At 27.9% G+C, this 60,948-nt stretch overlaps 4 protein-coding genes across 7 annotated transcripts in view; 2 read left to right on the top strand and 2 right to left on the bottom strand.

Moving 5' to 3' along the window:
* Positions 1 to 1,211: 1,211 nt before the first annotated feature.
* LOC107450142 (uncharacterized) lies at positions 1,212 to 17,619 on the top strand. Of its 3 annotated transcripts, XM_016065877.4 has the most exons (3): positions 11,815 to 11,947; positions 15,711 to 15,804; positions 15,963 to 17,619. In XM_016065877.4, exon 3 carries the CDS (start codon positions 15,982 to 15,984, stop codon positions 16,894 to 16,896), a length of 915 nt encoding a protein of 304 aa, XP_015921363.3. In that variant the 5' UTR covers positions 11,815 to 11,947; positions 15,711 to 15,804; positions 15,963 to 15,981; the 3' UTR covers positions 16,897 to 17,619. The 3 variants fall into 3 exon arrangements, with proteins under 3 accessions (XP_071037524.2, XP_015921362.3, XP_015921363.3); XM_071181423.2 differs by lacking the exons at positions 11,815 to 11,947; positions 15,711 to 15,804 and adding an exon at positions 1,212 to 1,228; XM_016065876.5 differs by lacking the exon at positions 15,711 to 15,804 and having other exon boundaries at positions 11,803 to 11,947.
* A 2,305-nt stretch (positions 17,620 to 19,924) lies between these two features.
* Hen1 (Hen1 methyltransferase) lies at positions 19,925 to 30,308 on the bottom strand. The gene is made up of 6 exons (XM_016065878.4): positions 30,092 to 30,308; positions 28,530 to 28,713; positions 24,632 to 24,879; positions 23,835 to 24,017; positions 22,056 to 22,233; positions 19,925 to 21,036 (listed from the first exon to the last, which is right to left on the bottom strand). Exons 2-6 carry the CDS (start codon positions 28,689 to 28,691, stop codon positions 20,983 to 20,985), a joined length of 825 nt encoding a protein of 274 aa, XP_015921364.1. The 5' UTR covers positions 28,692 to 28,713; positions 30,092 to 30,308; the 3' UTR covers positions 19,925 to 20,982.
* Positions 30,309 to 30,429: 121 nt separating this feature from the next.
* LOC107450140 (dual specificity mitogen-activated protein kinase kinase 7) lies at positions 30,430 to 49,997 on the top strand. Its single transcript, XM_016065874.4, has 10 exons — positions 30,430 to 30,622; positions 35,002 to 35,110; positions 37,044 to 37,116; positions 37,266 to 37,379; positions 39,217 to 39,441; positions 40,368 to 40,547; positions 41,310 to 41,390; positions 43,244 to 43,386; positions 46,057 to 46,102; positions 47,810 to 49,997. The coding sequence occupies exons 1-10, from the start codon at positions 30,469 to 30,471 to the stop codon at positions 47,918 to 47,920; spliced, it is 1,236 nt and encodes a 411-aa protein (XP_015921360.1). The 5' UTR covers positions 30,430 to 30,468; the 3' UTR covers positions 47,921 to 49,997.
* Positions 49,998 to 52,985: 2,988 nt separating this feature from the next.
* The window catches only part of LOC107450139 (uncharacterized), an 11,245-nt gene continuing 3,282 nt past the window's right edge, over positions 52,986 to 60,948 (bottom strand). For both annotated transcript variants that reach the window (XM_087150258.1, XM_043046830.3), the window contains exon 2: positions 52,986 to 57,147. In XM_087150258.1, the coding sequence (XP_087006384.1) occupies positions 53,960 to 57,055 (3,096 nt within the window). In that variant the 5' untranslated portion in view covers positions 57,056 to 57,147 and the 3' untranslated portion in view covers positions 52,986 to 53,959. The remainder of the gene's footprint in view (positions 57,148 to 60,948) is intronic.

Genomic DNA, 60,948 nt, shown 5'->3' with positions numbered 1-60,948 from the left:
AGGCGTTAGATTTATTGAAAGAAAATGAAAATGATCCCCATATTTTGGCCACACAAATTGTTCTTTTAGAACAGAAATACAAAGAATTGGATTTTAAACTTTTATCCATTTTAAGTGATGATCAAACATGCTCGCAAGATAATTTTGATTTAGAGTGTGACGCAATAACTGTGTACGAAGATAGATTTCTAGAAACCAGTACTAAATTAAAGAGACGATTGAATATTATAGAAAAACCGAAAATAGAAGAACCCGTGTTGTCACAGTGTTGTGTGACGATTTTTTTCATGTCAGTAATTTAAATTTAATTTAATCTTTCATAGTTAATAGTATTTGTACTTTTCCTATTTTATTTCTCTTCATTTTTTTTACCCATTTTTTTTTCTGTGAAGAGAATTGGAAATGTTTCTTTTACTTTTACGTTAGCAACGCATTTTTTGTGTCTTTCTCTCTTTTCACCTTTTACAATTCAAGGTTGCCTGACCCCACTGTCCTCAAGGACGACATTCTTTTCCCTCACTTTCTAGTTTACGTCACCACTTAACTTCTTTTCCCATCACTTTCACGTAACCTTCAATTTTGCACGTGGTGATTATTCTTCCAGCCGGATTTTTCTAGATTTTTCTAGAATTTTTGGGGTGTTCACGCCTTTTTTGGGGACTTCTTCCCTTTGGCACCTTATTTGGTATGTGTGGGAGTACTATTTGCACTGATTGGTGTTGACGTAATCGTGTGGTAATCCCCCATCCAATGACAGTCGTTTTCTTTCCTGCTTTACAACTCGTACTTTCCCGCGCGGTTACCCTTTGCGACTGGTAAGCTGGCCCTTTTGGGTCAGCGAGGCCCGTCAAACCTCTTTTTAGTAATTTTATATATACGAGTTATTTGCACGACTTCAGCCCCCTTTTTTTTGTCAAATGTTTTAAATTTTAAGGTGCAGTGTTTGTCAAGCAATTTGGCAAAGTTTTTTTTTTCAAAATGCGAGTCATTTGAAGTTTATAATGTTTTTCTCTGTTGAGCAAGTTCATACCCTGCTTGAGCTGTGGCTTGGGGTATCAACGCATCCCCACTCATGTAATTCAGTTGATCCCTTGTACAAATGAAATGAATAAACCCACTGTTTTTTTTTAAACGAGAAAAGAAATTGTCTCTTTGTTTTGTTTGATATTTTCCTTTTATTGTCCTACCTCGACAACAACATAAAGATGTCAACTTGATGTTCATCGGGGTGAGTAACATTCTCATATTTCCTTTTTCTGACCAGCGTTTATTTGCACAAATGTAAAATTTCATAGATGTTATTCAGCCGTCCAGTGGCGTACGCAGAACTTTTTCAAGGGGGGGGGGGTTCATAATTTTCAGAAATTACTAAAAGAAATTCGAGTATGTAATAAAGCACTATTACTTCCCTAATTTAGACAGCTGGACAATTTTGACTTTTTATTTCGACAACATTGTTTAGTTAAATTTTATTTTTATTTTTTAAGTTTAAGAATATAATTTTTTTTATAATAAGAGGTAAAATATTTTATTTTTATTAAAAAGTAGGAATAAATCAAGCCAGAAAAAACTACTCATACTGTAACAGCTACCTAAATAATAACCATATAAATGTGAATATTCCATAGAAAACCAATGAATTTAACTAAAAAATGACTTACCAACAAATAGGGAATTAAACCAGTATACAAACACGCTAAAAATTTATTGATTTATACTGTAATATCCAAACGACGGGGTTTTTTTGCAAGTTCGTTTAAAATGTCTTCGACAGCTGGGGTAAATTTTCTATGAATGCTTAAGAGCGCCAATCCATTCATTCTATTATTTCCCGTTGAGTTGCGTAAATAAGTCTTCAAACGGCGCAAAGTCGAAAAGGATCTTTCGTTTGCACTCGTTGAAACAGGTAGAACGACCAATATTTCTAGGAGTTTGAAAATGTTTGGTGTTATATCTTTATTGCACATTCCAAGAGCATCCGCCGCAGTTTTTGGAACACTACCTCCGTCTTCACTAATCCTTTTTAATCTTTTATACCAGAGTTTTTGTTCAGACTTAAGGCTTTCTTTACAGGTATCCAAATCTCCAGCGTAAAATTCCACTAATGCTTCAAAAGCCTTTATGTTTGAAGGTTGGCAAATGAAAGGATCGGCAGGTAGAAGACACTGAAATCCTTTCAAATTATCACGATGCGATACAAATCTTAAGTTTAATTGTGTTATAAAATTTTCCATAAATGGAATAAAAACACTAACTCTGAAATATGTTTCCGGTGTCGATGAGGGAAAATTATCGCGATTTTTCTGTCTTCCTGTTATTCTAGGGATTTGCATGGAAGTGGAAGATCCAATGCTTGTTAGCATAAGAGAAGAAGAGCTGAATATTTCAGAGAATGTTTCAGTGGCATTTTCACGCTTTAATTTTAGATCTTTAATGACATCTTCTGCAAGACTCACTGCCTCTATCAAATCTATGCTTGTTTTTTGTAGGTATCTACAGAGATGGATTGTTATGGTGAAAACTTTGTAAATGCACAAAAGAGATATTACGAACTGGCAATTAGATACTGTGCACAGTAAAGAATTAGCCTGGGTAGCTGATTCCTTATCCTTCCATTCTGATATTTTTTGTAGTGTTTCGGATATAGGCTCGAAAAGTTCCACCACAGCGGTTACTGAGTTGTATCTTTCCATCCAACGGGTTGCACATAGCTGTTTAATTTTCTCCCTCTTAGAGCTGGTTTCCATCTCCTCTATTGCTGAAGATAGGACATACTGTCTTTTTGGCGTATTTAAAAAGTCGTATAATGTTTTAATTGTCCCTAAGCAATTTCTAATGCCAGTTATTTCGCATGCATTTGATACAGCCAAATTGAGGCTATGAGCAGAGCAATGTACATAGAGTGCTGATGGGACAATACTTCTTACATGGGCTTGTACACCATTAATTTTTCCACTCATTGATGCAGCACCATCGTACCCCTGTCCACGTAACTTTTTTATATCAACTTTCATAGACTGTAATTGGTCTAATATTGTTGTTGCTATTGCTTTTCCGGTTAAGTCATGCACCGGAATGAATTGCAAAAACTGTTTCGGTGATGTTACAATTTTCTTTATCGACATATCGAACGCATAACGATAATTTCTCTATACCTGCAATATCAGTTGTTTCATCTGCAAGAATGGAAAAGCAAGTTGCATCATTAATCTTGCTGACTAGTTTTTGCAGGATTAAAATATTGCAAACCTCAATAACTTCGTTCTGAAATCGAGGGCTGGTATACTGAGCATTTTTTCTGCTTGACTCTAAAATGTTCTTAAGAGTCGAATCGTTCTTACTCTGGAAACGAAGCAATGCCCGAACATTTCCGTCGTTCTCTTCACCTGGTTGTTCAGCAATTATTCCCGAATCCTTATGTCCTCTTAGAGCGAGACCTTGATTTCCACAAAATAGGATGGTTTCAATGATTGGAGTAATGTTTTTTCTATTTTCTAATTTTCTTCTGCCTGCTGCACTGTCAACTTGTTCATCCACAGGTTTCATCTTTCCAAATAAAATATCGTTTAATGTCCCAGCAGTTTCGATCGATTTTTTGTGATAAAGACATTTCTCGCGTTCAGAAAATCACTCTACAGCATTTTTCCAGTTGTCAAATTTTACATTGCACAGTTGGCCTAAAGGTTGCGTTCCAGAACCGGCACCACTTGGGGCGAAAAGTACACAAAATTTGCAAAAAGCACCACCCTTAATCTCTGAATATGCAAGCCATTTCCAGCGATAAAGCCATTTGTACTGAAATTTCAATTTTCTTTTTCCTTTTTCAGGAAAAACAAATACTGGATTGGGTTCCCAAACATTTTTAAGTATATCCAGTTTTTTATCCTCGCATGTATTATCTTCTGAAAAAAGTCCAATGTCATATGGGTGGGAAGTAACACTTTGAGGGCCGCTTTCACATTCATCAGATTCTGTTACGCTGGAAACGTTTTCTTCAACGGAAGTATCACATTTCTGTTCAACAGAAAAACTTACATTGGTACTAGATGCTGTCACCAGGGCCGGATTTACGTATAAGCTAAATAAGCTGTAGCTTGGGGCTCCGAGATGGCAAGGGCCCCCAGATCCAACTTTTTCCTTCTTTTTTTTAAAGTTTTATTCGGAACTGGAGCCCTCTGAAGCCTAAAATACATTTTTTTTTCTTTTTTACATTGGCGAACTCTTTTCAAAATCTAATAGAAGTGTTTACAAATATAAAATAATTGTTACTATTCACTTTTTTAACCAAAAGAGCAATAAAAAAGCCTTTTGACTGATCAAAATATCCTGTAGCTTTCATAGCTACCAGTGATGGGAGTAGTCCATGGATCCTAAAAAGCGGTACTTCATGGAGTAGTCAAATAGCCCCCTCAATTTACACTGTGGGAAATGTTTTCAGTTTCTTTAAATTGCTGTGGGCTCTTTTGTCCACAGAAACACCCTTTTGTCTGATTTCTGGGCAAAAAATTTCTAGGGCTGTGGGAGAATCTTGTTTAGGGTCACTCTGTTTCGAGATTTCCGTTGTGTCTCATTGTCGTTAAAGAGCTTCTCGTTTAATTTTAACTTCTCTTTTTTGAAAAATATATTTTTTTCCAATTTATTACAAAACCTTTTTTTCCTTTTAATTATCCTAAATGTTTTAACTAGCTTAATTGTTTAATTTACTTAATTATTGTAATTTATTTTAATTTGTTATTTTCCAAATTAATCGTACATGAATCCGTGAACTCCCTTCTTTATTTATTTAAATAGTGGGCCACTATTCAATTCCCTCTTTGACAGGCCTATCTGCCAAAATTCTTGATTTGGTTTATTTTGGATGAAATTGAGATAACAGATGTGATTTTACTTTAATTTTACTTACTGCTAATAGACAGAAGCAACATGTGATATTGCTTGATAGAGCATTGAAATCAAGTGATTATCAGCTAAACAAATGTTTAAATATATATGTAAAAAATATTGTTCAAACCTCCTTTCTGACCAAATTTTCCATGTATCCCCGAAATATGAATTATGTTTAATTTGTAAAATATGATATTTCGTACACAAAATTCATTTTTTTAGTTAGCTTATGATTTTATTGTTTATTGATCATACTTGTTTCTATTTTTAACTCCCTGATTTTTGTTGTTATTATGTGTTTAAAGTCAATAAGGCATCTAAATTTTTTAATTTATAAGGATTTCAAATTTTTAAGGCAAAGTCGAAATAACTTCTTAAAATTGCAAATTGAAACTATTTATGAAACTTTGGCAGATTTGTTTTTATTTTAAATCTGTGCATTTAATTTAATAAAATAAAAACAAATAAAAAATAATTTTAAAAAGTATAAATAAATGACTAGATAAAATATAAAACTGTGTTGTTAATGAAAAGGAACATATCTTTTAAACAATTTGAGTATTAATAAATTATTTAAAAATAAACAATTTTAAAAGGTAGAAAAGTTTTTTGGTTTGTTTAAAAGGCGAATTTTGTCCCATCATTTAATCAAGAGAATATTTAATATTTGTTTCTAAGAAGCAGTCGGTCGCGTGTGGGTGTGTGGATGATGTAAGTAAAAGAGGCATACAAAAAAAGCCAATTTAACTTCAGTTAATGCCTCGATATTATATTTTTAAACTCCTCGCAAAAATGTAGTAAAAAAATTATACAAATTAATTGTCGCAAACAAATTAATATTAAGTAAGACCAAATCAAAAATGATATCGAAATATGCTGAATCACTAATGAGGCAGGCGGGATGAAAGACATCGAAACCAATTTGATTAAATAGTAAAATTAGAAAGTGTTTTAAAAATCCGGACATGTATCAGGCTTCAATTTTTTTTCTGTCACAAAATTTATCAAGGACAATTCGTTAGATTTCAATACGGGTTATGTTTTTTCTTTAATTAAATATTATTAAACATTAACTAATATTTGTCTTTCAAAGCTTTTCATTCTGTAATGACGAATGTCAAGCATTTAAAGTATCCAGTTCAAGAATGTCAAGTATCCAAATGACTTCATTTATTAAATTTAAAAAAAATAATAATAATAAATAAATATCCGCAAGGCAGGTGTGTATATTTGGGACTGATGATTATGAAATCTAACACGAAACTGTGAGTTATTATTTCTTAATACTGAAAAATTTATATCTTATTTTTTTTAAAGTATGCATGTTAAAAACTAATCATTTAACAAGTATTTAAAAAACTAGAAAGCTACACCCCCTGTTCATTTTGCACACTAACCCTCATGGTTGCTTCTGATTAATCACTGCAGATTAAGAGGAAAAACGGTTTATTTCCATCTTATTATTCTACAAAAATTACGATTGAATTTCTATTTACATTTTGAAGATGACTAAAATTTGGCAAACCAATAAAATTGGTACCTCTTGCAGAGTTATTACCCAGTGAAGAGGGACTCAAGGGCACTGAGTTCGAATTCCAGTGTTGACTGGTCGATACGAATTCTACACCCGGCTTACAGCAGCCACTGTGCCGAAGTAAAATATCCTCAGTGGTAGACGGATCATAGGTTAGAGTCCCCTTGTTGTCAGACTGACAGTGAAAAGCTTTTGTGGTTTTCCTCATCATGTAACTTAAATGCTGGTCAGTTCCATCAAAACGTCCCCCTCCAAGACAAAATTTCTTCCAATACTTGATCCTGGAGTTCCCTTGTGTTCTGAATTGAGTTTAAAATTAGAAGTCTAATAAGTTGAACATTAGTAGTCGTAAACTCGAAATTAGGTTGGCTGTTCAATGACTATTATAAAATAAACTAATAATTTGGCCGGGATAGCCTGGTTGGAAGGGCGTAGAACTCGTGTTCGTGAGAATGGGATTTCGAATCCAGCCGGCCGAAGAATACTCATGTATAAAATGGTGACTGGTGCATGTTAAATCTGCCGTGGTCACAAAGTCCTCTAAGTTCTCACAACAAATCAATACCTCTGGGTACTGATCCAGTTCTCTTGTCTTCTGGATTGAGTTCAAAATTATAAGGTGATTATTCAATATTAAACGGAGTTAAACATTTGTAGTCGTAAACTCAAAATTAAGTCGGTTGTTCAACGGCGGTTATATAAAAAAAAAAACTAATAATCAAATTGTATTTTCTTATGTTCTTTCTAACTCCTTGCTTATTTTTGACACACCTTCATAATTTCATGTTTCTAAGTCATAGAGCAGCAAAGCGAAATGTAACGTTAAAAAAAAAAAACAATTTAGAAAAAAAATTCGCAATATATATATATATATATATATATATATATATATATATCATTTAAAATTCCAAATAACATGTATTCAGAATTTCAAGAAAAAAAAAAAACTCTGTTAAACCTATAATGGTTCTTCTAACATGCCAAATCTTTACTCTGTACTTATGATGTTCTTAAAAAGAGTTTCTGTTTTCTTCCTGGTTCAAAAAATATGTGCAATAATAGAAAGGCTCTACATTATAGTCCCATCACAATCAATATATTTAAAAATCAAGCAATATTATCAAATTTTTAATAATATAATGTTAATATTATATTTAGCAATAAAAAATACGACAGTTTACTTTGGGTGAATAGAAATAGAATTGAACTTAAAAGGGCCCCATCATTTTCAGTAGCTTAGGGCCCCGCCAAGCTTAAATCCGGCCCTGGCTGTCACCTCACTAATTTCAGGTCGTGATTTTTTCTCAAAGTAATTAAAAATTGTTAAATTCTTGCGTTTAGACATCCTAAAGATCCAAGAACAGCAAAAATATATACATATATATTAGCACAGAAATATCCACTAAGCTACGATCTGAAAGTTTCGAGCTGGAATGAATAACTTCAACGAGCACAGAGTCTCCAAAACAAAACAGATTTAGAAACAAGCTCCGAAGGACAAGCGGCAGAGATAACTCTTAGTCTGACTAAAATCGAAAATAAATGTAACCCCCTTTCATATAATTTTTTTTAACCGCATCTACAAAATTCTCGAATTGTCTCAAAGACGACAGAACGGCTAGGATTCCAGACCTCGCGAATGCCAGCCAGTCTCGAAAACTATCGCGACTGGCAGGTCAGAAAGGAACCAGTGATCGGGGCTCGCCCGTAACAGTATCACGTGAATTTGGTTTCAAAAATACAACCCTATTATAGTAAATGCTTTATCAGTATTCTGAGAAATACCTTGAGAAAAAGAAAGTAGGCATAAGGCAAATAAAAATATATAGTCTTAAAAAATAATAATCCGCATAATTTCTACTAAAATTTTTATTTTTGTCTGTATTATTTTGTAAATTCACTTTGTCTGAGCTCAAGGGGGGGGGTTTAAACCCCTAACCCCCCCCCCTTGCGTACGCCCCTGGTGCCATGTAAAAGTCTTACACAAATCTCGCTATTTGTATAAGCATGATAATGCCACATTGAATGACAGTAAATGAGTAAAAAAAAAAGTTAATAGGCACCATTAAATGGACGAAAAAGTTTTACGTGTATCAATTAACAAATATATATACAGCTTTGAACTCTATACACATCAAGTCACTTTGGCATCATCGTTTGAGCTGCCAGGATAGTGAAATTCATCAACCTAGAACAAAAAGTACACATTCTGTATTTAGATTTAAGGAAACTAACACTAAGAATTGTTTATTTGTAGTTTATCTGGTGTACGAGGGTTGCTATTTATATTTCTGACCTAATAATGAAAAAGCAAATATGTAGGATCGAAATTGATTTTATTGTTTTTCAAAATATTCTCCATGATGATCAATACACTTTTGCATGCGTTTGAACCAATTTTCAAAGCACTTTTTCCAGTCCGATTGAGGTAACTCCAAAACATGCGTTTTGAATGCATCAACCGCTTCTTCGGGGGTCAAAAATCGTTGTCCACGTAATTTATTTTTGATGTGTGGGAATAAGAAGAAGTCATTGGGTGCCAAATCAGGGCTGTACGGCGGATGACATATTAGTTCGATCTTTCGCTCCGTCAGAAATGTCTTTCTTTGAGTCGATGTGTGAGAGCTCGCATTGCATGATGAAGAATGATTCGCCTGTTCTGCTTTTTTCGAATTTCTCCGATGACTTCTGGCAAACAAATGGTCGTGTACCATTCAGAATTGACCGTCCTGCGTTGCTCTAACGCCACTGTTGCCCCATGACCGTTAATGCTGAAGAAACAGGCAATCATTTGTTTCGATGTGCTTCTTCCTCGAACAACTTTTGTTGTCTTGGATGACCCATACAGTTGATTGCTGTTTTGTTTCCGGCTCATATGCATAGATCCATGATTTGTCACCTGTGTATACACAGCCTTTGATGTGCCTTGAACGTATTTTTCCAACATATCCTTGCACCAATCGACACGAGCCTTTTTTTGAGCGTTTATCAGATTATGCGGGATCCAAATTTTTTTTACGCTCAAATGTTCATGCAATATTTTACTGATGCTAGTCATACCAATGTCCAAAGACGCCTCTATCTCACGGTATGTCACATGACTATCTTGCTTTATCAGTTCACGCACAGCATCGATCTTTTCTGGCACAACAACGGATTTTGGATGACCTGCACGGGATTCGTCCTGGATCGAACATCGACCACGATTAAATTCGTTATACCAATTTTTTACAGTGCTGTAGGATGGCGCTTTATCGCTGAATAAAGAATTAAGTTCATCGAAGCACTCTTGTCTTGACAATCCACGTCGAAAGTTATGAAAAATAATGGCACGAAAATGTTCACGATTCAATTCCATTTTTTGAAAGAGAAGAACTTTTCAATTTACTGTCAACAACACAAATGAAGCTATAATGGTAAATCGTCTGCTGAATTTATATTTAAAAATATCAAACTTTCGATTAAAATCGTCTGCGGTCGCCTAGCAACACTTACTGTTGCCAAGGGCAGAAATATAAATAGCAACCCTCGTATATTTTTTAAAGAAAGTAAGTTTGGATGGAACTTTGTGATTTCTAGCTATTACTTAATTTCTTGAATTATAAACTTTTTTAGTGATATTACCCACAAAGTAAAAGATTTAACTTTTATTAAAGCTTAGTTATAAATAATATTGAGAAAATAGGCAGTTTAAAAAAAATATCTGAATCGCTGAACATGAAAAGTTTTTTAAACTTCAAAAGTTATTTCTTTCTTTCTTAAACATTTTTTAATATTTGCATCTTCCTTCTAATTTGGTTTGCAGTATTTTTTTTATTTTCTTGATAGTTCCAGATGCATTCCTTTCTTCTAATGGAACATTTACCTGCTTAAAGAAAAATTATGAATATAAGACAGAAATATATTCAGAAAAACATTGGAGTTTGTTATGTTTATGTGTCATATTAAAAATAAACTATTAGCAATATTCCTTATAAAATAATCTACATCTATAGCATAAAAAAAGAAATCCATTCACTAACTATATCTCCACAGTATACAAATTTTAACCAAATATATAAATATCTGCTTTTAATCAGATTTTATTGACTTATTTAAGAAGGTAAAATTATAAAATATAAACAAATATCATTTAAAATTATTTTCAAAGAAACGTATATGCGAATTTCTTTTATTTAGTTATTATTATTGGCGGTGAATTAACAAAGGGATGATTCTTGCTGTTCATTAAATTTTAAATTTGTACCTGAATTTCAGTCTTGTTTTTAAACTAATCATATTTTGCCATCAAAGGATTAAATGTTAATAAAACTCTGTATTGGATTATATTTTCTCTGAAGATAAATTTTCGAAATTAACACATATAGTACATAAATAGTGAGGTATGTATTTGCCTACACTACTTTTATCTTCTTTTATAAACTATGTAAATACTTGCATTCAATGATATTTTTATTATATTAATAATAGTAAGCCCCCGGCCTCATATGAGTTGGAAACCCCTGGTCTAGAAGGTGACTGACATTCAGGTAAAAGGAGCTGCGATACTAGATACCTTATATAATAATATAGGTACTGTGGTCATAGGTTTTTACGGAACCTCAAAACAGATGAGTATCACTGTCATATCACTAAAATATGGCTACTTTTTCAATTATTACTTTAAAATAATCCATGTGAGGAGATACATTTTACACAATGTATTTTATTTTATAATTGGCACTGAGCGAACGCGCCAATTTTGAGTTTAACAGCTATAAACTGAGTTTACTGCTCAACTCCGGAGCCTTATAATTTCGAACCAAACCCAGAAGACAGGAGAACCATGAAAACTTTCCACGGTTAGCTCGACAGTAAGGGGATTCTAACTCATGATTACGTCAATCGCTGAAATTATTTTACGTCAGCATTGTGGTCGATCCGAGTTAGGGTGAAATTCGTATTAACCAGCCACTGCTGGGATTTTACGCAATGTATATTTCATTTTATAAGTATATTTTAGTAAAAAAAAAATTATATTTTTTATGTATATTTTATGCAAAGAAATCACTATCAGGGACTCGTTACGCCGAATATTCTAAAACGCTCTCCTTTCATAAATTGTTGTTAAAACTTTAAATAAATGCATTATTTACTAAAACTTATATATGTGACAAATATATCGATATTTCCTTTTTTACTTGCATTAGTTTCATAAAAATTGCGAGAAAATGGGTTGAAGGCGATTTCAAGAAACCAGTCACAAACTCACAAAAGTTACATTTTAGTTTGTAGCACAAGAAAGTAAAATACTTGAAACTTGAAAGTGAAACTAGTCATAAGTGTCAGCACCAGGCGTCGTCTTTTCTCTCTCTATCTCTCTTTTTTTCTGTTCGATATAGATCAGATTACTTTTTTTCATAACTTCGCCATCATTTTGATACTGAAGTTCTCACTATCAGACTTCAGGGCGTGAATCACAAGTTGATTGTTGATAAAAATGCGACTTGTTAGTTTAGGTTCCGAAGTATTCCAGAAAGAATAATTGGAGTAAGACTAAAAATTATTTAAATATTTATTACTTCTTAGTGTTAACAATTGTGAAAAAAATTCTATTTTGATCGAAAACAGATTTTTTTTCCTCTTACTTAGTTGTTAATTTATTGATATTGTATCTATAAGCCCTAGCAACAATTGTATCTTGGATCCAGTTGGGCTCAATATGGGTCCTATGAACATGCTCCGAGGAACCAATTTTTGGATGCTTAGATTTTTTAATATTGGTTCCATGCTGTGTCAATATCGGCTGAATAATAACTATAAAATATCGGGTGAATCTGACAATTCCATATAGGGTTGATATTGGTTTTAAAGTTGCAGTAGAATATCGGTTGGTTCGGACAATTCTACAGAGTATTCGAAAATAAATTGGAAATATATTGCCCCTTTGAACTCTTATTTGGAAAGATTGGTCCAATGAGGGCCCACGTTATTTTGCTGCTAGGGAGGTGGACAAAAGGAATTGTTTGTTCGGTTAAAAAATTCGAACTATGAAAAAAATTGTGCCGTGTAAAGAAGGAGCTTCTTGGTAAAATAAAGCAACGATTCCCAATTTTTTTTCGGTTTAAGAAAACTAAATGATCAATTGTTTTTCGGCGGAATCCCGATATTATAAATTAATTTTATAAAACTAATTGTGAACGTAATAACCTATAGAAGACTGTTTTTGAAATATTTATTTAGAGGAATGAAGATTTTTCATTGTTTTGTCAACAATAATCTTTAATTAGGTTTCATATCCGACAGTTTAAATTTGCAATCCTTATACTATATCTAGTCCAATTATGGATCTGTTGTTCTTGGTATATATATATATATATGTGTGTGTGTGTGTGTGTATACATATATAAATATTTAAGCCGAAAATGAATAATATAATAACCGCATTATGGTTTTCTTCGAGAATAAAAGCTAATGAGAATTGCTATAAACGTTGAAAATAATTTCTAGGTTATCTTACTTTGTTAAAGAGTTCAGTTATTTTATTTTGATTTGAAAAGTGCGATTTGAAATACTAATGCAACATTTTACAAATACTTGTTCTTTTCATAATTTATTAAATGTAATATTACTAGAAATATTATATTTTCTTTTAAAAAAGTGCCACTTCTATTTCATTGGTATTGTACTTGAAATAATTTCATGAAAGCAATTAAAAAATAAAATAAATTATGAGTTATAGGAGGTTTCACATCATCGGTTATTAAAAGTATTAATTCGTGGAACCCTAGAGTTTCATGAAAGACCATTTGGAAACCGCTAGAATGATTAGGAATTGTAGCTATAATGAATGATTTAGGATAATTGTAGCTATCTCTGACTGATCTTTTATTTTGGCTTATCATATTTGAAATTCAATTAGATCAGAAATCACGAACGAATATAACATGTTTTTAAATTGGAAAGAAGTGGTGCGTTTTTGAAGATCCTTTTTTACAGCCAGTACTTAAGTTTTACCTGGACGTTGGTAAACCAGATTTTACGGTATTAATCAGATTTATCACACTCAGAGCTTAGAATATTTGATGACAAATGTATTATTTTTAAACCTATGTATTTTCCCCCCTCATAGAGCGTATAATTTATGTTTCACCTACAGTTATTTAATTATAAATTAAATAATTATAAACAAATTTATTTAATTTTTATATTAATTATACATTTATAATTTACCTTTATTTAACTATAAATTACATATTTATTTTAACTTATTTTTTGATTAAATACAAATTAAAAGTACATTTTTTTTTAAGGTTAGAAAAATTTTTTTTGAGAGCATTAATTTTCTTTTTTAAAGTCATTTTTGCTTTTAATAAGAATTTTAAGTTATTACCATAACGAATTTTTTATTATCGTTTCTAAATTACCATTTAGAAAATAGTAATTTATATTAGCATACAACTTTTTTTCATATTAAAAATAGATTTATCAAAATAAGTTATTATTTTTTGGCTTCAAATGTGAACATAAAATTTTCGCTATTATATCAGCGTACAATTTTGCATTATACAAATTTAGAAAAAAAAAAATGGAGAACTGTCCCAAATACTTTATTGTAATTAAATAAGAATGTATACTTAAAGCAATAGTAAAGAGCCAAAGTTTAATCATGTTGAAACCATGAATTTCGTATGCATAGGCTATGCTATTTGGAACTATGGAACTTTTAATCATGGGGCGATATGATAATAAACAGTTAGCTGATTCAACTGCAATTGAACTGCGGTACAGTGTGAGAGAGAGGCCCTAGATTAACTTTCTTGAAAATTAGTTTGTTACAATTTTTTCCAGCAATTGCCGCAAAAATTAAAATTTTTATTTGAATAGTGATTCGATTCAAATTCATCTCTATTTCAATTATTTCTATATTAGTTTATAATCAGTACACCTCCTGTTTATTTCGAAGGCTAAACAGAGAGCATCAAAAAAACCAGACAAGATAGAAAAAACAATACAGAAATAACTTATATTCCAATCATTAGAAAAAAAAATGGTGTAGAACCTCTTTAAATAAGGTTCTTAAAAATCTGTAAGGAGGAGAGGGGGTTGAATTTAGTGCCAATGATCAATTTTTCCTTGAAAAATATTGAACAAGTAAATTTAATCTTAATTTTTTTTTTGAAGAACGTTAAAATATTTCTAAACAGTTAACTTACAGCGGGCCTATTTCATTTTACAAAAAGGCTATGTTAACTTTAATATACATTTTCCTTTTAAATTTCATTTACTATTACGTTGAAGTAAATTTTATTTTTCAGTGATTCATAATGAATATTTTCTTTCGTTTTTATCAGTACTGCATTTGATTAAAATTTAGTAAACTAAGCAGGCTTTAATATACAGTGCACAAAATAAATAAATAAATAAACAAATCACCCAGAATAACTTTTGATCTCATGTTCAGATTTTCACGTACCAGGATTCAATAGTTCGAAGTGATCACAAATGTTCTAATTAGTTAGTGCAAACGATATTTTAAGTTACGAAACCAGGTGTAAAAATGTATTTCTCTGAATAAACCTACCTTTATTCCGAGGAATTTGGATTCCTGACCCTCAAAATGAAGAGAGAAGCCGTAGTCTGGGAAATGTGATCCTAAAACAGTTAGGTCAATAGAGCAGCTGAATGTTTTGACCCCTTAATGTCCATTTTACTTAGGCGCATTTCACCATATCTCGAGAACTTTTTAAGCGAATTGGAAAAAATTTTTTTTTTGGCCCACGATTAAAATATCCGTCTATCGAAAGATTATTTCGGTCAAAAAATAATTTTAATATATAATAAAGCATGGAAAAAGTCGTAAACATTTTGAACTGCAAGGTATACAAATTTTTACACCATTTTAAAGAATGTACTTTTATGTGGCAAAATACAAAGATTGAATGAAATCGGTCGAATGGTTCCTGAGAAACCGAATTTTGAAAAAGTCACAGATTTAAAATTCGATTACTCAGGAACTATCCCACCGATTTCGTTCAATTTTGACACATAAAATTACATTTGTTAAAATGATGCACAATTTTTTACACCTTTCAATTCAAATTTTCTCGACTATTATTAAATAAAATAATTATAAAAAATAATTAATTACTAAAATTTATTATATTTTTTGCATGAAATAACCTTTGATGAATGAATTTTACAATTGAGTGCAAACCTTTTCAATTCGCCTAAAGAGTTCTCGCGATATGGTGAAATAAGAGAAAAATAATTTACAAGCAAAAATTTATTTGTTTTATATCCGTATTTACAGTCTCACCAACACTTGGATATAAATAATAAATATGTATAAAAAGACATCCTCTCAAACGAAAGTGTAATTGTCACCTCCTCAATGTGACTTCATGGTAAGTTATAAATTGTTTATAGCAACTTTACTTATACATAGTAATATATATATATATATATAGAAGCTATGATCTCTATTATATATAATCAGTAATCAGAAGATAATATATAATTGGAAATGTCTTGTTTTAATTCATTTTCCTTTTATTTTTTACAGCTCATAACTTTTCTTGATAATGGCAGATGCAAATTCTAAAAGAAAGAAACTACAATTAATTGCAGCAGGTAGAGATGTTGCTGATTTAATTGTAGGTAGCCATCGTGCGCTGGAAATCTTCAAGGCTTTTTATAGCGAATGGGATGAATGTCGCGGTAAAAGCGTATCTCTACTTGAGCAACTAGAAGTAGTCGTAGACAAGTCCTCCAGAGAATCTGACAAAATCGGTGATGTGATCCAAGGAATTAACAGACTTGGAGACGATATTCCACACCCAGGTGCTACTTTCGGAGCAAGGATAGCTGCCGCCATCGGTACCTTTTTTGCAGGATTGTTCGCCAAACAAATGAGCGAGAAAGAATTGAAAGCCAAAGAATTTGAAATAAGACAGACATTTCAGAAAGACATCGATTCAACCTCTCTAGTTTATGTGCACGGAGTACAGTGTAGCTCTCAATTTGAAGAAACGCGCAAATATATCAAAACATTCCATCGTTTGGTAACCCAAGAGGAGGAATTGGAATCGATTATAGATGACGAGGATGTGCTAGAGTTTTTGAATGAGATAGCTTTTTATAATCCAGAGAACATAAGCGTATTTTACAGAAGACTCAAATCCCTTTATGTAAAGCTTTTGAAGAGCTCTCAGTCAGCAGAAACCAGGCATTTTATTAGAGTTTTTGAAGAGGTACCTGCTTCTGTTCAGATCATTGATTTACTCGCATGGAGATTTGATACTGATGGTGATGATGTCAAAACGATAGACACTGCATGGAAAGAACTATTTGATCTATTCGTCAACCCTCAAAATTTCGATGTAAAACGATTTCTGGATAAAATTCGAAATTGTATTTTTTTCCTTAATAAGGAGCGTAACACTTTAAAACGTACTAAGAAGAACTTATTAGGAGACAATATGCAGCAATTATCATAAAATGTATACTTTTTTTTTGAAAACAAACTAAGATTCAAAGAGTTTTGAAAAAACTATAATTTATATGAAAAAATAGAGGATTAGTTAATTTAGTTTCCCATAATTAAAATTTAAAGTCTAATTTGCTAAGTAGTAGTTTGTTTTTCAATAATATAGGATTTCTAAACTTGTATTTGATTTGCTACAGCCTTTATTTTGTTAAAATATAAACGACACTTATTAATATATAAATTGACAAACATAGTTGCATACTATTTACTGCATATCTATGTTTTTGTAAGTTATAAGTTATTTCACTAAATTGTAAAATTCTAATAAGTAGACAATTTTCTTTGTACACTGACTGTAATATATCACACCCTTGAAACGTCATAACTCAAAATATTTTTTTATTTTTAATTTAAAACTTCCATTATTTACTTATACAGCACTACAGCCCGCTGGGAGTCTTGGCCTCTTGAATAATATCGCCCCAGACTTTCCTATTTTCAGCTTTTGACTTCAGTTTTTCACCTTCTAATTGGTTAGATCATAGGTTTTATTGACCAACCATCTCCTTTCCGGTTTTCCTCTTGGTCTTGAGTTCAAAAGTTACCAATTTAAAATATTTCTTACATTTCTATTATTATTTAATATTTCAATGTGCTCCAGCCATGCCACACGCATGGATTTAATGAATCAAATTATGTTGTTTTTTGTTTGATTAAATGGTCAAGTTCACAACTATTTTGCATTCTTCAGTGTGTATTATTTACTTTAATTGGTCCGTTAGTGGCAAATAAATAAGATTTATCGATCACATACACTTTTTAAACCACAGCAAGTAAAATTTGTTATAGATAGAAACTGCAACAAGTCATAATAATAAATCAAAAAAGCAGTTGGGAATAGATGCTAATTTTTTGCGAGAAAGTTCGCTTTTTTGAGTTTCGACACAATTGTTGCAAGGGTGCCATATAATAAAATCATGTATTTTGCATTTTATTTTTCTAGCATATAATTTATGCGAAATATAATTTTTTCATTTCCTATATGAACAATGTTTTAAATGTAAAATACTTTTGTACAAAATTATAGAAATAGAATTAAATATAATGGAAAAATAATTAAATATTATGGTTTCTTGAGCTTTCGGTGTGTACAAAAAAAGATTTTTTAAAGTTGCTTATCACCGTTGGCTAATTTCCTATTACATATTTGACAAAACAAGTTCACATGAAAAAGCAACAACAGGCACTACTATCTGAGAATCAGTTAAATATAATTCCTTTATGCAGATCGGAAAAACCTTAATAAATTTGTAACAAATTGTAGCTCGATAATATTTACCTTGAATTTTATTGTTTGGAATAAAAAATTAGTTCAAAAATGAAAAAAAAAAATAAAACTTGGAATCTAATGTTATGCAAGCATTAATCAAGAAATGACTTTGTATCATTAATGCTTCTTATATTATTATCAAATAATTGGAACCTTTTGTTAAGAATCAATTTCACTCGAAGTATTTCATGCAACTTGATATTGATCTGGGATGTATATTAGAAAGAATGTTTTCATTTTAATTTGAAAAATACTGGGTAACGATTTAATGTAAGTTTAAGATATCATCAAAGTGTAATTAGGATAAGCTTTTACATATCTTGTCAATAATTAAATCTGGTTATTTCTTCATAACAAATAAGCACTGAAGAGTATCAGTACTTATAAGCACTAAGGCTCTTTAGTGCTTACTTCCAAAAACTCTGCAGGTTTAAAAGTATTTTTGTAAGTATTTTCATTCTGCATATTGACAGATAATAGTATTTGGCACAGTAATGAAATGATCACCTGTCTTTGCTAGCTACACAATTTGTACTTTTATGCATTATTCTACTATTACACTTAAAAAAGTTTTTTTTTTCAGAGACATTTTTGGAAAAACCTCGGGTAGAATTGAAGTATTGGTGTGTTACTTTATGTACATAAAACTAAAGATCAAGGTTTTCTTTTCTAACCAAAACAAAATATTCTTAAACCAGCTTTTAACCCTTTCGCGCCGACTGTCACATATACGTGTCAGCTAGAAACACGCTCACTTCCCGGCTGACACACCCGTGTGCCAGAGCGCTTTCTTGTTCACCCCAGGTCATCACATATTTGTGCCAGCTCTTCGGAACGTTTTAAAAAATAAAATTTCTTCCAGAAGATGGCATTGTATGTTCATATGGTTTCAGATACAAGTAGATTTGACCTTCTACTCAAGATGAGAGTACATTCACGTGGTTTTTAGGGGGAAGGAATGTTTTATGACGGATCTGTAATTTCGCATGTGGTATTTGTTTACAGTAAGCAGGGGAGGTTTTTTCTCTCGCTTCTTTGATTTTCGGTTTAGTTTTTAGTGGACAGTTAGATCTTGTAGATCCCTGTTTTAAAATTTTTCATACGAAAAAAGAACTTTAAGTCATATATTTAGTTTTCAGATATGTATTGTTAAATGTTATTAAATAATAAGTACATAATGAAAATAAAATGTGTAAAATATATATTCAAACAAGAAATAACTTAAGTAAATAAAGTATCCATAGAAATATATATAAAGCATATGTCACTTAAATACTTTACAGAACAATATTAAACAACGCGTTGATATTTCGGTAATTTCATGGAATTAGGCTTAACAGCAAAAAACTCTCCGGCCCTGGAGAGATACACGCAAGAGAGTAACGGTAAGCGCGCTTTCACGCTTCCCGTCCCGAAAGGGTTAAAAAAAAGATCATTGTCCTCTTTACACACAAGAAAATTTTATTAGATATTAAACTAAAGATCAACAGGATTTTATTTTTAGATAGAAAAAAGAATAAAATCAGTTTAAAAAATATATATTTCTGTTCTAAGTTCATTGAAAATTAGATAGACAGTTTTGAGAATTAAAAATCTTTGAGAGGAATCTAGTGTACATCTGCATCAAAATACCGTTTCGAAACAAATATATCATCTCAGAGAAAAAGCATTTAAAAAAAATTCAAAGATATTAAAACCAGACAAAATATAATTTCAAATGTATTTTATTGTTCTTATTTAGTAAAATTTATAAATTAATTTTCTCAGTTAAGACACATTTGATTATTGCTTATCAGAGAAAGAGAGAGAATTTTTTTAGTGTTGACAAAAACATATTGTGGTTACTTTTCATAACTTTTTACTATATTAAAACAATTTTAAGTCTTGTAGAAGTTATAATTAACTTGATTATTATGACAAGGTTCAAAAATGTAATTATTTCTTAATTTAAAATTTATGACTAAAATTTACCATAATTTTAATTAAAATGTAATTATTTCTTACAAATAGAAAATTTTGTTGAAGAAAACATATTGTAGTAACTCTCTACACTGTTTAAAAAATTTTAAATTTTGTAGAAAGAATTAATTAGTTACATTATTATTATGAATTTTTTATTATTATTAACATAAAATAAATTAGGTTGGAGTAAACATACTGTGATGTCTCAATAGCTATCTATAAAGTATAATTTTTTTGAACAGTTTATTTATTAAAAGAACATTATTAGAAATAAAAATATTCAAAGCATAGAACATAAAAATAAAATTTTTTTTAAGAGAGAATAGAATCAATCTCATTGTTTTTAATATTGTAGGGACACACAGATTCCCTATTTTATATATACCAATTCGACTACATTTTCATTATATTATGAAATTGATTAAGATATAGCAAGATATAGTAAAAACATACTATTAAGGAAACACTATTCTAACTTTAAATTATACTTGAATAAAAATACAGCATTTTAGCTTAGTTTAAATAGAGTTTTGAGTAATAGTTTAGAAGGATAATAGGAAATTTAGAATTGTCAATTTGAAATTAAAGGATAATTTCTGAAACGATGCAATGAAATTAAAAACAAAAGTGCCATGTAAAAGTCTTACAAAAATCTCGCTATTTGTATAAGCATGATAATGCCACATTGAATGACAGTAAATGAGTAATAAAAAGTAAATAGGCACCGTTAAATGGACGAAAAAGTTTTAAGTGTATCAATTAACAAATATATATATATATATATAGCTTTGAACTCTATACACATCAAGTCACTTTGGCATCATTGTTTGAGCGGCCAGGATAGTGAAATTCATCAACCTAGAACAAAAAGTACACATACTGTATTTAGATTTAAGGAAACTAATACTAAGTAATAATGAGATAAATATTAAAAACTTTTCAACTAATAATGTATGGAATAGTGGTTTTCAAAAAACAGTGTTGAGAGCAGTGTTACCCCTCTATCAATTTTTGAAGAGTGAATTTTTAAAGAATCCAACGGGGGAAAAATCTGCAATTTCAAATTTTTTAAAATTTTATTACTGTCTATATTTGAACTTTAGTTCATTAGCTTCTCAAAACCTTTTACATTTTTGAACTCCGATTCTTAGAAATGAAGTAAGAGTAGTTTCTTCATATGCGGGCATATGAAACTGAAACCAAAAGTAAACTCTTGAAAACCAAACTAAAATTATTTTGTTACGCTTTGAGTATTTTAACATATTTTTATTAGAAAAAAGTATATTTTTAAGCCAAATAAAAAAATTTTTTCAGAAATTAATTTTCAAATTAAAAATTTTTTATTGTCAGAATTTTCTTACATTTCAGAAATTTCTCACATTTTATATAGATTTTCTGAAGAATGTAGATTAAGAAAATTTCTTTATGCTAATACGAATTTAAAAAAGAGTTTATTAAAGGATTCTTTAATGTTTTTCATGCAGATTTTGTATAAAATTAGCAACGTTTTGAATTAAAAGCTAATTTCTAAGTGTGAATTTGTTATTTTTAGCAAGCTTAAGTAAGAATATTTTGAATCTCTGTTTAAAAACTAAATATAAATGTATACATTTCTATTTCATTGTCTCTTTAAAATTTGGCAATTGGAATTTAAAATTGGAATGTTTATGGCTGTAGTTCTTTTACTCATGGAATACCTAGGTACACAATATTAGTATTATAATCAGGGTGGCCTCCCGCCGCAAAGAAAATACTGGAATCGGGTATTTTTTTACTTGTCATCGTGTATGTTTTCTGTTATAATTTTGTAATTGTGTTGTCTGTAATAAACATAATTGTGTATAATTGTGTTGTCTGTAATAAACATATTTTCTTACCAGATGATAAACTTCACCACACTCTGTATTATTATCACAGACATTATTATATGGAGGCTTTAAAGTGAATATTGCTACTTGGGATACACTGCCCAGAGATGAAGATTCCGGAGGAGGCTCACCGATCCCATCAAATCTCACTGTATAGTCTGGATAATCATCAAGGATGCTTTGGCACCTAAAAAAATAAACAAAATAAAGCTTCAGATTTTGAAATTTAAATATAAAAGTTAATTAGGTTTGACAAAAAGGTGATTCTGTCCCAGAACAGTGTGATTCTGTTCTGAATCCCACATACATTATGTCCTACAATCTTTGAAATCCTGCTCAAGTTATTTTATTCATGCAATTTCTCACACAATATTTTCTTTAGAACATCTTGACTTAATTATTTTGCTTAGATACTTTAGCTTTTAATTACTTTAACTTATATTTTTGAAGAAAACAAATTCCATTTTCATAACAGTCAATCAGAAATAATAAAAATCCTAAATTTAAACAATACTTAATAAGTTTCTAGATCGAAGCACTTTTTTTTAAAAGTACATAATATTTTTTTAAACAAAATATGCAATATGAATGTATTCATTTTTGGATGTATTGATGAAGTAAAAAAAGCCATAAAGCACAAAATTTCTTGAAGTGAGTTAATTTTCGTAAGTAAGAAAGATAACTTTTGGTGCCATGTGTAAAGCAAGTGACAGTGTTTAAAATCAAATGCAGTTTGCCAGACTATGATCTGCTAGTCACAGATGTCAATGATTTAAGATTGTTAGAAGAATAGGTTCACTATTCCTTTTCAGAAGTAGTCAAACAGTAAAAATTCAATTTGTAAACAATAAAAATCACATATGTCAGTGATTCAGCAAGCAAAGAGGTTTATTATTCATTCTTAAAAATTGCTAAACAATAAAAATCAAATTTGTCATAAATAATTAGCTATTAAAATGAAATGAAAATATCATCTAAACAATTTTTTCTAGATGTTGATATATAATATTTTTTAGTTCTATAATCTGTATAGAAGTTTTTGTTAAGAGGCTGAATATTCTCGCATAGGTCACACCACTGTTAGAAATAATTAATATTGTCAGTTTTAACTTTGCCAACACACTATAGGTATTACCCTCCTTCTACTGATTTTACATTATTTTGTATCAATCCCATCAAAAGAATGAAATTTTTTTTTTTTGAAATGAGCTTTGTTACCTTTTTCTAAAACTTTGACTAACTATGAAAAACAATTTACAAAACACTTGGAGCTTGAAAAAGAAAAAAATTGAAATTTTTCAGCTATTGTAGTATGGATTGAGGTATCACTCTTAAAAGAGTAATCATCCTTACATTATTTGTAAAAAACAATGTCATGCAATCTTTTTTATAATTATTAGGAATTCAAAAATTAAAAAAAAAAGATTCTAAATTGGTTTTAACAATAAACTAAATACACATAAATTTAAAATCACTGATCTGTAAGAAAGGATTTTGAGGGCTGTATGGAAAGTATACATAGGTTTCTGAATGGTATACTACTTAAGAAAAAACATGAGATAATACTTAGTGGCCGCCTGAGGTCAAAACCTGAAAATTGGCAGGTCAGAGCAATTAACAATAATGAGACAATATTGACACAGAATCATTTCAAAGTTTCTACAAAATATTATCCTAAGAATGATATAGGTCGTAGAAAAAAAATTTAGAAATAAATGAAAAAAAAAATGAATGATGAAATTACATTACTATAGCTCTGCAGAAAAATGAACAATTATAAAAAATTACCAATCTTTGAACTCCTTCCTACTCCATTCAAATTTATGGTCCCAATGACGAAACCCTTGCAGATTGGGAAAAAGAACATTAAACTCACTGTTCGGAGTGGTGAAAATAGCAACTTTAGGTTTTATGAAACCAAATATATTTTTTGTAAGAGGTAACAAATCTTGAGGCTGTAGATGTTCCACTCTGAAAAAAAATTTGATTCAAGATTGCAAAATATCAAAACATAGACTAAATAATAATGATAATAAAAGATTAAAATGAAATTTTGGAATATCGCAAAAGAGAAATCTGTGACGAGTCACATGAACATGGATTTAGTGACATTTTATGACACGGTTTAAAAATTTTCTAATTTGATTTTTTTTAGTTTTACTATTAAAACAATAATTATTCTGTATAGGCTACAAAAAAAATGACACACAGAAAAATTTTGTATTTATGAGAGCAGAATTTTGGTAGGAGTCATGTGAAAATGGATTTAGCAACATCTAATTTTTTTTTAATAACACCTCTTTAGTTTCGAATTTTATGATACTATTAAAATAATAATTAATCTGAATAGGCAAGAAAATTAGTGCATGAAATAATTCTGTGTTAAGTTAAAATGGTAGTTATACAATATATGAAAATATCACTTTTTAGATAAATGAAACAACAAGATAGGTTTTGTTGAACTCCCATGAAAATTGTTGTTGGTATTAGGAATGCATGCATCACTGAAAATTTTTTTCAGAATAATAGTGTTAAAAATGTATAAAATACATTGATCTAGATTACAGAAATGAATAATTTCTTACAATTCAATGCATGTTACTGCACTAAAATTCTTAAATCTACTATCTTTTTCCAAAGCACTTCCTTTGAAAATTTTAATATCTAAGGGTTGGTGACGTTTAAATACATAATCCCATGCTGTTGGCCTGGCACAACGAACTGTGTTTTCTAAAGCATGTTCTAAAACATCTACACAAGCTATTTCTGTAACAAAAGGAAGTTTTTTCAAATATTTCACAAATTTTCCCTCAGCACATCCAAAATCAACAACCTGAAATGATAAAAACAGTCATTAATTTTAGCTAAATTTTTATAAGCAAATTAGTAAATAGAATTCTAATTTTAATAGAAAAGTTAATATAAAGAGACAATTTTTTTTTAAAAAGCTAAAGTATGCTAAATTCTTCAAGCACATATTATTACATGCATTAATTATGGACACAAGAAAAACTTTTGAGTGAAGGTTTAATCAGTTTTTTCTCCAATTTAAAGCATGTGGCATTTACGGAACACTTTTATCCTATATTTTCTTTAAGAATAACAAAAATTTGCACTAATTGTTGCTATGTTGATTTTTTTAAACTACCGTATGATAAACTGAGGAAAATATAAAAATTTTTATTGTAGACATATAATTTTTTTTATAAAATAATTTAAATATTGACAATTAATTTTATCAAGCATGTCCTAACAACAAATAAAAAGAAAAAGTTTATGGCTTAATGGAAAATATTCAATTGATTAAATTAGTCAGCACATTTCAAACTGAATGATTGGTAAAGTAGTTTTGAGCAGGAAAAAAATAATTTTTCATTTTTTTATTTTAAGTTTTTATAACACAATTCTGGAATAATTCTAAAACAAATGCTTTATTTTCAGGATAACATTAATGAAATTACATTTGCCAACTTCAGTGTGTATAGTTGAGAACAGATCATAATAATTACCCATAATTACAAAATTTTGAGCTAATGATGAAAAAAAGTAAACTAAATGGATCAATAAAAATAATTGTTTGAGAGATTCAGACATAAAACATTTGAATTTTGAATTCTAAATTTAGCAAGCAAAATGGGATAAATGTAGTCTGCTATAAATATATATATATATATTTTTTAAAAGAATTGAAAAGAAATGCTATTTATGAAGTTTGAATACTAAATTTAGGAAGAAAAAAATATTTAAAAAAAAGAAAAAAAAATGAATGACATAAATCTTAACATTTGAAACCAATTTATGAGAATAATAATCATTGCTCCAAATGAAGGAAAATCAAGTAGTTTTAAAAAGCCTTTTTAACATAATTGAGGTTTTCTCACTTTATTTCTTATTTAATACTAATAATTTATAATTCAGGAACACATTTTGGTTCAGTACAAATGATTTAATCTCACATTATGCAATTATAAGACTTGAATCCTTAAAGTTAAAAATAGTTTCATAAAATTTTTGAATTGTACATGAATAATTAGCAATGAAAATTTAAAAACATAATAAAAGGAACTATGTCTAAATTTTAAAATGTAATAAATATTTTTTCTGAATTTAACGTTTAATAATAAAAACATAAATATCAAGCCTGAATGTGAATTTCTTTACTTATATACAAGTCGTCTTGCTTCTATGTAATAAACAGTATTATGCAAGACGAGCGATTAAACCTCACTTCGGCCGGATCACACTATTGGTTGAAAATGACTACACTGTTTGGGGGAAAACCCATGCTGTGTGTTGCATAGTATTTTGGCGACAGATTTTATATTTATGATGGTTTTCAAACGCGCTCTGTTTACACGTGATATTAATGTTAAGTAATAAAGACAAAATTCACAGTTTTGTGGTAATTTTTATTAGAATCTAAGTAAGTGATATTAAACTATACTGCTTTTACGTCATGGGCAACTGGGGTTGATCTAGAAATGCAGGGGGGAGGGGCTAGCCCAGAATTTTGGTCATAACTTTGAACTAAATTTGCATGTTGCTAGATTATGAAGTTTTTAAAATTATTCATAACACAACTAAATTGCGATGTATTAGTAAATTTGAGCTTATATTTATTTCAATTTTTGTTACTTTATAACTGTAAAAGATAAAAGAAGGAATGAATTCCAAGCGAGCATGTGTGAATAAGAAATTTGTCGCCAAAATCATGCAAACACCAGCCAATAGCCACCATCTCCCTGCCCCCAAAGAGTGATGTCATTTTCGACCAATAGCGTGATTCGGCCGAAGTGAGGATAAATCGCTCGTTATGCAAGGGTAGATATAAAGAAAATTATTTTCAAAAGATATTACTAGTCTATTTACAATTTCATTGGACCATTTATATGTCTTTAGCAAATTTTTTCATACAAAAAGTTCATAAAGTGAATTTAAATGAAAAATTACAATACAGAGAAACATATTTTTGATGAAATATGTTATTTTGTGATAATAACAGAAATCAAAACATGAAACCAAAACAGCAGACCATCTTTTTTACATCAATTGCTTATTTGGGACAAAACTGTTAATCGTTTTATGAAGGTCCAAGTCAAATTTTAGTGGTTCCGGATCAACGTTCATTGAGAGCCCAACTTTTATGCATATAATAATGGTATTTTATCTCGATACAGTTGTAGTATATTCATGATGAATGAGTTTAATTTAAAGACGTAAAAGCTACTTAAAAAAAAAAGAGAAAAAAAGAAAACAGTTAAAAAAATTTTTAAAAAATATCCTAAAATTCATGTATATATTTTTTAAAATTTTTTCTTTAATTGTAAATTTTTTAAGGAATTTTCCTGTTGGAAAGAAACAAGATTAATAATTTAATGGTTTTTATGACTCATAGTTTGATAAGCAGTGCGGAAAAAATAAAATACATGATTTTCTTTCATTTTTACCTTTTTTTTAAGAAAGACAATGGAATATTAAAAATATTTACTATTAAATTCACAGGTATTTAGAGACAGTGAAATTTTCATATGCAAAAGATTGTGATTTTTAAAATTTATTTTTTGAGATCAACCTTGATAATTTGGTGTCAAATTCTAATAAGATGACTATGATTTATTAAACATTATTACCTACTTACAATTTCTTTACACAGCAGTAAATATACATAAAAAACTTTTTAAAAAATGCAGGGAATTAGAACGGCATTAATTAAAAAAACATCTTTTACAAATTTTTTGTTGCACATGAGCAAATAAAACCCCATTTTACCTCTTAACAGAAAAACAACATTTATAAAAACCACCTGAGGAGATGTCTTTTCAACCTGCATATGTTTATACCTTTATTTCAATAGCACTTAATGTGTACAATATATTATTGTGGTATATATGATATATATACCCAGTATAATAACAGTTTAATAGATGTTATTATATTGCTTATCTTCAACATCTTAACAAACAGCATTTTTAATAGAAAAGGGTTTTTTTGATTTCTAAATAATTCATGTTAAGAAATTGGACTGAAACTAATTATCACTGTTATTCTGCTCAACTGAACAGTCATTTATTTATGGTTGTCAAATTTAGATTGCTCCATAGCCATTTTTTCTTTTTCTTTTGTCATTAAAATCTTAGATTTACAACTTCACATGAACATAATTTCAGAAATTAAGAAACATGTGCAATTACAGTATAGTAAATCTGATAAAATCTAGACAGAAACATGATCGTATGTAGGACAAAAGGTAATGAAAGTGTATTTATATGTAGCAGAAAGATCACTAATTTACATTTTGGTGTAAAGGCCATGAAAAAAAAAATTAAATAAAAACTATTAAGTCAATAATGGCTAAAAACACAAAATCGAAGGTAAAAACTTCACCCTCTATTTCACAAATCAATAAACTGATTGCCCAGAATTTAATAATACACATAATAACAAACTTTTTTTAAAAATAAAATGAATTAAAAAAATACCAACTTTTTCTATACCAGGAAGTTTAAATAATGTGTCTCTAACTGATGTGTATCTTTGCATATAAACAGGAGGATCAAATACAGGACCACTTTGTTCGATTATTGCTTCTTTATTATTTTCTGAAGCTGCATTTTTTAAGCTATCAATGTTTGAACTTTCAGACATCTTCAGTTCATTTGCATTCAAACTGTATAAGACAGAAGAATAATAAACAAATTAAATAGTTGGATATAGTATTTTAAATAGCATTACACATTCAAACTATTAGTATGAAATGAAACACAAACATATTTTCTAACTGAACATTTCTTTAAGATTATCTCAAACACAAGAGTACACCAGGGACCAAATGTGGTACTCCAATGGTTTATTTACTGCTCTTTGACATCAAGTGAAAAAAAAAAAAAAAAAAGAAAACTACTTAAGAATTTTTTTTAAAAAAACTTTATTTTAAGAACTCTGACAAAATTACAACAAATAAATTTATAATTTTACTAAAAAATTTGAAACATTTAATGAACTTTTATAATTATGCCATTTTAAAACATGGATGCCATCTTATAAAAGGTTACATATCCCCATATAACAGAAATCATTTATATCCATTTATCAGGTATCATCAGTGGAGATTTAAAACAGTTAAGATTATGCTGAGAAATATAATTTTTCCAAAATAAAATATACATATATATACTGTAGATATTAAAAAACAAACAAATTTAAAATCAAAATAAGACGAAAAAAAATCTTAAAACTAGGCAGTTTAATATATATAAACAGTATGGGATTCCAAATCTGGAAGACAAATTAATTAGTTACATAAATATATCTCAGGAACAGTTAACTATAGAAAATCAAAAAACTTTTTAAATAACAAAAATAGAATAACATATTTTACCCAAATTCTGTTATTAAGGAAAAACAATGATTTAAAAATAATTTCCTTTCAGTGTAAAAATACAGTGTCTAACCAGAAAATTATAATATTCACAATACTGGTAGTCTTGAGCATTCCGGAATTAGGGTTCTATAATGCTAATCTTTCAATTTCCTTTCCAATTTAATAGAAATTTTTGTAAAAGGGAAAAAAAAATTGCACATTACCAAATAACACAATACTACTCTTTACTAATTGATAAGTGATCTAAATTGATAAGTGAAATTATTTGTCTGAAATCGTAATTAAATTAAAATAACTTGCAAGTCTGTGGTCTAATTTTATTGTTTACAAAGCAGAATACGAAAGAATTGCAGTTAGGTAATCGTCAGGTGACAGAAGAGAATTAAGTTAAAAAAAATAATAAATAAGTGAAAGCATGATTGAAAAAAAAAAAAAAACGAAGAAAAAAAAAGGATGAGATGTTAGTAGCCAGCGTTTTATTAATTTGAAAGAAGGACATTTTAGAAGAGAAGAAACATTAAAAATCAGATTGAAAACAAAATTAATTCACATAATATTTTTTTAATATAAATAAAATCTTTTCTAAAATTTCTTTGCTTTCTTAAAACAAGTATCCCTACAAAATATGTTAAGTTCGAAAAAATTAACACCAAGAGTAAGGTACCTATATCAATTTTTCTTTACATGAATAGGACAAACATGTCTAAGGATGTTCATAATAAATGCATGAGATTTCGTTCTTAATCATATTTATTTTTTAGTGTTCAAATTATTTAATTTGTAAAAGTAATTTATTTGTTTTAATTTCACATAAAATAAAAAAAAGTTTTTAGAGCAGCAACTTAGTGGTTTGTTTATGTCGTTCGTTTCTGGCTGCTCGTTTCTTTTTCTTTAATTCTCTGTAAAAGAAGCATTTCCGTTGAACTGGATCTTTTTTTCTTGACGGCGGTTACAAGGAAAATTAGTTTATTTGTGACAGCAGTCAACTTTCGACTTCTCAACTTTACTAATCGTTTATTGTGAAAAGTATCAAAATCTGACATGGCGACCATGGCTTCTTTTCACAATAAACTTATGAATTTAGAAGCTCGTTTACGAGCTGAAAATGAAGCAAGAAGTCGCGATAAGTTACCTAGAGAATTAACTACTGAGTTTTCCAGCCCTCAACATACACCTCGACCTAGATTGAAAACTCGTAAGTACTAAATACTCATACCTACTTCTACGATGGGTAACTTTCAATTTTCTTAGGAAAGTGTAAACAATCTGACTTATTGTTGACAAATAGAAGATTATATGTCATATGATTTATGGTTTAACAATTTAATTATAACATAAACATAATGTTTTTTCTGATTTTGAGGAAATAGTATGTATTAATGATACAGTCGCACTTGAAATGTGTTTGTTATGGGATATGTTAACTTGTTTTGGTAATATATTACACTTACGTTGATTTGCATACGTTGATTACGTTAGTTTGCTTTACTTCAGTCAATTCTATCTTTAATTTGCTATAAAGAAATATCTGTAAAAGTGCGACTTTTCAATTATAACTTTTCATTGACTTATTATTTTGGGAAATTGCTTTAGTTCTTCCATTCCTAATAACTTTTTTGTACTATTTCTTTGATTATGATTATGGTCACTACTATTTGTTTGCATAATTGTTGATCTGATAATTTTTTCTGTTGAGAATTTGTTTAAATTTTACCCTTAATGAAATATATAAGTTTCTGCTCTTTTTCTCATTTTTTGTTTTATGATATGAATTTTTAAATTTATTGTTGTATAGATCTTACTATTATGTAAGTTTTTTTAAAAAAAATTTAAGGTAAAGCTGCGTAATAACTTTTATTAGTGTGATGTGGGTGTACCCATGCTTCTCATAATTTTGTTTGTTTATATTTGCTTTTTCTTTTTAATCAATGTTATTTTTTTTGCGGTTTTTTTCGTGATAAAAAGTACACTGTTGAATCAGTCACTAAATTTCTTTTTAAGAAATAGAAAGTTCAGTGTATACTTTTCAATGGTTTCAAAATGCCAGAGTTCCCACAGGGTTAAAGAAACCTAAAATTAACAGAAAATTTGATTTTGGGGGAAAAAGGTATGGAAATTTTCAGGCAAAAACCTGAAATAAATTATTTCAAAATTATGCCATCAATAAATAACTGTGGAGGTTTAAAGTTAAAAAGTTTCACATCTATTTTTATTATGTTTAAATTCTGCTGCTACATTGTAAAATTTCTTTAAAGAATTTTCTTCATTCTAATTTGGGAAAATTACTTTTTTGTTTAACAATTTTTTGTTAAAATTTTTTCCTTATTATTTTATTTTAGTTAAATTGTAAGTAACCATATTTGGTTGGTAGATTGGAAAAAAAGAAGCATCCAGATAATTCTTTAACTAAAAAGTAACATCAATGTAAAGAATTTTTCACAAATGTATTACACTTAAAATAAACGTGGGCAAAAATTTTGCGCATGCACATTACTTTAAAGTCTGTATTAAAATTGAATGCTCATCAAAAAAACTATCAAGAGAACCATCAAAAAAACAATTCCTTAACTTTAAACACCAATAAATCTGTAAGAAATTAAATCCAGCAATTGCACTTCAGCTTGGAAATGAAAAAAAAAAAAAAAATTGTGGTCCATTACTTTTAATAATTCGGTATAGCTATTAGTTGGACATATATATAGTACAAAGTGATTTTCCAGCCAGATTCATTTGTTAGCTTGAGCTATTGTTGAGTTTTTGAAATAATACAGTAAATATTTCTTTAAATAGTCATTTTAATTAATAACAGTCAATTATTTGCATTGTATACAGAAAGCTAAATTTTAAAATGTCTGTATTTTGATTATTTTGAAAATGCATCTCATAAAATTAGCAATATTATTATTTTTTACGGGACAAAAGTAAAATACTGTGATATTATCCTTATATTTGTTATATTAGTGATTCTCATGAAATATGACAATTTGGACCAAAACATTTTTTTCAAATTTAAAGTCGGCAAAATAATCTAAAATTTTTTTTGTGTACTTCTTTAGTTACACTTAGTAATATCTTATGGACAGCAGTGTAGTTTATTGACATTTGCTCGGGAAAAAAATAAAATAGAAATTCACAAAATCTTGCATGCCAGGAAAATCACATATTAGCTTAGAAGTTTAAAAAACAGTCATTTTGAGTTAATAGTAAGTAATTCAACTTAAGTCTTTATGTTAGATGAACCATAAATTGTTAAAATTGATTCTTTTTATCCACTGTAGAAAGAATTAAAAAATTTTTTGTTGCTGATATGTACAGAATAAAATTATGTATAATAATCAATCAATAAATAAATAAATAACTTTGATTACATCCAAGCATATTACAATCATACATAAACTTGGTATTAGGTTAATATTTGCTTTCCCTCCTTACAGTATTAGCAGTTAAAAAAAATTTCTGGTAACACTTCAATGTCCTGGCATTCATAAGCCAGGAAAATGACAGCCAGGATAATGACAAGTTTGCCGTTTTATAGCATATAACTTTACTTGAATTAAATATTTTGGCCTAAGATGTTTATATTCTGTAGAAAACAACAGGATTTTTTAAAATAACTCAGATAAACCTATGTAGTTTTTGTTATTAATGATTTCAAGAAGCGAGGAAAATGACAACACAAAAACCTACTCACCTTTAAAAAATTTTTGAAATAGATTTTGAACCAGAAAATTGGTTCTTTATTCATGCAACGAGACATGTTCATATAGGAGGGTATCTAATCAATCTATTAATATACGATATTGATTGAGAGCTCTATCTATTTTGGTTATAAACCACTAAATAAAAGTAGCCAGGAAAGTGACAGATTTTCTTGGGACAAACAAATTATTGACAGAAAAAATTAATTTAAACAAAGTTTTTGTGAATAATACCCTCTGCGTATATATATTCTATAAATGCTTACACCGGTTGAGATAAAAAAAATTAGATATTGAAAAATTTATAGGAAGTTTTGAAGCTTGCTATTATTGGAAACATTGTTTGGGACATGCCAGGAAAATGACATTTTGAAGTTCAATTAAATTTTTTAACTATACAAAACAGTCAATGCTAGTGCAAAGTCATTTTAAAATGCTAACAGCAGTGCTATTTATTATTTTTTTTTTTAAATAGTTTTCTTAGTATTATAGTATTAGATCTTGGAGCAAGGGACAGTAAATTGTCATATTTTGTGAGAATCACCCATATACATACATCACATACCAGAGTTCTCCCTAGTAATAAAAATGGGCAAGAGTGTTTCCTCAAAAAAAAAAGGGCACTTTGAATTTTGAACACTTAACGCCAAAATGTATCAAATTGTGTAGTATTATGTAATAACTGAATTTTATCCTGAACAATTTTTAAATTACTCTTTCACTTTTTTATGTATATATATAATTTACTGTATAAAAAGAAAAAATCTTTTTTTCACTGCATTTCAAAAAGTTTAGTTTATAAAAATTAATTAAAGGCATGCTAAAAAACATGTCTCTAAGAATATTTTTTTTCAAAAAAAAAAAAAAAAAAAAAAAATTGAGAAACAACTTGAAAGCTGTTTCTATAATTTAAACTGAAAATTTTGAAAAAGTGAAACATTTAAAAGTATATTCTCTAAAAAAAAGGTAAGACAACTTTGAAAAAATTTAAATTATAAAATTTTAAATTTGAGAATAATCCTAACAAAGAAAATATTTGTAATAGTAATTAGAATTCAACCTATCAACACAGATACTTTTTCCAGTGTGTAACTATTATTTAAACAGTGAGTTATTTATTTTTGATCAGAATATTAGCAGGCCGCCCTTCTAAAAATGCTTAGGGAGATTACTGCACATGCAGGCATTTTTTTCGTTCTGTACTAATTGCTGTTCTGTAAATTAGTTTCGGATTATATTGGGTTAAAATTCAAACTAACATTGTATTCTGCTTTCATTCATGAAATTTTTTTTTTTAAATTCTTAAATAATTTTAGTAAAGATGTTAAATTTTTTGCAAATATTAAGCTGTTGTATGAAAATATTGTTTCGAAATTTTAAATATTTATTTTGTAATCATTATTTTAGTCGTATATGTTGACTTAACACAGTTACATTTATTTATTTCAAAGTAAGTATAATTTATTAAAAAGTAAATTGCTTGCTGTTTTAATACAAAATAAAGGAAATGATTAAACCAAAAATTTATTTAAAAAATAGGAAAGGTAATTATGTTATTACAAAATATCCTACATTTAGGTTACATCAGGAGATAACTTTAAAATTTAATAAAGAAACATTTAAGATTGAACAATAACCAAATTCAATAATGTAAAACTAATGAAAGAGTGATAAATATTACTTGTCAATATTTTTAAAAAATGGATCGGTAAATTATTTACAAGTAAATACCAGTATAATTCTATTGCCAGACAAAGATGTCCGGCTCTACTTCATTTAATAATGTATGTAATTTTTCTGTCTTACGTGAATGCACACAACTATAAGATAATTATCTTTTTATGATTTAAATAGTCACATATTTTTATTATTATAGTTCCTATTGGTGAGTTTGGATCACCTGGAAGGCCTTCATCTGCTAGCCGATCCAGAAAGAACTTTATGCTTCCCAATTCGCCTGTTCCAAGCTTGAAAATGGCTGATAAGTAGGTGTCATCGGTGTTAAATAGATCTTGTACATTATATATTGCATTATAAAATTATCTTTCTGGTAATTTGAATTATTGAACAATATGAGAAAGCATACACATTAATAAATGGGTTTACTATTTATCTGAAGTTTAAGACACATTCGAAAAAAATATTAATGAAATAAATTAAATTAAACTAGAAAAAATACTTTCTGTAGCAAAATTTGTTTCTTTTCTTTTTTTTTTCTCTTCATTTTTTGTTGTCTAGATGTTTTGAAGTTGTGTTATTTGATATTGCAATTTATAGTTGTGCATTTAGTTTCAATAATTCTGTTTGAAGTAAAACTATAGAATTTAATTTAAAATAAATTAAAAATAAAACACTTTTTCTCGTATTTTTCATTTATTTTATACCTTTCAAATTCTTTTCTGCTTTTTTTTTTTTTTTTGGTTCTCTTCTACTTTTTTTAATCAACTTTTGTGTTCTTTTCTTGTTTTCTCAATATTTTTAACTTATATTATGTTCTATGGTCTTGCAGCTTATGCACAGATTATAAAACTTAATATTTTTTTAAAATTTTATTTTTCTTGAAATTTTTCTCTTTTTTAAAATTTTCTTATTGTTATTGTATCTTTATATATCACATTTCCCCCCGTATTTTCTTGATTTTTGTTTTCTATTTTTTGCTTGATTGTTTTATTTTGCATATTTTGCTTTAATTTGAATTTTTTTTTTTTGCTTTATTCTTTTTCTATTTTCGTTTCAGCTTTCTGTGCTCTTTACCCTATTGTATTATTGTATTGTTTGCTTTGGTCATATTAATACAATAATAGAAAGCACTTTTTTCGGATATAATTGAGTGAGCTGATGACGAAATTATATTTTTTCTGTTATTTTGTATTTCTGTTTTTCTTAGATTTTTTAATTTTTTATTAAATTTTTTTTAATAATTTTTTTTTCTTTAAAAAAAATCTTTTTTTGTATACTTACAGCTTATGTTCGGTAAATAGCAATAATTTTTCTGAATTTTCTTTGTTGATCTCTCTTATTTATCCTTTTTGTCTTTGTTGTGTCATTATATATATGTATGTGCGTGTATAACCTCTCATTACAAACATATTTTTTATTTCCCTGTGAATCTTCTATAAATAAACCATTATGTGCCCTCTCCACAAAGTGGACACAGACAGTCATTCATGCCCCGAAATTTATTTTCTATCTCTTCAAACTGGACACCAATTATTCAAAATTTGAAAGAAAAAAATTATTTGCTTCATATTCCAAAAATGAAATGAAGATAAATAAATAAAATGTTTGCAACGTTCCAACATCTTTTGAGAATGAAAATTTTTTATTTTATCCATAAGTAAAGATATTAAGCTATTTCAATACTAAGGAATGACTCTTTTTCCTGTCACCTGCCTTTATCTCTTCAAAGAAAGAGAAAATGATACAGCACATGTGAAATATTTCAGGTAGCAGTATCTGTTCTTCTGGACAACTCAGGTCATTCTCATAAGCTGAATTGCTTGGGTTTTAAAGAAAAATTCTAGTTATTGATGTGTATATAAATCATTTATCCAGACATTTGGCAAATGATCAATTGTGAATATTACAGCTTCTCATATGACCTAATGCTTTTCATTTTTTCTTTTTGTATTGAAAAAGAATTTAAATTTTAAAAAAGATCAATGTAAATAGTTATTATTGATTATTTCTATATCCGAGCTATTATTTTAAAAACGGTTTATAGCTTTAAACTTCGTTATTAGTGTATCCTTCCTGTAAACTGACAACTCTTGTAGACAGACAGTTTATTCTATCTCAGGAATGTCCATTTAACCAAGACTTCACTGTATGTGTGTGTATGTATATATATACACACACACAAATAATTTAAATTATGTATGAGAATCGATAAATAAAAGCTTTTTCTTCTCCCTACAGCAATATTAGTGAGACTGACTGGAAGCTTCAAGAAATCATGAAGCAAGCAAATATTCTTACCATTAATGGCATCGTAAGTATGACATTTATTGTTTATCTCTGTCTATATATTTTTCTATTATAATAGTTAATACAAAAATTATTAATCCCATAAGAATGAATATTAATCGATAGTGTTTGATATTGTGGGCAGAACTTGCATTAAAAAATGTTTTGTTCCAGAAATATAGTGCTGCCATGAATGATTTAGAGCAACTTGGTGAATTAGGAACTGGTACTTGTGGTCATGTTGTTAAAATGAGACATAAACCTTCAAATAAAGTCATAGCTGTGAAAGTAAGATTCTATTTTGTATGATTTTTTATTATCCAAGTAGAATATGCTACTTTGATTTTTTTTTTTTTTGTTAATTACAAAATAAAAAATTAAATATAATCTATCTTACCCTCTATTAGTACTTAGTTATTAAAACTTTTCACAATGTGAATGAGCAATTCAAATCTGATCTTTTTTTTTTTTTTTTTTTGAAGTGGTCTCTAAAAGTGGCCTTTAACAATTTAAAATCTAACAGGCCCTTGGACTCAAGACTGGATATAAAAATAATAAAAGTTGGAGATAACTTTTTTTAAGTCATATAAATTAGACTATCTGAATAAGTGTCTTAACAATGTTGTAAATTAAAGCTAATTATGATGTTTCTTTTATATGATGTAATAAAGATTAGGAAACATTTTGCATTTATTAAGTATGTAGTTAAACTATCTTTTTATCTTAAAATTTTATTGCTTATTTTTTTTTAGCGATTTGTTTTTATACAATACTTATTTTCTTAATTAATTGTTAAATTTGTCTTTGATTTATAAAATTTAGCAAAAAGTTTAAATAATTAGTTGCTGAAAATGTAGATTAATCTGCCCCGAATCCTTTTATTTTGTTTACAGACTTAGTTATATTTCTTAATTGGTCACTTTGAGGGCTATATTAACTCAACTTTATCTGATAAAAAATTAATTTCTTGATGCTTTGAATTCAGATAATGCATAAAAAACAACAGATTTAAATAATATATATAAAAAAATATTTACTGAAAGAAAGATAAAAAATCTATATGATTAAAGAAGAAAATAAATAGCAGATGTTAGAGTGGGAATCAAATCAACTACTCTGTAGATGACTTGGATGAATTAAAATCCTTTAATTTTATTATAATGAAATAAAAAATATTTAACCCCCTCACCTTTACAATTGCAATTCTGCCTCCTGAAACAAATAGGATACATTCCTTATTAACAGCTTAACCTTTTTAGTTTCAAACTAATAGTTTAAAAAATTAATTTTTATTTGTGTCAAAGAAATTAATATATATTCATTGATTGTGATCATGATTTCACAAAATGTTTGAAAATGCAGTAAAAGTAGCTCTATATAATTCAAAATTTGATAGAAATATGTTTTCTCATTTGTAGACTGAAGTTAGTGTCTGATATGTAAATCCTCTAAAAATTAAAGTACTTTAGCTTGTTTTAACAGTACTACTTTATATAATTTTAATAACTAATTCTATTTTATCTTACATCAAATGGAATTTATTCATAATTTATAGCCCTAGTTTATCACTAAACATACGATAATGGGTCTTTTGACCAGTTATAGAATGTTTTATCGTATTGTCAAGTGTTGGTATTTTTAGTGTTATGTTGAGTTATTATTGAAGCCTCCCTAGTTTATTTTCAAATTTGGAACATTGATGCCCTTAAACTGCCCTTTTTATTATTTTATCAACCTGAAAAATTATTTATGCCAATTCTTCTTTTGACAAATTTTCTTAACATCTTTTGGAAAATTTTCATAGGTTGAAAACATTAAATTATATTTTTTATCAATAAATGTTAAGATATAGAACGTGCTCAGTATAAATACAAATAATGATACAATGAATGAATGAATTGATAAGTTAATGAAGGAATGCATAGATTAAGCAATGAAAAAAAAAAGGAAATTGGCAAATGAGAGTTATTGAATTAAATGAGTTAAATGGTTAATCGGTAGATAGGTTGTTGATATAAAAAGGATTTCATGCCTATTATTGTATTTTACTGTTATTATTTACTACTATTATTATTTTAACTTTGAATTTTTTATTCACATGTTATAATTGTTCTTTTCATGTTAGCAAATGCGTCGGTCTGGCAACAAAGAAGAAAACAAAAGAATCACAATGGATTTGGATGTTGTTCTTCAATGTGACTGTCCTCACATTGTGAAATGTTTTGGATATTTCATTACAGAATCTGATGTTTGGATCTGCATGGAACTTATGGCTACTTGCTTGGACAAATTATTAAAACGTCTACAATCTCCTATTCCAGAACAGATCTTAGGAAAAATGGCTGTTGCTGTAAGTCTTATAAACATTGATGTAACAGTAGCATAGTATCTGTAGTCATGCTCAAAAAGTTTCAACTTATTATTTTTGTCTTATGTGAGCATAAAATTAGTTTTATTATGAATGCAACTAATAATGTTATGGATATGTTAATAAGCATTTTTTTTTTCATTCTTATCAGTTCAATTAAACTGTGAATACCTAAGTTATTATACTGGCTGTAATATTTACTTTAAACTTGATATTCCAATTAGTCTCAACTGACTGCTCTTAATAGAGCCCTAATGTTGAAGAATTATTAATATTTTTAAAACTAACAAAAAACGCCCGTATGTATGCCCTTAAAATAGAAATTCTATCTTAAATATTTCCTTTTGAAACTTAAATTTAACATACTACCATATTAAAATTTTATATTGTGAGAAATTAAAATTTAATTTTCCTTGAAGAAATTGTAAGAGGCTAAATTAGTGAAGAGAAATGCATAAATGTTCGCACTGATTATGTATTTATATATTATTCATTAATAACATCTATTTATTTATAAATAATATTACTATATAAAATGCAAAAATATTTGAAAAATTTCGTCTAAAAAATGACTTATTTCCAAAAATGCTACAATGTAATGCTAATAATAATGCATTTATCTAAAGAAAATTGCCCAAAATCTGATTTCAAAAAATGATTTAAATATTGCATGAAAATAGTTCAAAAATGTAAATGTTATTAAAGTGGATTTATTATAAAGTGTAAATTTTTTTCCACCCAGTGGATTGTTGGTATTCTAATTCTCTATCAATTCATTATTACTACTAAGTCATTATTTATTCGCTTAACAATTATATTCCAGTAAAAAACAAATAGGTTTTTACTTTGATTTGTTTACTGAAATTTATTATTTATTTTACTAAATTGGAAATTTATATTTTATTTAGATTGTAAAAGCCCTTCATTATCTTAAAGAAAGACATGGTGTGATACATAGAGATGTAAAGCCTTCTAATATACTCTTAGATGAAAATGGAACTGTAAAGTTGTGTGATTTTGGAATTAGTGGAAGATTAGTAGATTCTAAAGCAAAAACAAGATCTGCTGGTTGTGCTGCTTATATGGCAGTAAGTTTTTGCAATTGTATTTTCAATAAGTGCAACAGAACATCGATTATCCGAATTCCTTTAAAGAAAATACGTCTGTTAACAAATTTTTTTAAAGTGATTTTTTTATGTATGTACTTAGTTTTTTTTTAAAAATATGCTCTTAGTATTTTTTTCTATTTTAAAAAATATGCTGTCTTAATCCAAATACACCCAAGGCTATGTATTAGGTAATATATTATTTATTATGTATAGTTTTTTATGCAATATTTTAAATTTTTTACTTAATGTTTTCAAATAATGTATTAATTCTTATATATTCTTTTCTTTTATAATCTTTAAATCTTTCAATTATAATGTTGGCATATGGGTGCCCTTTTTTTTATTTAGTAATTCATAATCTAACCATAATCATACATCTAACAAATACACGATTTGTATATAGTTTTTTTTTTTTTTTTTTTTTTTGTGTGTTGAAATGTTTTTTTGGAGCAAGTTTAATTTTTTTTGTTGTGTTTAATTTATTTTTACTTTGAATTCCTTTAAATAGCTTAATGTTATCAAATAATGTATTAATTCTTATATATTCTTTTATAATCTTTAAATCTTTCAATTATAATGTTAGCATATGGGTGCCCTTTTTTTAATTTAGTAATTCATAATCTAACCATAATCATACATCTAACAAATACACGATTTGTATGTAGTTTTTTCTTGTGTGTGTGTTGAAATGTTTTTTTGGAGCAAGTTTAATTTATTCTTACTTTGAATTCCTTTAAATAGCCAGAACGAATCGATCCTCCAGATCCTGAACGTCCAGATTATGACATACGAGCTGATGTGTGGAGTTTAGGTATCTCTCTTGTAAGTTCCAAGTCTATCTTCCAAAGTGTATTTCTTGATTGCTTATAGACACACTAGAAAACTATTACAAGGATTTGATTTTCAATTCTGATGTATAATCTTACATATACAGTAGTCTCCACTTAATGTAATCTCTGTCAGTGTTTTCAGTCACTTATTGTTAGCAAAATCACTCAATCCGGATGTTCTGTATTAATTTCTATGTTAAAATGATATCTTTGTGATATATCTTATTAGATTCTTTAATGTTATCAGTGTTTTTATTAATTTTTTCAAAAATAATCTGAATTGCTAAAGAAATATTCATTATTATTCAAAAAGAATCTTCTTTTTTTCCCATATTATTGTTTGAATTTCAGAGAGTCTCCTTTTTTTATCCTAGGTGTTTTTTTAAATTGCAAGTCCATAGAAGTGGGGATCAGTTGTCAATTATACACAATAATTTTATTAATGTCTCAGAAGAGCAGGATCTAATTTAAACCAAAAATGTATGTGTTTATATGAGGAATGATGATAATGATCGTTAAAAACTAATAGTTTGACATTAATACCAAAGAATGACATTTAAAACTGTCGTTATACCAAAACTGAGTCATTGTTAAAATCTCACCGTCTCTTCTTTGCAAAGTTTTGAAAAATCAATGATCTTATTAAAAGAGAAAAGTAAACACGGACTTCTTTTTAAAAATTGTAATTTTTATATTTTAAAAGAATTATGTAAATAAGCCCTTCTTATATTTTACTTTCAAACCTATTATGTAAGGATTAAATTAATAAATTTATCTAATTTGTGATTCTTTTATTATTATTAATTGATCAATGTTATCAAAATCATTGTGTCCTAAAATGATTACATTAAGCAAAGACTACTGTATATATGTTTTTAATGCTCATTTTGATTTTCTTTAAGTGTATGATTTAAGAGAAAAAAATTTTAAAAAACTTGTTTTTTTTATTTGATGTATTTTTTGCAATAAAACTGAAATTGGAGCAAATAATACAGTTAACAAATAACACTTAGTTAGAGCCACCTGTGTAGAGTCACTTCTTTCCTCAATTTCCTGGTTTTAAAGATGCTGATTCTTTATTCCATTAGTTTAATGTTAAAAAGAGAAATCCTCTTTATATAGCTTCTTGGTGGAAATTTTCTTGCATTTTTCCCCTTATGCAAACTTACATTAGGTGCACAAGGACACAAAACAAATTATAAGTTGAATTGCTGATAATTTTTAATTTGTTATTTCTTTTGGTGTGAATTTTAGAAGTAAAAAAAGGAACTAACAAGAAATGATACAGTTGTCTTATAAAACTATGATTGGATTAAATTCCAGAATCTTCACTATTTTACAAAGCTGTATAGTAAATTTGTTTTATATGTGTTAAAATGTATTTAAAATGATACTAATAATATTTTTATATTTAGAAGAAACACTTGCTTAATTTGTTATACAAATTAACATGCTATTTGGTTTTGTAAGTTCGCCATTATGTAATGAACTATTATGTAATGAACTATTATGTAACCTGTTTTTAGTGTAACATATTCTTAAATTACTCAATAAAGTATACTAGAATTTCTGAATAATGTTCTAACACTATCCTAAAATTGAAAAAAAAAAAAACTATCGCCGCTCTTTAATATTTATGAAACTAAGTTAAATGAAAATAACTGAAGAAATAAGTTTGAAATGTTATTATTGATGAGTTGTAATTTGTTAAGTTGATTATTTTTGCGATACATGTTGGCTATTCTACAAATTGTATCAGTACAAAACTGTTTTGTTCAAAGAAATTTGAAATTTTTAAAATTATGAATGAATGTTTTTGTTTATATTTTAATTTTTTTTATCTAGGTTGAGCTTGCTACTGGTAAATTTCCCTACCAAGATTGCAAAACAGACTTTGAAGTTCTGAGTAAAGTTCTTCAAGAGGACCCTCCCAGATTGCCCTCTAATTTAGCATTTTCATTAGATTTTTGCAGTTTTGTTCAAGTTTGGTTAGTATTATTGTTAAAATAATTAATGCCTTCTATTCCCAATATAAGACTATGCTTGAATTTTTTTAATTTTTATTGTGCCTGATTAAGTGTTTGGAAAAAGCTTTACATTTACCGAACTTGCTCATAACGAGTATAAAGAGACTGACATTTGCCCATTATGACCAAATGCTCATAAAAATGGGTTTGTGAGAAAAATCATATTGGTTCACACATACTTATTAAGTTATAAATATAGTACTTCATTATTCTATTTTTTGTTTCTAAGTTTTTCAGTGAACTCTAATGCCTCTTAAGTACATACTTTGGGACAGTTCATCTTGAAATTCTTCATATCCCTCGGAATCGTCATTACTATCATTATATTTTTTTACATACTTACCTTGAAATTCAGCAATATCCTCGAAAGTAAGTATCTGGGAAATAATAATATTGGCATTAACAGATTTATAACTATATTCTCAATTTCTATTTTTCGAAGTTGTCTACTTTTTCTTCCTGGGTCTCAAAATATTGCTTGCGAAAACCAGGCTTTGATCATTAAAAACAAGCTCTGCCTGCAATATATTTAACATTATACAAACCAAGTATATCCGATTTCTTAATAAAATCAGGGTTCTTTTTAAACTAGGGATCGTTATAGGCAAGTTCAACAGTATTTAATTCAAGTTCACTTTTTCTACATCCTTCTGAGACTGCTGCCCTCTGAATTACTGTCTAAGGAACATTCTGCAGTGTTAAATGTTTTTCCCTAAATGTTGAGGTAGAGTGTTGATTTGTGGCGCAGAAAATGTATTTCTTTGTTTAGAAATATGCCATTTAAAAAAAAAAAAAAAAGAACTTGCTCATTTCTTAATAAAATCAGGGTTCTTTTTAAACTAGGGATCATTATAGGCAAGTTCAACTGTATTTAATTCAAGTTCACTTTTTCTACATCCTTCTGAGACTGCTGCCCTCTGAATTACTGTCTAAGGAACATTCTGCAGTGTTAAAGGTTTTTCCCTAAATGTCGAGGTAGAGTGTTGATTTGTGGCGCAGAAAATGTATTTCTTTGTTTAGAAATGTGCCATTAAAAAAGATAGAGCATAGTTAACTTGAAATATTTCTATATCGAATTTCAATATTTTATAATAAGTTTTAAGAAAAAATATTAAGTTTGAACAGTTCAAGTAAAGCATTAAATTTTTTTTTTTTTTTTTTAAATTTCTATATATTTTGCACATGTAACAAAAACAAAACTTTTCAAACATATATTTTGTGAAAAAATGTCTACAACTTTATGTGACAGGGTGGCCACCCACCTTGAAAACCTGGAATTATCAGGGAAATTTAGATAAAAACCTGGAAAAATCAGGGAATTTTATAGAAAAGCTGGAAATTTTTTCTTTGATAATTTTTTTAATTTTACTAATTTAAATTATTTGTTAATTTTCTTAATTTAAATTATTTCGTCCATTATCCCATTTTTTTTAAACGGAAATGTATCACCAAACAGTTGAAATATCATCAACTTTGCTTGCATCAAAATTTGCTCCATTACAGTGTTAAACTGGAATGCCACATAAAATTCTCACACGGTTGGTAAACGAATGTAGAAACCTTTGACCGCTATGGGACTGTGCAATTTAGGAAAGATTCTGGTGGAGGTGGAAAAATGGATTAGGATATTAGCTTCTGTTTTTAAATTCTGTCCTTGGGCTGAATCCATTTATGGCTCAAGTTTGTTCTGATGCTTTGGTGGTAATTTTTTTTTTCTATTTTGACAAAATGTTTTTATATTTTTAACTTCATAAAATTCTCCAAAAATTAGTTGGTTATAATTTAATAATAATAGATTTTGTATTGCACACTTTTTCTGAAAGCTTTTCTACTCCCATTCAAAGAAATCTGTGAATTATTTTTTCTCAGCAAACCAACCAATCTCACTTTTTTTTACAATCACTAACAGCACTGTTTGTCGACAAATCGTTACAATTGTTGCATTAATGCTAATTTTTTTTATTTCATTTTAACCTTTTATAACATATTTTAATTTAAAAAAAAAAGATTTTTTAAAAACCAACTATATATTAATATTTAATTTTACTCCTTTGTTGGTCAATATATGATTTTTGATTCAAAATTTTGTACCAAAGCATTAAAAAATAAATAATAAATCTTGCCAAATTGTCAAAAAAAAATTTTTTTTTCAAGATGATATGTTAAAAAAATAACATTTTGAATAAAATATTTTATAATATAGACACTTTTCTTGTACACATCCTACACTTAATACGAAAAAAGAAATAAAAACCTGGAAATTTTAAGATTTTTATCTGGAAAACCTGGAAAAATCAGGGAAATTTGAAATCTGATTTGAGTGGCCACCCTGTGTGAGTACCCAGAAGTGAACATTTATTTATTTATTACTTATTTTTTAACATATTTTTCCAACTGAAAAACTCTAGTCTTAGAGGGATTTATGCAGGCTATTGCTCTATAAATTTGTATGTATAGTATTCTTGTATTATTTCATGTTTATCACACATGAAATAATACTTTAAAAAAGGAATAGTGTAGAAACTTGTACAAAAAACAAGGTATATCAAAGCAATTTCTTAATTTATTTATATTTTAAATTTATGAAGAAATTTTCTAGAATGGCACTAATTTTTCTATTTTCTCTTTTAGCTTAACAAAAGATTACCGTAAAAGACCAAAATATAGAGAATTATTGGTAAGATACTTGTTTTTGTTTATTCAAGGCATTTTGTAACTTCATTTTAATACTGTTTTAAATTTTATGAAAATTCTTCAACTATTGCTTTTATAAAGATTTATTTAAGACACATATTTCTGTATATACAATGTTTTATTTATTTATTTATTATCATTATTATTTATTTATTTTTTTGAAAATTGTGATGGAACATTAACCTTTAAAAACCGAATTAAGTGTTTAGTTTTTGACATCAATCTCGAAAGAATATGCTTTTGGTATGGCAGTCGTGTTTACAGTATTGCAATCTCCTGGTTTCATGTTATTCTATAGTTTCAAAAAATATCTTATTTGTGAAAATGAGAAATGTAAAAGGGTAAAAATAATTTCCTCATACATAAATAAACATAATAACTATGGTATAAGATTTTTGAACAAGTATGTTCTGTTTTTTCTCTCTTTAACTAAAAAAAACTTAAAAACTTCTAAAAAAACTTAATTGAAATTTTTGGTTTAATTTGACAAAGATTTATTTTGCCCAGTTTTGTGTGTAATTAACACAAAATTTAAAAAAAAAAATTTTTTTTCATTACATTTTAGCAGTTTGTAATTAAATAGTAAAATAATTTTTAATAATAAATAAGTAAAATAATTTTTTTTAACATTAAAAAGTTTTTGTATTTTATAGTTTTTTTTAAAAAAAGGTTAAAAACAGACTTTTTAATAAATTTTAATTGCCAATTTACCGAAAACAAATTAAGTAAACTTGTGGCATATACTTTTATTTTTAGTTTAGATTTACATGTGTATGATAGTATGTATGATAGTTATGTTTGGTTTTCGCATGCTTGTTTTAAAATTTATTAATTTTCTTAATTGTACTCTACAGATTGTGTGTTAGTACTTAAACAGATACTGTTGTTTTATCTGTCTAAAGTTACCCATCAGGGTTTAAAAAGGTTTAAAAATACCTTCTTTTTCCCTTATGAAATTAAGCTCATCTTGTTTTGTTAGAAACAGAACTTTGGTTTCTTTTTCTTAAAAAAAAAAAATTTATAAAATTGTACATCATTGAAAAGTAGTGTAATAGTCAGAATGCTTTATTTTAGAAGACTAATCTGAATATTGGATCCAAGTTGTGACTAAAAACCAAATTTCTTTAACAAATTGTGTTTGGATATGCTGCTTATTAAGTTTAATTTATTAATATTAACTAGCTTTTCATAATTCTTAAAAAAAAATTTTTTTTTAATTTTAATGTTTAACAATTTGTTTAAAATTTAAAAATAGTTCAAAAGGACAGTGTCTTCAAAATTCAAACCCTTAAATGAGGTTAATTACTATTATTATTGTAACTCTCTGGAATACATAGTTGTTTGTAAGATAACATGTATAATGAAATTAGTGGTTTGGTTTCAAGTAGATCCTCCTAAATGAACATGCTGTCAACTCTGTTCAAAAATAGTGCTTTCAATGCATAATTCATACAAGTTCTTAACAGTTAATTTAGACGAAAAAGAAAGTTGAACATTTATTTCAGTCAATTATTTTTCTTACCTGTATAGCCATGTTTAAGTGAAATTTTTTTAGGTTTAAAAATTTTCTCTCTCAATTCTTATTTTTTATAATAATTTCATTAACTACTTAATTCCTCTCTTTAAATTCTCTTATTTAGAACCATGCTTTTATCAAGTGCTAAATTTCTTTTTCAATTCTTTTATTTAGGAACATAATTTCATTAAAAGATATGAGAAAGCAAATGTCGATGTTGCTGCATGGTTTGCTTCCGTGATGCAAAGGAGTACACCCCGGACATTCAGATTCAGATATAAATGAGCAGATTCGTTTAAAAATTGCCATTAAAATATCCTGCTGAAGATTTCGTGTTGCTTAGCCCCACATTGTCGCCAAATTCGTTGAGTTCCTGCATCGGCAAAAGAATACAAATCCATGATAAAAAAAAGTGTGGGGGAAAGTATGGTGGTGTACTTGAAAAAATTGACAGGCGTCATTTAAGGTGCTTCAATTCAAATGCTCTCAGTGAGTCAAGGAAATGTTTTGTGGTGTGTGATAGAACTAACTAATTGAAATGTACTAAGAAACCATGGACATCTTGCATAAATTATCCCTTAGAGAATAATTTTTGATATTGAGATATTGAACAATTTTGTGAAAAAAATATTAAAAATAAAAAAAAATAACTAGGATTGTTTGTTATATATAATAAGTGCCACTAATTTAGTGTCATATCAGCATAATGTGATATACTTACCTATGTATGTAGGTAATGACTGATTTTGCCTTGTATTGCGTGTGATTGTTAAACTTTTTTTTTGTATTTCAAGCCTTTTTTTGTGTTAAATTTTAATAGCTTGTTCAAACAAGAATAAAAATAAATGTTTTGAGCATTTAGGAGTTTTTAGAATTTTATGAAGCACAATTTTTTCTTTTAAAATAAAGTTTAGTTTTTCAGGAATTATGAGTTTTGAACTTCCTTATTTCATTTATATGCTAACTTAAATTTTCATGTATTTTTCAATAGACCTACAAAAATGTTTTGATTAACTGAAACTACTAAATTAAGTAAATTTGGAGAACTAACTTTTTTTTAAACAATTAATGCCTATCATTGATATTTCTCAGTTAATTTTCATGTTTAAATCCCACATGTCTGTCTTATTAATATGTATATTTCTAATTGCGCTTAAAAGATTATATGTTGTACTTAAATTAAATATGTTCCTTTATTCCTATTAAATTTTTTGACTAATTAGACACTCAAAATGTACACGCTAATAATTAAATTATATTTTCTAAATGTTTATAGCTTTTTACTAAATGTGTAACTTTAAATAAATTAATCAGTTTTAGTTTTTTAAAAAAAAATTTGTTTCTGTTCTTATTTATAGTAATATTGAAACATTTGGTACATTAAGCATTTACCTATTAGAATAAGTTATCTCTGAATACAGCAGGATATATTTTTTTATACCTACATATTTATGATCGTAATTTTCAATTTTGAAAATTATCTTGAGTTTTATGTAATGCATGATGGATAACTTTTGAATTTGGATTATTTTTATTTATCAACTATAAATCTGAATCAAGTAGAATATTTTGTAAAATTTGTTTATATTCTCTAGTATTGTTTTGTTCTTATCTTGCATAAAAATTTTTTTTATTTGAGACAGAACCTTGTATCTCTTTTAACTAAAAAGTGCGTGTATGAGGTTAAAATATAAATATATGATTTGATTTGTAATATATTCTTTTTTGTAACTGATGGATAAGGTATGTGTTATTTATTTTATCTAATGAATTATAAAATATATTATTTATGAAAATCTTCAATTTATCCTGGTGCTACATATTAGTTTTTTCCCGGTTATAAAGTGTCTTTATAATTGAGGCTTTTATCAATGTTTTACTTGTCATCTCATGGATTTCAATACTAATAATGAAAACTTTTCTCAATTTTATTTCATTAATTTTTAGATGTAGGACTTAAATTTAATTTAATCAAATCCTTGTAAAATTTTTTTATTTAATTTGATTTTTTAAAACTAATGCTAGTACTCAAGACTTTCACTTCTACTCCATTATATTCTACCAATGAAAACTTCTTTGTTCAGTTTTGTTGCTTTAATTGAATAAATGTTATAAAACTGTCAATTGCGAATTATATCACAAAATACTAGATGGCAATTGCAGTATAAGATAATTCCTTCTCTAAATTTTTGTTCTTAAAACAGCATTATGTTTTATTATTTGTTAAAGTATCATGTTTCATTTGTTATCAACTGCCTGATATAATCATACATTCTTTTTAGTGCTAATTTTGAATGTTATGTTGCCTCTTGTGTAATGTGTTCCTGTCACTGAACATTATGCTTTTTTTTTTTTTTTTTTTTGCTCCTATGAAATGGATGATTAATTATGTACATGGTTCAAAAATAATAAAACACTTAAGAGTCTGTTAACTGGTGTCATAGGTGGACTGTAAAAAAGAAAAGAAAGAAATATACATGTAAGGTAGGGGGATTTGCAGTTTCTTTTTATGAAAAGTCATCAACGGGGGAAAGTTTGGCACTTCACATCTGGTATGTAATATTTAGAACATATGAAAGATGCTCATATTGAGCCACATTTCTAAATAGCAATAAAAACTGATTTTTAGTTGTAAGCTGTTATTTCAAATTTATATATATATAGATACAGTAGGGAACCGATTATCCGGAACGGTCGGGACCATCGCTATTCCGGATAACTGATTTTTTCCGGTTTTCTGAATCGCTACAAAAAGCCGTTTTTTTTTATTGTTAAACCAAACCGAAAAAAAAAATAATAAATATTGGAAATAATCTTAAAAATAAGAAGAAACGCTGAAGTAATACACTAATGATTATTTCCAAATGATGGTAAGGTAAACATCGTTAAAAAAAGTAAGAAAAATCGTAATATCTTATGAGGAAGAAATTTTTTTTTTTTAAATATGGCGAGAAAATTTATCGAATTTCGTTCCGGTTTTCTGATTTCCGGATAACGGGTTCTGTACTGTATATATAACTAATTTCACATTAGGCTGTAAGTGCCGAATTTTCTTTATTGGCGACTTTTGATGATTTTTTCAGAGAATCTACATACTTTGCTGAGTATGTACACCTAATAATTTTTTACATTCCACTTAGTATATCATGTGTTATGAGACTCTAAATACTTTACATTACTTTCTGTTCACCGTGTATATTTTATCTTGTGTAGTATTTTAAGTATCAAAATTTAATTCAGGAATTTATAAATTCTTTTAAAATTGTGCCAAAGCAAAAATATTTTTTTTCTTATTTTTTTGATGAGCAATTAATATAAATTAATCAGTAATGATAGTCAGTATTTCTTTACTTTTGACAATTCCTTTTATTTATTTTAAGAAGCCAGGTGTCTACCTCTCTATATTATTTTCTCTTTTACCTGTCGTTTCAATGCAACAGTGTATTAAAGATTTACTAAGTTAGACAAGAAAATATTTGGCTCCAACTATTTCTACTTAGTTTTAGAAATAAGTTGTGTAGATTATTTGGTTTTGTTGTTTTACTTTTCTTTAAGAGAATAGTTGATTATATCAGGCTGAAATGTCATATTTTTTTATGCCTGTGCCATAGTCGTGTTATACTTGTACAACCATACAAAGAGTTTTGGTGATATATTTTGTACGGAAGATGTAGAGCATCTTATATTGTGAGTAGTATTTTATTAATTGATGCAGTGGTTGTATGAGACCTGCTTAACATAAAAATGGATTTTTTTCCCATTCATCTTCTAATATTTGTGTGCAGAGAAAGTTATGAAATGTTTGAATTGTTGCTTTGTTGTTTTTTTTTTTCAGAAAAAAATATGTACAAATATGTGAATATAAAAAGACTAGTTGAGATCTTCCTAAAATGTGAAAGAGTTGTAGTTTCTGATATTAAAAAAAATGTCAGAAAACTTAATAAACAACAAATTTTTTTATAAAGATTTGTCATTATTCATTATATTTATTTTATCATTTACATTTATTTTTTCTCTTTGTCACATTTAATGTTCATAAACTCTGTTGCAATTTAAGTTTAAAACAAATATTAATCCTAATTTTTTCCCCTTGCCTAACGTGCTCCAAATATGGTTAAGTTGTTTAAAAGCTAATTTGCTTATAGGTTTTAAAAGTAAGTTATTCAAACAAATGATGGATATGTATCGCTCATGGGCTGCAATAGCAGCACAACTCAAAAAATCAAGTTTTGAGATAAGTGGGTTTAAAGTTTTCATTGCTAGAGAAAATGCATAGGAAATGCTTTAGTTTGCTTATACGAAGATTACCTTCAGGTTGAATTATGAGTTGTGCTAGTATTGCTGCTGAAAAGAATGTGTTTTCATATTTACACCTGTTCTTAGTCCAAAATGCATGTGTTTTGAGTTATGCCTCTATTGCAGCCCATGGACGATATAATTTAGTTAGTGTATTATACTTATTTCAGTTAAAATTAATTTTAAGACTTAAAATAAAACTAGTATAATATTTATATAACTTATATATTTATACTATTTTTGTACTCTTATAATTATGAGATTTGATCAATATGTAAAAACTTTTCATGGTGAGTTTACAGATGGTAACATTATGGTCCCCATAGAGAAAAAGAGCGGTCCAAAGTTTGGGTTCCTTTAATGTTAATTTTATTATTTACATATTTCGCTTTATCGCAAGAATCTGTTATTCAAATTGAAAATTTTTTGCACTCAACTATAAAATTCGTTCATCCAAAGATATTCCATTAAGAATATAACTTTTAGCTAATATTTATTCTATATTATTTTATTTCATAATAGTTGAAAAAACTTTAAAGTAAAAGGTTTAAAGTAAAAGTTTTTGGATGGTGAGTGCATTGTTAGTAAAAGAATTATTGGTACTTTTTGTCTGCCTGAGTAAATTCAATTATATTTTACTTATTTATCTATTTATTTAAAAATAAATAGATATCAGTCACCTAAAAAAAATATGTAGAATTTACTTGCTCCCATTGACTTTTCATTGGTAACTTTATAGCATGCTCACAGATAGTTGTTAAAAAATTCTTCTAAAAGGGCGAAGCATTTTTTAATAACTTTATGCAGCTTTTTAATTACTGGTCACAGGTACATACAGTTTCCACTTTGTAACTTTTCATTTGTAATTTGATAGTTTCACTTCATTTAAAAAAAAAAAATGCAGTAAAGTCGAAACAAAATTATCGAAAACTGTCACAGTAAATTCAAAATTTTTTTCACTATTCACTATTATCAATAATTTGTTATTCTTCAGAGCTATTTTTGGATTCTTATTTGAATTGTAAAGACAAACATTCAACTGATTAAGAAAATCTTCAGAAAATATTAGATTTTTATTTGACAAAACCTATGAGTTTTATAATGTTCAAATAAGTTTCATTTCAAATATTTTAATGTATTACATATATTCACCTTTCTTATAATTATAATATAAATATATGTCTATACAACAATTTAAACTTTTGGCTGTGAGTGTTATTTTCTGTTATTTGGCCTTCCTATAGAGATTATTAAAGACCTTTATTTTAAAATCACTACAAAGTATAGTTAATGTAGAAAGCTAAGGCAGTCACTTCACTGACAGTATAAATAATAAATCACTGGCTTGAAAGGAAATATTATAGATACTAAGATATTTATTAAGAGATCAATTTTCCGAAACAATTTTAAACAGGATTATTTAAAACATTCTTTCAAACTTTGACAACTAATGGCATCTCGCATAAATTGGTGATAATTCATGTCTGTATATGTAAACAGAAATTTTTGTGGAAAAATGTGTTTTTTTTCTTTTTCATAGAAATTGAGGTTTCTTAGCCCAAACTTACTTCTTACTCTGCAGCAATTTGGTCGTAAAAATCAGACAGGATTAAGCTTTTCCACTTAATATTGGATAGATGCACGAATAATTTTTTCGCAAATAATAATTAAACTATTTTCTGTTGGGAAATTCACAAACAACAGACTTTAAGGTTTCTTATTATTCCATGTGTCTGTCTAAATCGGTGAGTTAATTTTGAAACTTTATATTAGACAATAAAATAATTTTAAAAGATAAGCATGTCATGAACATCAAGCTTTCACAGACGTTTACAGAAACACAGTTTCTAAAATTTGTCATAAGAAGGAGTTAACATTGAAAAGTGTACATTGCTTTATAAATGAAGAACTCTTAAACAATTATTTTAAAATTTGCAAGCTACTTAAAATACATTGCAAGTAACTTTATAACATAAAATACATCACCCTGCATTTACAAGCTCTTAAAATCATAATTTTATATTAGAGTTATTTAACTGTTTCTCTGAAGAGACCAGTCACATTTCTAGACAGTATTCTATGTTCTTTCTTTAAAAATAATAAACAGTTCTGAATTTTGTTCTTTATGATATCTACAGTTGCTGGATTATCAGCTTGAAAGAGGAGAAGTAATTCACCCCAAGCATCTTGAACAATACTGTTATCGAATCCATCTGAATCGAATTTCCAAGGAAGTAAGTCAATGATTTCAACTGCTTCTGGCACATCTTCAAAGATTCTTACGAAAGCTCTGCTGTCTACTGAGTTCGAATTTATAATTAATCTTTCGTAGCACATTTGAAGTCTTTTGTAGAAAGTAAGAGTATCTGAACTCTTGTGCTCTGTTATCTCATTCATAAACTCTAGCAATTCGTGGTTTTTTATAACTGATTGATAGTTTATTTCAAGCAAATGTTTGTAAAATTTACTGATAACATTGCACGTTTCTTGAAACTGGGTGCCACATTGTACTCCGTATATGTAAACATAGGATGAAGAATCAATATCCTTCTGAAAGATTTCTTTAATTTCATATTCTTTAGCATTCACATCTTTCTTACAGTCAGTGCGGGTGAAAAAATTTGCAAAAAAACCTCCAACAGCACCAGCTACTTTTGCACCTAATTGCACACCTGGGTGAGGTACAAAATTAGCTGCACCAGCTGCAATATTAATTGCTGCAATCACGTGTTTCATTGTATCATTTTTTCTAGAAGAATTGTTAATTATCATCACTATTTGTTCTAATAAGCTTATGCTCTGTTTTCGTAAGTCTATCCATTCATAGTAAAAAGATTTAAACATATCAAGTGTTCTTTGGCAACCTACTATCAGATCAGCTATTTCTTTGCCGTCGTTTATTAAAGATTTTAAATCACTTTTTGCCATAGTTATAGAATTTTCCGGCAGTCCAGGGATTTTCCTTGTATTATTGCTATTGGTTAATATGATATTACTTAGTACGTCTTTTACAAAGGTTTTATTTTCTCCGTCTGCTTTATCTAGGTTAATGTTTTCTAGAAATTCAAAATGATCTTGTAAATCCTTGTTCATTGAACTTCTTAATTTCGCATAGGGAATTCCAGTTTTCTCGTTTTGCGATGATTTAAAAGAATTATTTTTGAGTTTTGTTTGTTCTAGATTTTTATCAGCGGCATTCTTAGATGGGAATTGTTCTTCTGAATCTTTAGTCAGGGCGCCTCCAGATGCTACATAGTGCATTGTAGTTTTTCTTGTTTGTGGATTGTCAAATGTATTACTTTTGAGTTTGGCTTCAGGATATTGATTGATCATGATCTTCTTTTTGGTAGGACGGCGAAGTTTTGGATCATATATTTTGAAATGAACCACATTTTTCTTGTCAGCATGGCCAACATCACCGGTTTTCTGGCTTTGTTTATTTATAAATTCAGAAGATTTATCTTGTGGAATGTTAATTGGTTCGTCCAAATCTGAATTATCAGTTGAAGATTGCCAGTGAAGATTGCCTCTGAAAGTAAGCTTTTTACCTTGACTAACTTCGTTTTTTGATGTCTTTCTTTGGTCCAAGCAGTTGGATTCTTTCGATTCCTGCTTTTTTGAGATGTTTTGATTTTTAAATATGGGGATATTATCTTCATCAAGTTTATATTTCTCATCACTGGTCTTCCAATTGGAATTGGGTAACCTTTTACCTTTATCATAATATTGGGGAACCTTGTCTCCTTGAAAATATTTTTTTAACTTTATATCATTGTCCCATAAAACTTCTCTATCATTTATATGACCAAGATTGGAGATATTTTGCCAAACAATGTTATTTTCCTGATCTTGATGTATATCTTTGTGCATATTTTCTAATTTTTCTCCTCGAACATATGTTATCTTCTCAGTTGTGTAATAACTCATGTTACCTTTCTTGTGAAAAGTTTCTCTAGTACGAGTAGCAATTCCGGCTTGAACGTTTGGAAAAACTTGACTGTGAAAAGTTTCTCGAGTGCGAGTCACTCGTCTTTGTTCATTGTTTGTAAAGTTTCTTCTAAATTTACCTTGTAAAGGGCGAGCTTTGCAAATGGCTAAGTTTTCCCGGCTCACGCTAAGGATTTCATCTGAATTTGGTTTTATATTTTTGTTATTTGGAACATTTTGATCTTTCATTTCTCTTGTATTTTTGTTATTGCCGTTTCTTTTCTTACCATCACGCTGATAAGACTGTTGTATATTATTTTGTTTGTACACTTTTGTTATGTATGTTTTGGGTTTGGTTCCTGTTGCCGTTTCTTGAACTTCCCGCATTTTTTTCGCAGTTTCGGAACATTCGAAAACCTTTGTTTTTGATGTCTCCTGGATTGATTTGTCTTCTGAAAGTTCATACGCCGCTGTAGCATCTGATATCGCAGCTAAAGTCAACTCCGATTCATTTGGAGCATACGAAAACTTTCCAAATGTCTCTTCATTCAGTCCATCTAATGATTTTTCTGAAACATTGTCATTGTTCGAGTTACTTCCTGAATCATGTCTGAATCTTCGGTAAGTATAATCTTTAGGTGAAATACATTTATTGTGTTTTGTATATGAATTTTCTGGTATTTCAAGATCAATTAGAGAACTTTCATAATTGCTATCTTTATTTGAAGCATAAATATTTGTATTTACTGGCACGTCTAAGTCTATTAAGGAATTTTCATTAGTTTCATATGATGAATTAGTAGGGAAAGCCTTTGTTTGTTTTAAATTTTCTGATGTGTCTAGGTCAATTAAAGGACTTTCATAAGAACTTGTGTGTTTATTTTTCAAGTTATCATTGTTTGTTGGGGTCCATATTGAATACAAGGAAACATTATCGTCTTCAACCTTACACACTTCAGGCTGAAATAAACCGTATGCTTCTGCAGGATTCGCTTTTTCCAAAGTGCTGAAATAGGAGCTAGTGCTTTTTGCTTGTGACCCAGAAGGAACAACATTCTGTTTATCAGGAGAGGATGCTTTCGGAGATGAATACAAGTTCTGAGATTTTGTGTTTTGTAAAATGTTGATTGTGCTTCTATCAATAGCAGCCCAAATGTCTCTTACAGATTTGTCTCGTAATACGGCTTTGGGTTCCATGTCTAATGTTTAAATCTTAAGTTTTTGTGGCAATGATTTTTATTATTCTAAAGCTATTTTAGAGCCATCTTCGACGCCTTTGATTGCTTTTCCTGAAATTAAAACATAAATAAGAAATTAGAAATGCAAAATATATATAAATGGTGAGGAACCTAATATATAAATGGTGATATATATATAATGGTTATAACTTAATATATAATGGTGACTGATATATACATAAATGGTGACGAACTTAAATAATTTGCATGGTGTTCTGCAATCGCCAACCGTAAAATAGATTTTCCTTAAATGTTTGCTCATCACAAATGAGGTAAAAACAAGTCGGGGACGTGAATTAATGTTTAACCTAAGAGAAAATATAAATGCTATCGGAATTTGTCGAATTATTAGTGAGAAAGAGAGGATGAAAAACATTGAATTCAGGTCCTCGGAGGTGCATGCATATATGTATATATATATACATATATATGTATATATATATATACATACATTATATATATATATATATATATATATATATATATATATATATATATATATATATATATATATATATATATATATATATATATATATATATATATATATATATATGTATGTATATATATATATATGTATGTATATATATATATATGTATGTATATATATATGTATATGTATGTATATATATATGTATGTATATATATATGTATATGTATGTATATATATATGTATATGTATATATATATATGTATGTATATATATATGTATATGTATGTATATATATATGTATATATATGTATATATATATATATATATATATATATATGTATATATATATATATATATATATATATATATATATATATATATATATATATATATATATATATATATATATATATATATATATATATATATATATATATATATATATATAATATATATATATATATATATATATATAAGTCAAAAACAGAGAAAACAAGGAAAAAATAAAAACTTAATGAAAAGAGAAGAAATTTTTTTTCTTGTTATAAAATAAAATCTTCAAAAAAATTTTTTAAAAATAATATTAAAAAGGAAGACAAAAAAATTAAAAGCCTTAATCTCTTCATCAGCTCACACGATTTTATCCGCAAAAAGAAGTGCTTTCTGCTATTGTGTCAATATAGCCATACAATGGTGTGAGGAGCACTCAAAAAACTTTTTGAGATCAAAAAGAACATATTAAAAGATATATCATGCAAAAAACAGATGTTTGTTCTTTATGTTCTTAACTTATTTTATGAGTTTTATATACTTGCAGCTTATGGGCAGTAAATAAAACTTATTAATGTTAAACTTATAACTTATTAAAACTTATTCATTTTTTTCGTTTTTCTCTTTTTATCCATTATGTCTTTATTGTGATATATATATATATATATATATATAAATTTTTTTTTTGTATAACTGATTTATAAAATTGGCTTATCTCTAAGGTATATTCCCTTTATGCGATGAATATAATATTCAACAGAATATTTCTATTTAATTTTAAACGTGATAAATTCTAAATTTAAATTTATCTAAAGGAGAAAGAATGCGTTTGTAAATTTCGTTTGCATTAGTGATAATTTTATCTGATAAGTAAAATTTTCTTCATATTTTTTCCTCCTGTGTTATCAAAGTTTTATCGGTAAATAATCGCTGATGTCTGTTGTCCTGACTTCTGAGAACCGAATAATTTTTTGGAAAAGGAAAGTAAAATATTTCTTTGAAAACAACAACCATAATTCATTTTTCATTGCTGTCTGATTACTCTAGTAATAGTGGACAACATCAACAATATTGTTACTACAATATTTTTACTATCCATCATATTTCCTGGTAATAACAAGATATCTGTCTCATAGTATATATTAAGATACGTTGAACTAAGTGTTTAATTCATTTTTAATATCATTTAAATAACTATATTGATAAATTGTGATTTCAAATAAAACTTGCTCTTTGGATATTTAAATTAGATTAGCAATTTAGTTAAAAATGAAATGAAAGCATTAAAAATTTAATATGTGTTTCTAAATAACATAAACCATTATCATATTTTTCCACAGGATATTCCGCAATCACCGCAATACGTATTTTTAGAATCCCGTTACCTATATTTTTAGAATTCCTGTAAAAAATCAAGTCAAAATATGTTCACATTTGGGAATGGAAATTATTATTTACAGAATAGGTAAAATAGAGTTTAGTTTAAACAACCAAAAAAAAGGGAGAAAAAGTTCTAAACTGCGTCAAACAAGTATCCTCCTTTTAGTAAATGGTAAAAAATTACATGACCTCTCGCAATGAGTTTAGTCGAAAAAGTAAATAAAAGGAGGATTCTGCTACTTAGTTACCTGATGTCACTGATGTCGTGACGACAGGGTCAATAGTTAAAGTCTTCTATGTACAAAAAGTACAATTTTGTACTTGAATTTATTTACGCATCTGATATTACTGTCTGAGTATACTTAGCGAATAATTTGAAGACATAATTTCAAAATAGTCTTTTAACACCGCTTATTACATATAGTGTTAAAACTTGTTTGATTGCGTTTATAAGAAACACCTCTAAGTTCCATCAGGAAATCAAACTGGTTTTGCAAATCGGCCTCTTCACTGGGGATTCGACAGGTTTTGAATGTGTTTTTTTTCCTTCTCGCTTGTGATCGTTTATGTATACGCTAATTTTTCTTCATTTTTGGCGAAGGAATCTGAAAATATACATTAAGGTTGGTGTTTTCTTGAGGTTGATGTATCTTTTATATTGTGTTTTGATTAAAAAAAAACTATATTACAAATAGCACCATAAAGTGCGTAACATATTGCTTACCTTAAAATAAACTATCTTTTAAAATAATGACTGAGTACCTCCTCCGCGAAAAAATGTCTAGTTCAAAGAATTCAAGAGGTGGAGAGGAGCATTTGTGCAGTGCCCGGCGTTTTACAAGCTGTTATTGGCCTAATAATTATCTAATAGTTTTTTTTTATTTAGTTTTCAAACATAAAAATCAGCATTATCCAATTTGTTTCGGCTATGGAACTTCAAATGATCGAGCTTTTTTGGGACGCCGCATTATAAAAAAAAGTTCATTATCAGCTATGAATATACTAACCAAAAAGAAAAAAAAAATCTCCTAATTATTTTGAAACCTTTGAATGCATAGAATGAAATATTTAACAATATGAATTTTTTCTAGGTGCATGCATAGAGTGAAAAAAAATATCCTTAATTATGTTTTTTAAATTTTTATTTTTGTTTTTAACAAAATTGTTATAAATAATGAGAATAGTTAACATAAAAACGTAATTCTTTATTCTTGAATTTAGTTATTTTATTTTGATTTGAAAGCTCGATAAGAAATACGTATGAAACTTTTATAAATGCATATTCTTTTCATAATTTATTCAATATATTGTTATTGAAATTTTTTTTATAAAAATTTTGCTACTTTTTTTTCTTTCGCATTTTACATAACAAGTTCATATAAACAAAAGAAGTATTAAATATATTATGGATTATTGATTGGATATAAATATCACGTTACCGATTTAAAATATCCCAACTCACGGAACCCTTGTCATCCTTCACAAAAACCTAGGGTTCCGCGGAACACATTTTGGAAACAGCTGATATACATGATTGCCTAAGCATGGTTCTTAAAGACAGTTTTGGGAGCAAAATGCAAAACATAGAAATTTAACCCATAGAGTTACAGTTAATAACATGATTAAAAAATTTGTTTGATTAATTCATTTAAATTTAGCAAGTTAACTCTTGAAATCGTTAGATTTAAGACAGCCATAAAATCATTTTAATGGAAAAAATTGCTTAGTTCGTTTTTAGGAATTAAAAAAAATTAAAAAGCAGTTTATCT

Source organism: Parasteatoda tepidariorum, chromosome 8 (genome assembly GCF_982258835.1).
Source record: "Parasteatoda tepidariorum strain Cologne lab strain chromosome 8, Ptep-v5.0, whole genome shotgun sequence".
Taxonomy (NCBI): domain Eukaryota; kingdom Metazoa; phylum Arthropoda; class Arachnida; order Araneae; family Theridiidae; genus Parasteatoda; species Parasteatoda tepidariorum.
This window is presented reverse-complemented; position numbering and strand designations above follow the sequence as displayed.

Bases quoted from the DNA above. Each gene is read 5' to 3' on its own strand.
- Hen1 (XM_016065878.4), bottom strand. From the start codon at position 28,691: ATGTCTGAAAGTTCAAACATTGATAGCTTAAAAAATGCAGCTTCAGAA. The intron at 22,234-23,834 runs GTAATTTTTTAT...TTATTTTTTTAG, and splicing joins AGGAAGGAGTTCAAAGATTG to GTGCCAAAGCATCCTTGATG. The intron at 21,037-22,055 runs GTAAGAAAATAT...TTTTTGTTCTAG, and splicing joins GTGGTGAAGTTTATCATCTG to GTTGATGAATTTCACTATCC.
- LOC107450140 (XM_016065874.4), top strand. From the start codon at position 30,469: ATGGCGACCATGGCTTCTTTTCACAATAAACTTATGAATTTAGAAGCT. The intron at 39,442-40,367 runs GTAAGTCTTATA...TATTTTATTTAG, and splicing joins TAGGAAAAATGGCTGTTGCT to ATTGTAAAAGCCCTTCATTA. The intron at 46,103-47,809 runs GTAAGATACTTG...TCTTTTATTTAG, and splicing joins CAAAATATAGAGAATTATTG to GAACATAATTTCATTAAAAG.
- LOC107450142 (XM_071181423.2), top strand. From the start codon at position 15,982: ATGGCAGATGCAAATTCTAAAAGAAAGAAACTACAATTAATTGCAGCA.